At 41.2% G+C, this 72089-nt stretch overlaps 2 protein-coding genes across 3 annotated transcripts; both read left to right on the top strand.

Annotated features, from left to right (window-relative positions):
* The first annotated feature begins 26024 nt into the window (after positions 1-26024).
* Positions 26025-31899, top strand: cibar1 (CBY1 interacting BAR domain containing 1). The gene is made up of 9 exons (XM_029513350.1): positions 26025-26155; positions 26582-26816; positions 26932-27000; positions 27820-27921; positions 28259-28264; positions 28863-28967; positions 29125-29238; positions 30400-30519; positions 31479-31899. Exons 1-9 carry the CDS (start codon positions 26127-26129, stop codon positions 31593-31595), a joined length of 897 nt encoding a protein of 298 aa, XP_029369210.1. The 5' UTR covers positions 26025-26126; the 3' UTR covers positions 31596-31899.
* A 3050-nt stretch (positions 31900-34949) lies between these two features.
* trib1 (tribbles pseudokinase 1) lies at positions 34950-64918 on the top strand. 2 transcript variants are annotated; one of them, XM_029513349.1, is made up of 4 exons: positions 34950-34994; positions 57861-58422; positions 59136-59428; positions 62548-64918. In XM_029513349.1, the coding sequence occupies exons 2-4, from the start codon at positions 58102-58104 to the stop codon at positions 63020-63022; spliced, it is 1089 nt and encodes a 362-aa protein (XP_029369209.1). In that variant the 5' UTR covers positions 34950-34994; positions 57861-58101; the 3' UTR covers positions 63023-64918. The 2 variants fall into 2 exon arrangements, with proteins under 2 accessions (XP_029369209.1, XP_029369208.1); XM_029513348.1 differs by lacking the exon at positions 34950-34994 and having other exon boundaries at positions 57321-58422.
* The last annotated feature ends 7171 nt before the right edge of the window (positions 64919-72089 follow it).

Genomic DNA, 72089 nt, shown 5'->3' with positions numbered 1-72089 from the left:
CCTCCTTCGTGAATACATTTCTATGCCCGCCGCTGTCTATATTAAACACTTGAGAGTTAAGTTTGGTTTTCCTCCGACACCACACATCTTCATGCTAATTAAATGGAGGTTGTGGTGAATGAAGTTTCGACTTTTTGACTGACCATTTAAGGAAGTAAACAACCAAGATCCCAGCAGAGCGAGCTTTAACAAACTGTGCTTGGTGATTTTGTCATCGACAAAAATGGACCTGGATTTTAGTGCAAAGTGCAGAGCAGCAGCTAAACAGTTGGATGTCGATATGTGGTCACTATTTCATACTTGCACAATCGTCTGACATCAAAAACAGATGGAAATTGAGTTATAGGGTTCTCACATGCAAATGTACATTTATGTTTCCATTTAGATGTTCTTTTGTTGTTTTTGGTACATTAACCTAGATGTGTTTCTTGTGTAAATGTGTTTCTCCCCTCAAGTACTTCACACATTTTGAATGTTTTTGGATGTCAACTGCAACAGTTGTTGTTGGCATTTGTATTCATGCTGTTTTATGTACTGAAGGTTCGCAGTATGTCACAAAAGTATGACATATTTGACTATGTGACGTTTATTGTCATGTATGCAAGTGTGGCTGTTGTATTTTTTCTCCTCATAACTGGAAATATATTTGAATCTTTTGGAGCAGACGCTCATATTCTTGCGCAGTTATTTATCGGCGCTGCCAAGCCGATGCAGCCTTGCTAAGAATCCATTCTGTGTAGCAGGGAAAGAATGGAGGGAGAAGAGGTACTCATGAAGATTTCAGCAGACCTCACTACCTTTGAAATAGTTCTTTTCAAAAGCACCATGGCATGTATCCATACATATTTCATCTCTATTGCTCTGTGCATGCTCAGAGAGGCAATGGGAATTATTTATGTGGTCCAAGAAGAGAAGCAGATAAAGGAAAAGAGAGATAAAGACAGACAGAGGCAATAAGAGGAAGAGAGAGCAGTCTGACGCCATTCATGCCAAACTTCATCACAGATTACACGGGGCAGAAGCCAGAGAGATATGTGCTCAACTAATTAAACGTCTAAATTAAGTCATTAAGTCTGTGGCCTTTTTTATCCAACTGCCTCTGGTTAAAAATAATTAAATCTCCCCTAAGTTTCACTCGTACGCTCTCTCCCTCTCTTTTCATCTTTCCCTTCCACACCTCTTTGCAGCTTTGTTTCATAATACAACAAAAAGACGTCGGCAACAGGCCCAAAACCGCTGCTGAGGGCTGCCTGTATCACACTGAGGGCGATTTGCGTTTGACGCTGGCACTCGCACAAAAAAATTGTGTGGTTTTGATGCGTGGCATGGTCTTTGCTCATATGCTCAACATGTCATTAAAACAGTGGCTGCAGAGACGAGCTGTGACAAAAATGGATGTAGAAAAAAAAAATCGGTGTTTGCTGTGCGTGTGTTTGGATGTGGTTAATGAGTGTGTGTGTGTGTGTGTGTGTTTGTTTTGTGGCAAATATCTGAGTGCATGTATATGTGTGGGGGTGCAGTGAGTAAGAGCAAGAGGTTCAGCATCTGCTGATATCCAGACAACTTGTCAAAGCTGTGACTCTGCATGGGTGGGGGTTCTGTGTGTGTGTGTGTGTGGATGTACTGTATTGCATATCTCTGCGCATTCCTCCAACAGTGTGGGAACAATGTGTTGTCGACATCTGCTTGGGTTGCTTCAGTTCTGCCTGGTGTCAAGTCTCAGAGGTGGCTTGTTTTGCCAACTTGACACGCTCCCAGCATGCTCTTTACTTCCTTCTCTCAGCTCAGCACAAAAGAGTAGTGAAATACACTTTCTTCCTCTTCCTCTCTGTCTCAGATTCTCCGTTTGCATGTCTCCATCTCCCCTTTGCCTTTACTCACCTCCCATCAGGCCATACTAAGTACTTGGATGCTTACATAACTACTCTCCTCTTGTTTCAGAATCAGGTCCATCAAATCTCCCCCTCCCCGTGTGTCATATGTGTGCGTGTTTTGTTTGCATCACATACTTTAAGCAGGAATCAGGTCAACAAAACCAGCTTAAGGTCTGATGCTGTGACACAGAAGAACCACATCATTGTGCATCACATGGGCATGACGTTAATTTATTGAGTGTTAAGGAAGGAGACAAAAGGATAAGGGTGTGTGTCGGGAGGGGGGGGGGGGGGGGGGGCATATTTGTCAATTAGCATGCAAATTCATGCGGGTGCCTCCCTTCGATATCCAATCAGGCTGTCACCTCAGCAGGGGGTGTGATTATGAAGTCCCTATGAAGTGTGGCTCTTAGGCTGCTCCACTAAATAAAGGAGGGGGTGGCAGAGTCGGGACAGGGCGACACACTGTTTGGATGACCACTTATTGTTTGATGCTTATGATCAGAGATGGTCATGTGATGACTACCTCTGTATACAGGCTTTGAACTTAACCAGTTTAAAGATTTGTTAAGACTCTGAAAAGGCCAGCACAAATAAAAGGCATTCTTGGGTGTTAGCGGATACATGTTTCTCATTTCCTGCCTTAACCACTTGCTTAAGCCCCTCATATCACTGGGATGTGATATTTTCAGATGGATGGGAAATGGATAGGGACGTGTCTTCGGGAGCTGGGTCCTTTTAAAATGGATCTATTTTATGAAACCATAAAAAAGCAGCTACGGCTTCTGCAGTGCTACATCTACTTTTGCTGCCACCTTCTCTTTATCGTTTCTCCCTCCTCTCTATTTCTTTCTTTGTCACCATGTGTCACTTTGCCTTGAGTCAGTCATAGGCATACCTGCATCAGATGTACACACCTCCTGTGTGTGTGTGTGTGTGTGTGTGTGTGTGTTTGTGTCATGGCCGTCACAGCTCACTCTGCCTGTCACAAGGGGAAATGGCTCGTGAGAGATTAAAGCTTTGTCTTGTCATAATGAATGGTTAGAGCGATGGAGAGATCTGAGTTCAATGAAACCAGAGGGACGAGATAGACAGAGAGAAAGAGAGGGAGAAAGAGAGAGGTGGGGGGAGAGAAAGAAAAATAACAGGGGCGGTGGAGGAAAGTGAAGATCAGAGGCACTCAAGCATCGCTCTGGTGGAGTCTCAACGTTTTTCTCCATGAAGTCAATCAGGCGAACGCCAGACTGCCACTGACAAATGTTACCTCTGAGTTCCCTTTCTCTATCTTTTCCCTCTCCTATTGTTAAGCCCATGGATCAAGGGGCAAACACCGGTCTATCTCCACTGGATGGCTGTACAGAAATAGCAATTACAGAAAACAAAACAAAGCATTCTCACATGCATTTTTATCGTGCCCTTCAGAATGAAGACCTTGTTTTCAAATAATAAAATACAGACATTTTATCTTTATCATCTTTAAAAGAGAAGTTCTCATACTCACAGTGTGTAATTTGTTTTTGTTCATGTTTATGTTATGTTACGTTATTTAAGTTTCCTTGGCATTTTTCTTTATTATACTGTTCTTTAATGATAATGTGAAGCCTTTAGTGATATACCATAGCTCCCCCTAATGGCAAGAAGAAATCAAATCAACCGTGAGAACATTGGCTTTTGCCTGAACTGAGCCAAAATCTGCTATAATGTTGCTGACATTGTGTTATTGAGGTATTGACATGGATTTTTAACTAATGTGAGTCAGTGGTGTACTAACCTGTCAATAAGTTTTTCCTCTGAAATAAAGTGTCTGCAAAAGTTGTGGCAGTTATTGTTGATGCAACAGTAAAGCGCAATATGGATCATGACCGTCTATGGTTACAAAAACGATGCAGTGAGTATGAGAATGCAATGAGTGTCATTCATTTCGATCACAAATCAAATCATGATTCAGAATCATTTATGTAATCATATATCATATATGTAAGTAAGGTAAGTTAGTCTGATGTAGATAGTGTAGCTGTCGATGTATATGTACACACACACATACAGGCTAGCTTATTATCATATCCAATAAAGGCCTTGATTTATGCATATGTAAAACATTACTCAGATGATTCAGATTTATTTTCTGAGAAATTGTGAATATACGACAATACAAACTGCCACAAAGACTGCCAGCAACAACATTCACTCAAAGTCTCATACACAAGCCCTTCAAGAGGCAGGGAGGCAAATGGAAAGGGCTCTTCTTGTGTGCATCAGATTCAATTTTACCCCAGGGGTAAGACCAGAGTGGCACTTGAACTACACACAGGGACATTTGGGACGACCAGAAGGGCACTCCGGCTGATCAGAGGGACATTTGGACCATAAAGAGCGGCATTTGGACTAAGTGTCAGAGGGATACTAGTGCAGCTGCAGTGTCCCTCTAGTGTGACATTGTGGCTGAAATTAAGAACAAAGGAGTTTAAGCAGGCCACAGACAGATACCGGTTAAATAAAGGTTTCCGAAACAGGACTGTTGTAAAAACATTAGTATTCTAGTATGAACACGGGCTGGTCAAGGAAAAGAGGTGAGATACTGAGACATGTTAAAAGCCCTGAACGTTCTCACCTATAGATATCTGTGTCAGGGAATTTCAGGTTGGTATACTAAAGCCTTTGGTCTGACATTGCAAGTGTTATATAGCGTCACTGCATAAGTCTCCTTCAATCATAGGCTGATGGAGGGGTAATTTACTATTCAAGAACAGTTGAAGGGCAGAACATCATTCATCATCTTTCCTCAGCACCCCGAGGATGATATCCCCTACAGTGACTGAGAATAAAACAAACACATGCACAAACACACCTGCACACGCGCTTGTAAACTTACATATACACAAACTATCACGGCTCCTACGGAGATTAGGAAAGGAGGAGGAGGAGATGGCTGTGCAGCAGAAAAGCCCGAGAGATACCTCAGGCCCTGAAATGCCTCAGGCATTTAAACCAGGAAGCGAGCACTTAGAGACCTCCAGCTGAAGACAGAATCCTGCTGTGCTTCTGCGCACATATCAGCCAAAACAATGCTTCTAAAACGCAAAAACCACGCACAAATGAACTACGGTGACAGGATTATCCACTAATCTTTCATTTGTCTCCCTTTACCCAGCCCAACCTAATGGAATCAAAGAGCATCTTGCAGTTTAAAAATATTTAAGTACCAAATAAAGGGAGGCAACTACACCAGAATGAAAATATGTTTACTTTGGCTGCCCATGCAGCTATGCAGTTATGAGTCAGCTGAGAGGGGTATTTAAACCCCCCCACCCAGGTGAACTGTTTGTTTTGGGTGGAGGAAGATGTATTTGACATCTTCTGACGCTGCCATTACATCTCCCAGTGTTTTTGTTTTGCTTTTTTTTTTTTTTCCTCCACTCCTTTTTATAACTAGAGCAAATTGGCCTTCCCAGCATCAGCTTAGCAACACGAGAGCCAAAGCAAGCTTATATAATGCATTAGCCGCCGCTGCCAATGTGGCTAGCTTGAGTGGCTAAGAAGAGAAAAGGCTGCCTGTTGTCTCTTCAACTCTCCTCTGTACTGGTATCACTATTTTACAAGCAAGCAGGCTCATTACGGAACCATATGCTTGGTAATGATGAAAGCTGTGGGTGCATCCCTTGTATGAGCTGGGATGCTTAAATTATTAAATACGCCGCCGAGGCTTGATTCAGATGTGGCAAGCAGCCCAGTTCTCACACACACGCACGCACACACGCGCACACACGCGCACACACGCGCACACACACACACACACACACACACACACAGTAAAGACATGGGGAAAAACTTCAAACACCTTTCCTGTGCATTTAGTGTAATGAACAATGCCTTAATTGAGATTGGCTAATTACCCAATTTCAAGATAATTAATATGATCCTAATTAGCATATGTAAATGGGACGTTGCATAATTGAGAATCCCTGTTTTGAATTAGATGGCTCTAAAGTGAACCTGCACGTGAAAAGGTACAAAGCAGCTATTAAGAGTTTTGATGCCACATTAAAAACAGGCCATCACTCAACACGCACTGATGAAATGCTCAGCATTACGCAGATGTTCAGAAACATTATGGGATGTTGTTGATTATTGCTGATATGTTTTTGGGACATCGCTAATTGGAAGTCATTACCTACTTATCACTTTTGTGCCACTACTTAAGCAGAAATGAAAACAATCTTGATGCTGGATTTACTGTTGGTGCACAAAAGGCGAGCAGTGGTGATGTGCACATTCAGCATTCAGCTCATTTGTGTCCTTGGAGCTTTGTCAGCAGAAGTGTTTCTGCAGCCAAGACACTCTCTCGATAAGATGGTATAGTTATTATTATGGAAAATGCATATTTGGCTGCGGGTTGCTAGTCAATTAATGCAAATGCTGCAGTCCTTCCTTGGCAGTATCTGCACCTGTGTGATTCACCGACTAGTTGCCTCATTGTGTTAGCTAATAAAGGACACATAAAAGAGAAAGATTTTTAAACGTCTGTCTCTGGCAAATGTTGAAACTCAATAAAAAATATGCTCATTTCACATTTTTAGCATACACTCACATTAAACTCCAAAATGGAATTAATGTTTAAGCATTAGAAGTCTTTTTCTGCAGCATTTTGTATAAATAGCACCCATGTGCAGCAAAGAAATAGTACACATTCTGACACAATAATGTCTCCCAACCCAGTTTGTACCTGATGCTGCCTAACAATGGGTTGTCTGACCCCTCAGTGGTGGAATGACATGTCCTCAGTGTGAGCTAATATTGATCTGGTAGCAAGTGGCAGTTGACTGAGCCAGCCTGGAGGGCAGCAGTAATGGGAGGGCCAGGGGGCGTGAGGGGGCAACCAAGCACCTGGCTTACCCAGCTGGTAGAGAGGCTCCTCCAGCACACTGAGGACCCTGGCTGGCTGACACCCACGCTGGGCTACACATACACACATAAACGCACAAATAATACTCTTTTCTTCTATCCCTCTCTCCAGCTCTCAGTCACTCATACACTCCAGGCCCTGTTCAGACTTGTGGCATCAGTGCTGTCAGGACACAGGCCACCACGTTAGATCCAATCAGCAGTGTTGTCAGTCAAAGGCACACCCAATAACATACACACACAGGTCGCCACTGCTTTCCGCTTTGGCAGAAGGGGAGCATGTTGTCCTTCCAGTGTGATTTCCTCTTCCCTCTCGCCTGCCATCTCTGTTCCCTCGGCCCTGTCAGCTTTGCCCCCTCTCCTTGTCAGCAGCCATATGGCTACCCCACCCGCTCCACCCCTCTATGTCATCTCCTAGACTCCTTCCCCATGCCTCAGCCTCCTGCTGGAGCTTCACTGACAGCTCTAAATGCACCAGTCTCCCTCAGGATCACTGGACTTACAACCTAAGAACAAGACAGTTACTTTAAATGCATTCACATTTACAGACGATACACATATACGCATGGAGATAGTTTCTCTTTTCATTCTGCTGTGGCTATTGCCAAGTATCATCAATAAAGCATACGTGTTACAAGATGAACCAAACCTGCCAAGACTGCATTAAATGTCTGCAATAAATTATGTCTTTGACATTAAAAGGTCACTGCATCCAAAGCACATCTGAAAAAAGCCTCATTCTTAGTACCAGCAAATGTGGCAGTGATCTGATCGTTGGATGGATAATGTGAACAATGCATGTCATGCATACATAGAGTATGTATATCCTTTTGTTTCTTCTTTCCACTTTCCATTGTCCAATAAAAGCAAAAATGCCAAACAAGTAAATAAATTTGGGGGGGGGGGACTTTAGTCAAAAATTGTTTTGCAACTGACAAATACAGAGCCTTCTCGACTGATGCAGTGCGAACTTAGCAGCATGTCACCCTAAATTTTCCAAAGACTGCCTTCAATTTTATTTTTTGACTTTAATATCTCTTATGTGCTTTAAAAAAACGAGCATAAGAGCTCACAATTAACATATCCAGGGCCGTTTTTAACATTTTCCAAAAAATATTCTTTGCTATAACATAATCAGTATTCATATTAAAGGCTCACAAAACATTAGTGAAACGGATACAGCTACTTGTTCATTTCTTGGTCGTCAAAACTTTTTAAATGAATAAATTTAGGTTTTGTGGGATTCATCAGCAGCTAGTATTTTCAGATGGAGTTCGATCATGATGAATGAATTTGTCAATGATGGATGATCTGAAGAGAAGAATATATACAGAATATACGAGTTAGATGACAGTGTAAGTGTATTTTTATTGATCAGACATCCATTTCCTGTTTGTTCCCCTCTCTCTTTTCTTGCTGTCTCTCTCACTCACTCCACTCTACTGTACTCCGGAGCTGACATCAATCTGAGGCCCTGCAGGGACAAATGTGAATGTAGGTGGGGGTGTGTTCCCTCATGAGAGTGTGTGCATGGGCCTTTGTGTGATGGGAAGCAGAAAGTGACGGAACACCACAGCTCATACTGTAATAAAGAGTGTGTGATGGGGGCCCTGGACCTCTCCGGTCACAAAGACATTAAGAGAGAGCGAGAGAGAGAGAGAGAGAGAGAGAGAGAGAGAGAGAGACGGAGAGCAGATGAGGATGCCACTGCCACCGTTGCTGCTCGACAAATCTCCTGTCAAGACCAGGGGTTGTAAAAATGCGATGGCTAAAAGCTAATGTCAGAAGTGATGTGAAGCTGTCATCTGCTATTAGAGAGAATTATTGCCACCGTCTTGACTTGAAGATGGACGGGGACAAAGGGGAGCAGAGCAATGATGAAAGTGATGAAAGAGGGAGAGCAAAAGAGAACATATAATGGAAATAAAAAAATGTTGAGTACAGACTAGTCAAAACAGTCCGAGTGGAGAGCAAATGACATTTTCAATGTCTTAATGTCCTTTAGACATTCAAAATGTCTGGCACCATGAAGAAGTTTCATGCAGCATGAGTGGTGACAGGCTAAAGACTACAGCACATAAACTTTAAACTGCATGACTCAACGCTCATGGCTGAAGGCGTCGCGCTTTTAATAACTGTCATGGTACATCAGACCAAGACTGAGTGATCGCTGGTAACAGGATCCTTAAATCCTAAAGGGCTTAAAACTAGTCCCACATTCACTTTAATCCCATAAAGCACAGGGGTAATCAGGCTAGAAAAGATTTTATCTGAGCCAACAAAGCACATGAAAGATGATCATCAAAAAAACATTTCATGTTCCTGGAGTGAAAGTCCTACAGTATATCCTCTCCTGGATGTTTCTCAATGTGTATACATACATATTAGTCATTTTAACAGCTCACCTCGAATTTAAAAATCTACGTAAAAACCATCCCTAACAGCATAACGACCCCAACAACATGCGTTTCCATTCAGAGTTCATTTCTCTGCCTTATTTTGTTGTGTATGAAATTGTGATGTGCAGTGTGCCCTGAGTCATTTCGTGAAGCTTTGGCACTTTCCCACAATCTGGCCATTTTTACCTCATTAAATAATTTCCTGTATTTTCCAAAATGACTTTTGAAAACACTTAGAGAAGTGCCAAAGAATTTCTTTTTTAAATTACGACAACACAACAGAGTGAATACACAAATGCAAGTTACATTAGAAAAAGAAGTTATTTCAAATCCAAACATTAAGATTTACATTTTGATAAATGTGTTTGTTTGGTTGCTCCGTGAAATTAAGATTTAATTCCAATATTGTATCTGCAAGGTAGATACAATAGTGTGTAGTTAACCCTAAGCTTTACCATAAACACTGGAAGCTGCGAGTCAGACTGGAAGGTAACAAAATCCTCTGACAAACGACGCTGAAGTTCAATCAGCTCATTAGCTCAGTGCATCATTTTAACTCTTTGGTTTTTGTATAGATCAAACAGAGATATGTCACCTGTTTACAGAGCGGTTTACCACTGCAGGCAAAGGAATACAACTTGCCTCTCTTTCCAGTTTTTATCCAAAGCTCAGCTGCTGATTCTGGGCAACTCTTGATAAGTAAGCAACAAAATGTCTGACCATTATTTTAAGCATGACTTGTAGTAGAGCTGTTGTAAAATGTCCACACTATTGCAATGAAAACAACAGTTGCCCCAAAATGTTTTGGACAGTGGTTTGTGAAATGGCATTCAAAACATTCGCCCAATATTTAAATTTACTGTAAAAATAGTAGATTGGGGGCTTTAAATAATTCACTCAATGTCATGCAATAAATAAGTGGATACAGAATAAATATTTGATCGTATCAGACAATGTGGAATAAGATCATTTTAAAACTTCAGGCTGCTGAAAGAGAAATTATAAGAGTGCAATGTGTGTTAAGGGGATTGTTAACTGATTTACATATATCATATAGGTTCTGTGAATCTTTCCTCCAGCTTCATCAAGGATGCAAAATTGCACAAGTGAAGCCAATTACACTCTTTAATTTAAAGAATTCATCATCCTTGAAACTGTCTTTAATGTAGCAATAAAGCTTCATCCATTGTGGTGAAAACCCTACAAAGAGCAAGTTTTAATTGAATGCAGTTCAGTGTTCTGTTGACTCTGTTAAAGATGCCAACGAAGCACTTTCCTCCCTCCATGACCAGCTGGCTGTCCGTCATTATCACCCACCACATTCCAGTACCAGCTAATACATAAAAATGAACATAAATCTACCAAAGGAACACAAGAGTCATAAAGTGAATGTGACTTCTTTATGTTTACTGTGCTTAAGGGGGCCGGGGCCAAAAGGTAGTTTGGGGGCACTAAATCTGAGAGGGGGCTGAAGGGATGTGAAGGAAGGGGCATCAATCACATCAGTGTACACAAATGTATACACACAACGCACACCCACATAGGAGGGAAATGGAAATCTTATCCATGAGTTGCGAGATTAATGGTTTTTAAAAATGGCAGCTTGCCAGTCAACCAAAGAGTGTACATACATAACACACACACACACACACACACACACACACCAGGACATGCATGTACATGTAGCAAACTGGCATCTGTCAAATCACATTTGATTCTTGTTCCACAATCTTTCAGACAAACAAACACAACCATGATGTTGACAACAGCACTATTGTATCATAACAAATATTTCTAATCTCAACATATAAATGTATATATTTATATGTATATCTTCCCTTTTTCATTTTTTACTTCTTTTTGTTTTTCCCTTGTCCAAGATTGATAACCAAGGCTCAAATTCCTCCTATGTTTACACATACCTGGCAATAAAAATATTTCTGATCCTGACACGTGTGGCCTAGTTTGTATGGACAGAGAGGGCCACAGAGAAATCAGTAAGAGTGCGGTGAAGTCGCTCACCATGAGTGCTTCTGTTAGTTATGTTAATGGCTCCCATATGGGCGTGGCAAATGCACTTTGCAGTGACAAAAACAACAGATAAGTTATTCACAGATGATAACGTGGGTACAGGGTGTGATCATGTGTGATTTTATGTCTGTAACTGTTAGAATTCCAGTTTTGTTTTGTTTTTTTTATTTAATCATCATACCAAGCAGATGTTAAATAGTTTGTATAGTAGAAACTTCATTTGAAAATTAGAAAAACCATAGCTGTAAGAAAAAAAAAACATAGAAGAACTTAATTGTTTTTGTTTGTTTTTTTGCATTGAGGCTGCTGATATCAATCACATTAATTAATAAAGGCAGAGCAGGAAATATCTAGTATACATGTTATTCCCATTTCCTGCACGAGCCCATAAATGTCAGTGTAAAATTATGCAGTAGATTCGGTTAAAAACACAGTAAATGGAATGTCCAGTCTGAGAGGTTTCAACATTTTATACTACACCAATGTGAACGCAAACAGAGAAGAGATGGAAAAGTAATCCTTCAACTTGCTGCAGGAGCTGCATCTGAATAATGTCCCCCCATATAGTGGGCCATAAAAATCAGTGGCTATATTCTAACTGTGCATTTACATGATTTATGCATTATTACTTTTTTAATGCATCCTGCTGGCCACTGCTCCATAGCTGGCCACACATTGTGGATCACTGTATCATCCTGTCTGTTTATTAGGGAGAAAATGCATGCTATGCATTGCAATACTGTGTGTTGTTGGGTTTTTGTTTTGTTTTTTAAACAACAATTCAACTCCCACACAATATGTTTCATTCTCATGTATGACCTAACAAAGCAATGTGGCCCAATCCCTAATGTGCCTTTAGTGCTGTTTTTGTACACTAAACATAGCACAAACATTAATTACTAATACATTTTACGGGACTTTACTAAGTCTTGCTTCAAAACATTTGCATACAGCAAGTTTGCATCGCAGCATATTTTCAAAGTCCTGTTTTCTTTAGCGTAGCTGTGGGTTTCTTCAAGCTCATTAAGTGGAACAATAGCCAAGCTGGCAAATACAACAAATGACTATAGGGTTTGTTGTGGAACAATTACATATTTTAAAGCAACATGCCCTTGTAAAGCAAAACAAAGACCCTCTCCTGTATTTCATTTTCATATTAAAGGGAACGCACTATCAAAGCCTTCAATAGGATCCGTTGATGCACACACAGAGAAATTGACAAAGGCTGAATTGGGTAAGCAATGATCTTTGAAGTGAACTTAAGTTGAAGAAACCTGTCTGAAATGGTTTGGTTTTCTTATAAGGCGCTTAAGGTAGCCATATGCCTCCACTGCTTGGGGGAGGAAATTGCTTTTTTGTTTTTTTTTTTCCTACACAGTCATCAGAAAAAAAAATCCCTCCTATTCAAGAGAACCTGAATCTACAGAGCTCCATCAAAGGCTTTACTTGAAGCAAGGCCTTAGGCTTTTGGGTTTCGCAATGCCTAGCACTTTTTCCACCTCAAATATAAGTCCGTTAAAGACTGTTTTGTACCACATCTCACTGGGCCTGAATTATACATCACTGTCCTGGTGGCCAAAGGGTTCCATTCCATCTCTGAGACTTATATCATTAAACAATAGCTCAGAGATAAAATAAAAAGGGTTGAATGAGAAACACAGAGGCAGACTGCAAAGAGAAGGTCTCCCCCGCCTTTTGTCCTTAGTGTGACTGCATTTGTCCTTTTATCCTGCTCTGGCTATGAGGGAGTGATGTTCCCTGTAGAAAACTGATACTGACCTTGTACATGGAAATCAGACCTGGAGAGAGAGTACAGAGTGTGCAGGTGAAAGCAACAGAGACAATGACGGAGGGAGGGAGTAAGTGTATGTGTGTGTGTGTGTGTGTGTGTGTGTGCGTGTGTGTGTGTGTGTGTGTGTGTCTGGGTGTGTGCCTCGGCGGCGTGCATGTGTGTGTCTGCAGATGTGTACAGTACATGTCTCCGCCTGTTTGCCTGTCCTGTCAGTGACAAGTGTCTGGTGTGACTGCACCTCTGTGTATATATGTGCATGTGTGGATGAGTGTGACGGGTGCCCGCCACGTTTGTGTGCACGCTCCTCTGTACGTGCATGTATTTATGTGTGCGAGCAAGGCAGAAATGAAAGGCAGGAGTCCCATCTGTTGTGGTGTAATGACTGTGCTATTTGGAGGCAGGAAAGGTTTGGTGTGGGAGCAGCTGGTACCGCGCCCAGTGACCTTTTAGCATTCCTCCTCTCACCATCTGACAGATGTGTCAACTCGATTATTTCAAAAGGCCCTGAATAAATAAGCGATTGTGAGAGAGCACCGCCCGCTACCCTAAAGAGTGGATGAAGCAGAGGCTCCGCACACACACACACACACAAACAGGTGAAAGTGGATGCAACAAGAAACATGCCTGCAAGCACGCAAACACCTTCTTAATACTTGCAAAGACGAAGACCAACGCTAGCACATGCACAGTGAACGGCACAATCAAATTCGTCTCTCCTGAACAAACTAAATGATCACAGAGGTGAGCAGACGCATCACCCCTTGTTGTCGCATCGCTCATTTCCCACTTTCTCTCGCTCTCCAGCACACACTCTTTCGTTTCCTATCATCTGCTAAATAGCTGTTGAGTTGCTGGTATGAGGCTTAGTAAAAGGGGTACAATGGGGTTGAATTGAATGCCATTGTGGTTCGGGTGCCCTTGGAGCACCGCTATTAGCTGACTGGGTGGAGGGAGGGGAGGGCGTGTGGTGGGGGGGCCTCAGGTGTTGTTGGGAGGCCGCCGATGGACTCTCATTCCCCGACGGAATCCACAGCGGACGGAGGGGAATGGGAGTCTGTTGTGCATACTGTATGTGTGTGTGTGTGTCTGTGTGAGTGTGAGTGGAGGGGTGGGGGGCTAATTGACTCACTGAGTGATTGGAGGACTGTGAAGAGGCGACCGCAATCAGACCTGCACTGATAGAGTTTGATGCCTCCCTAAATAGTTTTCAAATGGAGGAGCAGGTGCTGTTTTTCCGAAGCAATCCCCACTGCCCAAGTGTATAAGAGACAAAAGTGTGTGTGCTCCTGTGTGTGTGTGTGTGTGTGTGTGTGAACATGTCAATACATGTGAACTAGTATCCAGGTGATTGTGTGGGTTTTGTGCCATTGTATGACTCTATTTTATTAGAGTTATTGAAGGTAGAGTAAAGGAAAGTGGTATATTTTTGTACTTTTATTTTATCCCATTAATACATTCAACTAGCCCTTAAATGTAACACCTTATCAAAACAAAGAATTGTACCTTCAATTACAGTAAATGTAAAAAGATGAAAAAATTGAAATTCATATGTGGGCATGGTTTGGCAAACACCTTAATCTCTCAGGGGAGCCTCTGTTACCCAAAAATTCAATTTTGGTAAAAAATAAATAAAAAATATTGGAGAAAAGCCACTCATTTTATCTACCCCACTGTGTTAACAATGGCTTCTGTTGAAAATCCTTAGATGCTCTTGTCCAAAACCCCAGGGATTTTAACAGGGACTGTCCATCTCTCTAGCAAGTGTGAAATGGGCTTCATCAAATCTTGTCCAGTCCTTCTGATTTCACCCAGTGGATCCAAACTGGTTTGTGCAGGTTATTGGGATGTCATGCTTCAAGATGTGTACAAGCATATGTGGCACTGTCCATTCTCTGCCTGTTTTATTGCCTTGTTTTACATCAACTCCATATGACATGCTTTGAATAACACACCAAGTGCTTAGGAAAATGGATTATTCGCAGGGAATTCATAACACTTCTGGCACAGGAGTAAAGACATGTGGGCGAGTGCTCCAAAACATAAGTAACACTCGCACAGAATTTTCAAAAGGCAGCTTTCTTGACAGTCCAAACTCATATCAGCCCAACCTCAGCATGGATACAAAATTAACATCAGGGCTTTTGCCTGCTGGGTCAGGACCACGCACCATAACCGTGGTCGTTCCTGGACTCCTGTCTCAGTGCTTCTGTCAGCACAGCGAGCCCTCCCCATCTATCATCTCCATTGATCTGCACTAATGACAGATGGTCGTTATGGGTGGGGGAGACAGATTGCCTTCAGCACAGCATGGCTTCACAGGCATGTTCAAGCAGCGCAGACTGTGTGTGTGTGTGTGTGTGTGTGTGTGTGTGTGTGTGTGTGTGTGTGTGTGTGTGTGTGTGCGCGCTCTGGGCATACTGAAATATCAGAAATCTTATTTCTTCTGGTAAACAAAGGCCAAAATTTGTTTTCATCCTAATTAACATAGAAACACGGCAAGAGTGAGCAGCGCTACTTTTAAGCTTTAGGGAATTTACGTGCTCAGGCAGGAGTTATGAGCACAGAATAAATGTTTCATTACAATGTCATGCAAATTGAAAACCATATCATCAAACCTTAACACCATCCCAAAGAATACACATTAATCCATCTGCACAGCTATTTTTTGTGTCTCTAATATCAATGTCTTACTGGGTGATTCTTTATAAAATTATCGAAGAGGAACATCTGTCAGTTGAAAAAAAAAAAAAAAAACAAGTCTATTTTTTTTAGACACCTAAAATCCCATTAGAGAATCTGGGTCACGAACCCATTCACTCATGTAATGTGCCCAGACACTTTCCAGATGCGTAGCATGCGGAACGAAGCAAGGATGCTCACTCTCCACTGTAACATTTTGCTGAATTGTTACATGTTATGCATTTTGTATGGTGGTGCTTCACAGGCTGAAAGTGTATTCAGGCCACGTGTGCATCGCAACTGTTGGTTCATGGGCAATGAGTATTATGTGGGAATTGGTCGCAATTGTTACTCCAAAGAATTGGCATCAGTGAAATTTTCTTGAATTCTGATCCTCACCCATGATTCAGGTTAGGGTTAGAGTAAATCTGACACCAGACCAGCATCAACAAAATTACAGATGCTACAGTATATGCTTTTTTGTATAAATATTTCTGGCAATTTATGGCTTTGTAAACGGGTTATTGTCAGTTTCAGTCATCAATCGTCTAAATGCCTTCAGTTTCATACCGTATTAAGATGTATTAAAAATGATTTATGTGCTCATTCTCATATTTGAGAGAATTGGTTTATTTGCAACATGCGTTCATTTGAATCATCAGCCAATTTTTCTCAATTAACCATCTTGTTAATTGTTGATCCTATAGTCCAAAACTACACCCTGACATATTGAGTTCACTATCACAGAAGACCACACAAACCAGAAAAACACCATACACGCATGGATGTATCATACCATAAAAAAATTCTGATGTGAGATCATGAGATAATGAAGCCAGAAGTGTTAATTGTTCAGAGGAGTTTTTATCCACATGCTGTCACTGCCAAAGACAGCTCTGTGCTGAAGGTCACATGACAACGCTGATCTTATTCTTATATTTATTAACTTTGAACCTTGAAGGACTAACTCCAGCTAGCTCAGTATGATTTATTCACAAGACTATGGATCTGTATGAAACCATGTCAATATAACAGTCCAGTTTGAGGTCAATATGTGGTCAATACCCTTTGTGCTTACATGAGAATTAGTCATCAGCCTTTTGACTGTTCTTCCACCATCAAGTCAGTGGACATCGATTTTAAAGCTCGGTTCCCACACTTGAGTTGTCATTTAGGTTGGGTCTTTGATACATTAGTAGGTTTACCCAGTCATAAGGCTGGCTTAATCAATAATTCCATCCTATCGGACCATAGAGAGTTTATTCACTGAGGAGAGACATGCATATATGAATGAAACAGACAGTAATCTAAGCTCAAAGAAACCTTTGGGAGAACAAAGGTTACAGATCATTATTTTTAAAAATCTGCTACACACATCAAGTATACAATAAAATAACCTCAATAGAAAAACCTAAGTTGTTTTCCATGAAATTCATTTTGTATCAAAATCCATATGTTTAATGCTAAAATAATTCTTGTTAATAAGTAATGATTTGAATTGACAACGGATGAATGGCTTTCTTAAAGGTCCGTATGTTCATAGAGTGACCAAGGGGAGATAGCAGTGACACAGCTTTCACAGATGAGAATGTTATCTTGCTCTTTTCAGCGCACAATGGTGAAACCAAAGATGTGCTTACCACAACCGCAGGGGGAGAAAGCTGCCTCTCACAGCTGCATTTAGGCAGCATAAAATCTTCAAACATTGTTCTTGTGTGCAGCAGGAGGAATAACATCTATAATTCAGCGTAGTTATTGGGGGCAAGGTGGGGCGACTATTACAGAGCTGTCCCAATCCAAACTTACCAACGTCGTCAACTTAGATCTTAAAAGCTTGTGCCTGCTGAGTCCCAAAGGTCTTCAGCAGCAGTGAGGCCCCTTGGACCCGGCACCAGCTCTATGATTTAGATGAGGCCATAAAACTCTAAATGGAGATGGGAGGCTAGTTGCTTAATTGACCTTTATTGGACTTTCTGCTTCGTTTGAAGACTGGATATTAAATTAACATGATAATTCAGACCCAGTATGTTAATGCTGCCTTTGCCCCCCCCACACCCTCCCCTTACCGCCTCTTGCCCCCCACATTTTAATATTGCCCTGTAACTTTTATGGGCCTCATTGATTTAGCACTCCTTTTTATTAACTGGCTTTAATTTTCCATATTGGAGCACACTTACACAAAGAAGGTTTTATTCCAATTGAGCAGCACTCTGTTACAGAATTGAGGGTTTATGAGGCCATTTCTATTAAAAACCTCCCCTGTTCTCACTGTGACAAATATAGGCTGTAACATGGAGATGAGATCTAATATGTATAGGGGGCTGTGGGGTGAGTTATTGGACCAGTGGTTTTAGTATTTGTGTTATGGGTGTTAGTGAAATGGATTAATTGAGGATCATGACAAAATGCTCCATTTTGCATAGCAATATAATTAGGATGATGAATATAAAAATATATACATATATATTCATACTTCAGAAAAACTCTAACAAACAACTAGCATCCATTATGCAGCATTACATATGTAAATCATCAAAATTAATATTATCTATATTCCCAAAGATCTGAATTATGCTGTGACATTACCAGTTTAGCACATTGGCCTGGCAACACGTTTTCAAAGGGGTTCAGTTATGTTCAGTTACAACTTGCTTTTTACTGAGGACACTTTATGTTAACCATGATGGAAACTAAAGTGATGGCTAATTGAGATTTCATGTAGCAGCTCTAGACACAACAGCAGCATACAGCAGTTTAATGTGCTTTTCACTATTACAGTGATACAGTGATACTTTTCCTTCTGACTGTCCCCTTAAATCTCTCATGACGCTCAACAGAATCTGGTCACATACACTTACAGACATGACGCAAGAATCTACCAAAAATGCGATGCACTTGATATATTTACATTTATTAACAAGTTGGGTCCGAATATAGATATGTATATATAGCTGCCTTTGTATATCCCTGGTACATAACTCCAATGTTTAAGTTATGCGGCCACCCCAGGCAAGATGGATGAGTTTTGTGCTGTGGCCTTGAAGGGGGAAGCTTAGAGAGCGCTACTGTCCTCTGGTGGAAGTGATGCAAACTTTAAGAAGGTAATAAAGACGGGGTCAAGACTCAAAAAACGTGGCAAGCAGAGAAATTTGATGTTGGTTTGTGTCAAAAAAAAGTTGTAATCTTCCTTGCCTCATGATTTTATTAATGTACACACCACTGCCACTTTGTCGTGTCCAGTCTAATCCAGCAGTCTTGCGATCACCTACATCTTCATGGAGGTTATAAAGTTCAGTATTAATGATTAAATGAATAAATACATTTTTTTAATTTAATGGTCATTTTTGCAGTGGCAGTCCATTATTTTGCCAGCCAATATATCTCAAATAATTCAGAATCTGCTAAATAACAGAAACATGTCTGTATTATACAACACTGTAATAACAACATACAGGTACATACTGAGAACTCTTTGTGTATGTGTAGTGTGTGTGCATGCGCGTGTTGTGTAATGCAGGGAGTGCGACAGAGTCGGACAGAAGCAGACAGACACTTTCTTAAAATTTAGATGGGACAACTCCACACAAATAAACACTAAACAAATCGACACTGACACACACTGCCATTCTGACAAAAAGCCAATAACCCACTAGCACATTAGAGGTGAATTGCTTCCCGGACTGAGCCCCTTTTCCCCTCTCCTAAGTGGATACATTATCATTTTGTCTGTCACAGAAAAAAAAAAAAAAGGAGCCAAAGAATATGAATATGCGTTTACATCTGTCTTCCATTAATATGCATGCCTGAATCCACATCTCAACACAAAGCCAATTTTCTGGCCATCTGGGGGATAGCTGGTAGAGGTAATGAATATTCTTTATGAATATGTTTTATTTTGCAAGGTGGCAATACATCACCAACATGCAGCTATTTTTCTCCCCTCAATCTCTCCACTCTCTGTCCCTCTCGCTCACTATCTGCTTCTGTAAGCTGCTGGGAACCTTCATTGCACAACTTGATGAGTTTAATTAGACTGTAAAGAGGAGGGGTGGATGGATGGACAGATGGAGGGAAGGTTGGATGGGATGTATGAAAAAAATATCTTTTACTACACAGACTCTCTCAGTCTCATTCTCCATAATAGGGGCCTTAATAAGCCACACACCTGCTCTGAATGGTGATGATGGAGAAAGAAATACGGCTTAAGCTAATGGCCATCATGACTTCTACAGTAACTGGCCCACAGTCCTGATGTTCATTTAATTACCAAAGTAACTTATTACTAGAGGTATGTTGCACAGAGAGACCGCATTGGTTTTTCAGTACTTTCTATTTTGCAGACTGATACAGTCTTCTGGTGTTGGTGGTTGTTTAAAAAAAGCGGTCAGTTTTCTGAAATATACTGCCTAACAATAACACAACTTATGCAGTCACAAGCTGTTACTTTAATAGATAATTCACAAGATTTTATAAAATCACAAAATGTTATGCAATTACCTAAATAATTTCTGGCATGAATTCAAAGAGTCCACCCGTGACATATGCTTCACTTAGGTACATCAGCCTAATTAAAGAGAACATACACTTTTATGACACCAAGCTAAGCAATGAGGATAAAGAGGTGGAGCGTCAGATATGTCAGCCTGTAGCCACCTTTATATGTCACATCGATGATTTAGACATCAGTGACAGTATTACTGTTGCTTGCTCGTCTCTGGGGCCTTGGCACAGTCCATTGGCTAGTGGTGTCCTTTAATGATTTATGATTGAAGTTAGCCCACCAAGTCCCCAGAGGAACCCCCAGAGCGAGAGGCACAGGCAGTGACCAGTTTTATGGTAGGACTGGGAATCAATTATGCTAACGGTGGCTAATGAATGCACTTGAGGGAACTGCTCCACGCACTCGAGGGCCATTTTCTCCATTTGCATACTGATGGTGGTAGGACAGTGGCCACTTTCATGTGGCTGTGATAAGCACCATGGAAATTGACTTTTGTGTGTTCCTGTCATTCTTGCCCATGATCTTTGATTTTTGTTTGCTCTCTTTCACTTAAATGGTTAAGTGAGAGACTAAATTTTGCTTACGTTATGTTTGTTCAGTTAACATGCAGCAGGATAAATGGACCACACAAACAGTTTTTTCCCTGCCTCTTCACACTATTAAACACACCCAGTATTGTGCCCTCAACCAAACCTATTTCCCTTTTTCAATAGTCTGAAGTCATTTTCAATTAAGGCTTTTTTGTGGTCGGTAGGTGAAGAGTCCTGGAAGTGCTCCAGTTTCGACCCCAATGGACTCTGATAGACACTGTATGGTTTAGGAGGAATAATGGTGAGGGCTTTTAGTGCAACCAAGGTTAACATGCATTAAAGTCATCTGTTTGCAAAGATGGACATATGGCAACACTCTCTCTCACTCCACTAAAATGCATTAAGGTAAATAACGCCAGACTGAGGAGGAAATCACTATGTCTGATGCGTTTCAGTGAAGTAAAGAAGGCTATGAATATGAAATGTGCTATGAATAAGTTATATAGCAGCGGTGACACTGCAAAAAGGTATGCACGAAAGATCAAGGCTTCCTCAGAATGTAAAGGTCCTGCCTTCCTCTATTAACAAGATAATGAGAGTCATATTATATATACTTAAAATAGGATGAATTATTGTGCAGGTCAAATAGTGCATCTGATACTATATAAACATTGCTTATTATAGGTATATTAGGTAGGGCATATGGTATTAATATCAGTTAGTAGAAGTATAAATATTTTAGTAGTTGTAATAGTAGTAATATTTTAGTATTTTAGTGATGGGATTTAATACTTTTTCTAACTCCTTTTCGAATATTTTCACTTTTGTCAATCTCTGTTTCTATGATTATGTATTTTGTTTTTCTTTTTTTCCTGCTCCACAACTTTTGTTATGTTTGCTTTTGTCTTGTTACTTTGTGCACATGTTCAAAATAAATTTTGCAGTCAATCTATCAATACGCAATATGGCGTGTATAAAATACAAATATTTTTTGAAAATGTATTTTCCTGCTGAATTTAAGATAAGCTCAATTAATATATTAGAGAAACACTTATAGCCAGACGTAGGATAGGTTAGCTTTCCATGGAGGTTTGCTCATAAAAAACCTGATATAATGTGTTGATTTGTGTTCATTTATCCCAACCTAAGATAATCATGTTCTTGCTATCTTATTAGCAAACAGGGTTGTTTTGCTATGCCTTTAAATGGTTGCACAGAGAGAACCGGAATTGTGATTATGGCAAGACGAAGATAAAAAAAAAAAAAAAAGATAAAATGTTAAAAAAACATGAGAAAATTTACTTCACGGAAAATCACTTCACCACTAGACTCACAGAGCATCATACCTAGGGAAGATAAAGTTCGGACACAAATAAACTTCTCGAAAGTTCCATGAGTGAAGTTATCACTCGGTGGAATAGACTGACAGAGGCAGACAGGCAGTGTTGGAGGCTCCCACTAATTTGATCTGTTGACATTTTCCTCACCAGCTCCTCAGGGAAAAGAGCAGCAGACAGGGAGAGGACTTCGAAAAAGAAGTGTCAGAGAGAGACTAAGAGAGATAGAGAGGGAGAAAGAGAGAGAGATGGTGAAGGAGACACTAATGAACGCAGACAACAAAGACCCTAACCTGAGCTCCGGGTCCCTGGAGACACAGAGAGGTTTTTCATTGGGTCAATAAAAGCACTGGACCATGTCTGCGTTGTGTTCCCTTCAAGCGCCCACTTAACTGCAGAGAAAGGACTTTTGTTCAAGGTTGCTGGAGTTAAAAGAGAATACTACTGAATTTCAGCACTGAAATATGTGATCCTGCCTGTGAATAAAAGAGCTGGGACATCTAATTTATGAGTGATGGCAAAATAATGTACATCCACATAAAGAATTCATCAGGACAGACAGAAAATTATGCTGCGGCTGTGAAAAAGATTGCTACATCAGTAAATTTCATCTAAAGCGCTTCTGCTATTATAAAATTTGTGTATTTGTAAACACTAAACTCAACATGACTGTCATCTTCAGTGACTATGATAGATTTGGGAATTTTGCTACATTCTCCAGAGGAGCATTTGATTACAACTCAGAAAAAAATTCACTTTTAATCTAAGGTCTATTTAAGGTCATAACAGTGAAAAGTGACTTTGAACGACAGAGACAGGACTGACGTATTTCCCACTGGATATTTCAGGGTTAATGTCGTTATGCGAGCTGTGCTGTGTCCCTCTGCCAAGTCATAGGCAGTGGATGTGGCTGTTAAAGGAGAGTGAGGTTAGCCAAAATCAGCATGATGAGATATTGACTCTTGGCTTGTAATTTCATTTTACGCACCAAGTGGCAAACAAGATATCATACTGTTCATAATCCTCACGCGCACACGCGTGCAAATGCGTGAGCAAACACACACACACACACACCTCCCACAGAGTCCTCCGTGTTATTAACATGGAATCTAAATCCTTGTGTGTGCCTGCATGTGGGAAGATGGCCACCAGTCTGGGGTTCTCACACCAGGACTTACACCTGAAGGGGTGGAGTCAGTACACACACACATGCATACACATATACGCTGCAGGACACATATTTGGTTGCCCCACAAAGTCCCCCCACGTCTGACATATGTCACTCCCAATCTGTTCAGCAGGCCACACATCTCTCCAGAGTCACACTGCCACTGTGGCTTAGAGAGCAGCAGAAGGGGGGGGGGGATCAGGCAGAAAGAGAGAAACAGAGAAAGCTGAGGACTGAGCAAGAGGGCACAGAGGGATAAAGATGGCAAGAGTGAGACAAGAGAGCATGAAAGAGGCAGAGAGTGCTGCTGCTGCTAGTGCTTGCTGCCCTCTCCCTACTAATTGGTAGTTTGAAAACAACACCATCTGTTCTTTAAGAAAGTCAGATGCACAGTCTAAAAAGATGCCACCACTCATGAATACATTTACTCGCAGCCAAGTCAAACAACTCAACATCCCCAGGCACTGTTACGCACAAAGATCCTGCAGGATGTCGGCTAGACTGGCATCTGTTATATGTTTAGGTATTATAAATCTAGTCCTGGGTTGCTGCCAATGCATCTCAAGTAATGTAAACATATGATGATGAAGATAGTAAGAGGAAATATAAGCCAGGTGAATATATTTGTGCATGATGGAATACCTCACAAGAAAGTCTGAGCCCACCTGTAACCAGGCAAATCCCTGCCTGAATCTGAGGGAAATTCACATATGGAAATAGATTGCCATCATGTGGTGAAGCAATGCGCTCACACTCATGTGACATCATAAAGACTGTGATATGGTCACATTGGAAAAATCCTGAGATTAAAATTTGTGAGACAAGATGTTTAGGAAGTGCAGGAAACAGTAGGGAAGAGGAACAGTATCCTCCCCAAATCATCCATATAAAACTACCACTCACACTACGTGATCAGACTGTTAATCATATGCTGGTTTATAGATGTAAAGAAAGAAATTGCTCCTTTGTTGTTGTTGTGTTTTTGTTTTTTTTTGAGCAGGATAAAACATTAATGCTTAATTGTTTTATTCATTAATTTTGTTGACATGGCCTTTAATGCTAACTAGGTTTACCCTCCACTATGTAAATGTTGTTTGATGACATTTAATCTGAATCATAAGAATTATCTCCACCTTGTATTTAGCTGCATAAAGTCCCTTATCTGATGATATTATATAATAAGCACATAACACAGCCTGTGGTGAGCTATTGCTTAACTTGAACAGGTTTAAGTACTTTGCCATACAAATCCCTATACAACTCTTGAGAGTGGTTACATGAAGCGGTATACCATCATGCAATCAGACTTCAGATCAGATTTTGATTTAAAATTAGTGGATGCGATCATTAAATCACAAAAAATAAAAAAGCATGGTGTAATCACCCATTAGCCACAGCAGAGCAAAGTTATATCAGGTGCATTTAACAAAATATGAATAATTACCAGCATCAGCTGTATCAGAAAGTAAAAAACCAGGCCCTCTCGGGATTCTATGCACACAGCTCAATGCAATGACCATGTTTTACATCGCCAATCTGTTACAGTGGGATCTCCCTTGCTTCAATCCCATGGATGATTAAGCGTGATAATTAAGGTTTTTGGACATTTCCCACAGAGGAGCAGACGTGGCAGCTGGTGACATTCATGCATTCCCAAACACAGAGGAGGGAATTACAATGAGGCCTCCATTCATTTCAGTGATCACAAAGTCTGTTTTTGGCACCAATTCAAAAACAGTCAAGCTGTTGTTGAAAGGGACTATTTGTGGCCCTCTTTGTTGCAATGTAGGCAATGTACCTTGATCTATTTTGGGAATTATAGGAACCATAGCCAAATGTTCAAATTCATCCAGCAGGGTCATTTACCTCTTATTGCCGGGGAAAGAAGCCATGGGGATGATCAAATTGCTTGTTTGATGTTGTGGTTCCTATGACATAATATTAAAGCGTGCGTAAGTGATTTAATAGCTTGTCTTTTGTTAGCTTGATAATCAGAGCCTAATCAGAACCGTGGGATCAAAGAGTCAAAATCAGAGTTGGTCCAGGCGAAGCCAGCACTCCTAATGTTCATTCGATATGCTCTAGATGATTTCCCGGAGATGGCCAAGGAATAATGTTTATGAGGTCACAAAAGCCCTTCAGAAGCATGTGTGCATGAATGAAGCATTCATAACAATAAAAACAGTACTGATTTAATAAGTGGCCACTGTCTCAACTCTAGATTAAAGCATGTCTGCATTCAGTTTTACTTACAGAAATATGCAGTGCTCCGCCTGAAGCTCAGCAGCTGGCGCAGGTTCTCCAGTTATCACAGGTCGACAGTTCAAGCCCCAGCCTGTGCAGGACACTGAACCCCAGTGACCCCTTTTGATCTGGCCACAATCTCTCCTCAGTGGCTCCGCTGCCATCTGTGTGAACGGATAAACAGCAGGCACAATTTTCTTCAGTGACTCACTAACGGGCAAATTTGTATGTTGTTGTTTGCTCACAAAGTGAATGTTGGACTGTTTTTGAAATGCACTGAATCGTGCATTCTGCATTTCGATTTCATTTTAATCTGATAACATCTATCGCTTAAAAAGGAAAACTATTTATCTTTTAATCTCTCGAAGAGGGCTACTAGTTTAAAAAAAAACATTGGAAAACAACAGACGATTGGAGTAAATGTACTCGGGTGTACAGTGTAAAAGACGAAGCGAATAGAGAAAAAAACACAAGGCAAACATCAGCAAACGACTCAATTTCCCAGAATGCAACTCTCAAGCGGAAACGCCGAAGGAATCCATGGAAACGAAAGACTGGCGTGCTAGCCAGGAACCGAGCCTGCGTTAGCTAGCGTTGACAGCAGATATCGATAAACTTCGCTGTACAGCCACATCGACTACAATTAGTTCACTGCTTTTTTTGTGAAAAATGAGCCGGACTCCTGATGCCAGAGCGAGGTAAGACCTCCAGCACATCAAACTGAATCCCACGTCAACGTTTCTGGGTTCGGAGTTAACGTTTAGCTAAGAAATGAGCAGGTTGGGTGTTTTAGCTATTAGAGACGTAGCCGTAAATCATGGTGGGCCTGTTCCCACAGAGAAAGGAGCTAAACCGGGCTGTGCACAAAAGGTTTCAAATTGGAGAATGTCCTGCTATCATAAGGTAGCAAAAAATAGCTGTTCTCTACAGTTGGCTGGCTATCTGCCCGTATCAATAGCAGTGATAAAATAACAAACCATCTATTAATGCCATCATGAATACTCACATGGTTTACTGTTCAAGGCAGAATTTTGCCATTTGCCCCGTGCGAATGTGTGAATACAAATATCTGAGTGTCATACACATTTTGTCTGAATGATGCTGTTCACGTTCACTCGTACCAGAGACAACCAGACAAGAAAGATCCAGGAGAACATCACCAATGTGGAGAAACATTTTGGGGAGATGTGCCAAATGTTTGCTGCCTATGTCCGGAAAACAGCCAGGCTGAGAGACAAGGCAGACGTCCTTGTCCGTGAAATCGGCTTGTATGCAGACACAGAAACACCAAATCTGAAGAGAGGTATGAAGCAGTATGCTGACCACCTGGCTAAGATTCAAGACTACCGCCAAGCCGAGGTACAGCTACAGTCATTTATTTGATGCTGACTTCACCTCATTAATCATTAGATTTTTTATAGCCACAATATAAAGTTGCTCCATAGAACATAACCTGAGCTTTTCTGCCGTGTAGGTGGAAAGACTTGAAGCCAAAGTCATAGAGCCATTGAAAAGCTATGGAGCTGTAGTGAAACGTAAAAGGGTAAGCATTACCTTGAGTCGTGGCCATGTTGACATATATATTAGTATGATTATTCCTCAGAAAGAAACATGTTGCAGAATTGGTCAGTCAGCGTAGCAGTGATTATATCACTCAACATTTACTATCAAACTGAGGATGTAAATTGGAGTTCGGGTTATAGATGAAGTTACTATTGTTGTCAACAACATGCATGGCCACATGAGGGCAGTATTGTTAAAGATTAAAAGAAATTTGCTGGGGTCAAGAAAATCTTGTACTGTACACAACCATGATAAGTGTCTGAAACAGATCTATGCCAACAGCAGTATATTCAGTTCTGACTTTACAGTTGTCGTATATGAATTAATGATGTTGCTGTAAATCATCATAATAGTGATTATGCCTTTGTTTTGTCCAATGGTGCAAAATGGCAGTTTTTTCCTCTCTCGTATTTTGTTGGAAATAATATTATTTCAAAATTAGCATTTTAATGTTGCAAAAATAAAAATTGTGATTATTAGGTTTTTGTTTTTTTCATTAAGTACTGGAAAGTAGAGTCTTCCCTTGAAATGGTTGTGCTCATTTGTTTTGCAGGCAGTAATTGTGTGCCTTAGAGCTAGTTCTGTATTTTGGCTTGGTTATTTTTAGTTTTCCATCAAAGCTGAAACAATACCAACTTCCTGGGATGAATATTACCAGAACGGTACAAAAACATGTGTAACACAGTATATTTGAGAACTTGATTGGGAAACACTGAGGTTCCCAAATTTCTTGTTATATTATGTTCTTAGTATCCAGGTAACTGACTGTTGATTACGTTGTCCTTTTGCACTAATGCAGGAGGACCTGAAGACAACTCAAAGTGCCAGAGACAGAGAAGCCAAACAGATGGCTCAGCTTGAGAAGACCAGACAAAGAAACCCTTCAGACAGGCAGATCATTGTATCCTTCTCTCGTTTTCTTCTATTCTCCAGTTCTCTAATTATGAATAAACAAAAAGATGACAATGTCAGGAAGTGACAGATGACAATGATTAACTCTTCAGTTACTTCGTGAATAATTAATTTTTCAGCATGAAAATAAACTTTATTTCATCAAGTTTGAAAATGTTTACTTTGCTTGACTTTGCATTAACTTTCATTGCACATCAGGCAACAGCTTGTACCCCCATGTAACGTGTAGGTCAGAGTCCACTAGAAAAAGAAAAAGGAAAAAAAAAAAAAAGAATTTACACAAACAGGGAAGTATTTTCATGTTTTTTCCTTGACCAAGCCTTCAGTCGCAGGTGTGTCACATATAATTCTTACTACAATCTGTGTGTCTCATCATTGGCAATGAGTCAAATAAGTCTAACAAGTCCAACTGTTTCAATTAACAAATGCAGGAACAGCCGCAGACTATTTTTAATATCCTTAATTGTTACTCAAGTAAATAAGGTGAGTGACTTGTCACTCAGTCAGATCTCCCACAAAGGATAGTTCTTTAATCTCTGTCAGACCAGTTCTACATATGTCAGTCTACTTTGTCTACTTATTCTCTGTTCTCTTCTTGTTGTGGCATTGTTAAATTGGGTGTTTTTCAACTCTGGCAATTTTGCGCAGGTGTCAATATTCACAGCTATTACTTTCACTTTTTGTTGAAAAAAGGCATTATCATTATATATTGAGAGTATTTTTGGTGTTTTCTGAACTGTAATATACAAATTGGCTCACACATAATAACAACATATATATAATATATAAAATAACAAGCACAAAGATGCTAATTTAATATACACAATACACATTTTAAAAATATTGATGCTTTTCCCAAAATGTTTTGCCATAACCTACTGTATCAGTTTGATTTGCTTTGTGGTATGTTCTACTTTGCTTTGCCATCAGGCAGAAAGTGAGCTCCAGAGAGCCACCATGGATGCCACACGGACCACCAGGCAACTGGAGGAGACTATAGATGAGTTTGAGAAACAGAAAATCCGCGACATCAAGGTCTGCTGCAACTAGCTTTCTCTCCACCTCAAATGAAGAATTAAATCTTTTTCTGTGTAAAACAGGGAAGGGAAACCAGACAGTGGCTCTTTGAAGATTCACTGTCTGGCAAAGGGTGGTCAATACTGAAATACTTAATTTTCTTTCAACTCTGCAGAAAATATTTGGTGAGTTTGTGACAGTAGAGATGTCGTTTCATGCCAAGGCCTTGGAAGTATACACCTTGGCCTACCAGAGCATTCATAGTGTGGATGAGGAAGAGGACCTGGAGGTAGGTTAACCATGTCCCAGCTGCTGTCAGTAATACTGTTTGTTAGGGGTGTAACGGTACGTGTGTTCGCACCGTAGTTGTGGGGCATTTTTCTGTACTGAAAATTGACCAAATCTTGATTGCAAAACCGAAGTACATACTGTTACACCCCTACTGTTTGTGTATGGCAGATTCTGAGGAATTAATTATTGCCCCAACATAATCATTGACACTGACAAACACTTGAGAAAACGAATATGTAGTTAAATGTGGCAGGGTCAAAACTGAAATATCTTTAAGTGCACATTCTTTTATGTCCTTAACCTGATATCTACAAAGTTTTAGCTACCATGATCTCAGCCATCTATTACTCATCCTCTGATTGTTCAGAAAAAGTTCACACCTTTGAATTGATGTGGTAACATGAATGCAACTTGCTGTATTAGTTTGATGTGACTACTGCCCAATTCAGTCATTGTTCCTTGTATTTACACGTTTGAACAAGTTTGCCAAACTTTTTTAAGAGATAAAGGTCGTAAGGATCAAAAGGATCAATAATATTCAGTCAGAAAGGTTTCTCCTGGAGATGCCCCTTGCGTTTTTTTCTCCACCCTTTGCCACCTCATTTGTGTGTTTTTGCACTGAATCATCTCTCTTCCATTCATATTGAAGCGAAACTCCTCAACCAGACAAGGCTGTTTTTCAGTGACTCATAGTACAAAGCACGGGAGATTGAATCATCCGTAAAAAGCACAATTACAGGCATGAAGACAATCCTGGTCAGAAGCCTTTGTACAATCCTTATAGTGGTTTAAATGGCACTTTGCAGTGTTATCAAAGGAATACTTTATTAAATGGTTTGCATATGAGACAAACTTGAATGCCAGCCTAGTTGGTGATTTGCTTGAAAATTCCAGATGGTAGATAATTTCTTTTCTTTGTGTGTAATATTCTACTTAAACTTCAATATTTATTAAATACATATTACTTAGTATGTGTTAACTATATGTATGTGAACTGTATGTGTATTCTGTTCACACTGTGCCATTTTATGGTCATTCCTTAAATTCTTAAATTATATCTCAGGATATAATCAGAGCACACAAAGGTGTGTGCGTAAGCATTGCTCAACTCTCCTATGTCTCTGTGAAGAAATCTAGCACCTCCTAATGTCTTTGGCAGGTGTTCAGGAGTTCTCTGCACCCCCCTGATTACCAGTCACGATTAGACATAGTACGAGCAAATTCCAAAACGTCGCTCGATCGGACCGGGTCTTTCCTGAGTACCTCAGGGACCTTGCAGGTAAGACGGCGAGAGTGCAAAGATTTTTATTGCCTGAAACAAAAACTAGCATTTCTCCATAAGATTTCTCTTGAACTTTGCATTTGGCAGTTGCAAGTTTCATGATGATGATGATGACATTTTTAAAAATCCTCTCTTCCTTTTGTGAACCCTTTTGTCTGTGGAAGTTTGAACTTCCACAGGTCATAGCATGCCAGTATTATCTTGCATTTTTCATCCATCAGTGTTTAAACAGCATCTTAGCCGTGGTACTGCACTAACTTGCAGACTTAGTAACTTAGTAACAAAATGTTGGGACATCCTCCTGAATGAGGAGTATCATCTGATATCTTTGAAGAAACTGTCTTCTGCTGGTCTCTGGGTGTATTCAGAGGTATTATCTTAAATTTAAAGATGTCCTGATTGTAGCAAAAAGAAGCAAATAGCAACTTACACCTGCCATCAGAATGTGTCTCAGAAGCATCCTGCGTCACATCATGAGATCATGTTTTGTTTCCATGATTACATTCCATTTTATCTCAGAAAAACTGTAATCACTGCCTAACAAAAACACTTTGAGTCATGTACACAGCTAGAAAGGTGGATTGCAGAACCTGTTTATGCACTGGGTGAGAAGACAGAGGAGGAAAATACTCATTGAAGTTGCTACATAATTTTACATAAGTAAACATAATAGTGCATAGAGAGGTTGGTTCTTAGTTTATATACTTTATGGATTTGGCAGTCCTACAACATCAGACACATTTACAATTTTACACCACAAGTAATCGTGAACCTGAGGAATCTGGTGTCAGTGTGTCTAATGTGTTCACACCTAGGCCTGTATTATCCTCGCTCTTATCCACAAACATTGAGAAAAATGTTCAGGGGAAAATGAATCGTGCGGAAGCAGCAAAAATGCGTAATGACTACCTGCTGAGTATTTTAGTGAAACAGTGACTGTTTATTTGTTGTCACAGCAACAAAGAGCTAGTAGTCGGCAGACAAGAGGAGAGGAGGAGGATGATGAAGATGAATCTGAGGAGGAGGATGAGGAGGATGAGGACGAAGAGGAGGAAACCGATGATGAAAGTTAAATTCTCTCAAATGTTCTAATTTTGTCTTGTCTGACGGGAACAAAATGATAATGTAATGGATGTCGTAAAGGAAAAGCTGTCATTAACAAAATCACCTCACTCACAGGTGGTCTGAGCACTCTCGTAGTGGTAATGTACTGTAGTCAAAAGATACTTTGTAGGAGAGCATCTTTGCTACACTTTGTTTATGAAATCCCAACCAGTGTTTGTCTTTTCTACATTTTTATACTGCGCACAATGCCAAAATGTGCATTTCATGTTAATTTGTCTTTATGAATCAAAACAATAAATACATTTTAATGTTCATTGTTCAAGTGAATCTCTGTTCTATATTAAGTACAGTTAGTCACTTTGTAAGAGATGCCAGCACGGAGGTTGATTGCTATTTTAGAAATGGTTGCCGCGTGTGAATCAGTCTAAGTGACAGTAGTTACATGACGGCAGCAGCTGAAAGTGACTCATCTCTTCCACAGACATGCAAAAGTGGCACTAATGAAGTCGGGGACATCTTGCACTATGCTGTCCATGTTTATCAGGATAGGCCGATAAACGGATGCAACTGGAGAGACGGTTTTGTCTGCGTGTGTTGCACCATATAAAACCGCTTATGTGCATGTGTTACAGAGTGTGTTGTCTGCTACAGTGGAGGCTGCTGCCACTGTCTCATCTGATGCCTCCTCTGAGTGTCTCGCATGAGTCACCCAACGCATTTATCATTCCTCAGCTGTCTGTGTCATGAGGACTTCTCTGCCTCTGGACTTGTAGATACGGACGCAAGAATCGAACAGGTTGATATCATGTATATTTGTTTGACAAGCAATACGTGCACATTTGCACATACATATCGTCGTGCAGTTGTGCAAGGACCAACAAGAGGTACTTCTTCTGATGAAACAGAGGCTACAACAACCTCCCCTGCAGCAGCACTGGTTATCTCATTGATTCTGTGAGATAAAAGCTGTGTAGGTGGTGTGTCATCAGCCTTCTGCACAACAGCACCTTAATGCATATAAAGGTTAATGTGTATGCAAACAGTCGCACTAACACACGCTGACCAGTTTGACTTTTTGTGTACTGTGGATCTGAATGGCCTCTGTTGCAATGAGTCATCACGTATAAAGTGTGTGTTTGTGTGAGCGGATGAGTCAGAGAGCTTTTCCAATTGCAGAAAAACCTCAGGGCTCCACTCCCTGATCACAGGGTGAAAGAATGGAAGTGACCACAGAGACAAAAAGGTCTGAAAGAATCAAATGAAAACAAGATTGAAAGACAAGTGATTTCAAAAAATAAAAAACAGCTTTCATGTGCGCAACGAGTTAAAGGTACAAAGAAAGACGAGTTGGTTATGACTCATTGCATGTTAAAAGCAAACATTGATGCCCATGCAAGGAACCAGATGTGAAGAGGAGGGAGGAAGAAAGAGGGACAGATGAGAGGTCACTCCTAACCCCGAGTTCTTATCACTGAGTCTGACTCACTGCCCCTCAGCGTCACATCACTCCTATCAAACGCTGCACCCGCGGCACACGTCAGACTAATGCAGCTGCTTTCATATGCAGCACCTCTCCCCTGAGCCCTGTGTCACTGATCTTACTTTGCCAGAGGCACGCTGCTGCGATCTGAACTGCGAGTATCTTCCACACTCTACAGTAAATAGAGCCGTACAGTCCCCACAGTAAAATAAAATACCTATTAAATAAAGAATGCTTTGCCAAGGTTAGAGGTTCACTTCCTCTCTCCCCCACCAGAGGGGGACATTTAAGAGTGTTCTTACCTGAGCTGCTTCATTTGGGAGACCTGCATATGGAGACATTGTGTTCTTTCTCAAGCTGCAGTGTGCAGCTTATCAGTTACCTCTACAGAGAAGTAGACAAAACTGAGCTTTGAACTGTGACACAGAAGCATCCAGATCTGATTTGTATTCTTTAGGATTTCAAACTTAACGAGTGAATCATTTGGCCACCATTTCCACCAGAGAGCCAGTTTTGCAGGCAATAGTAAAAGCAGAGAATTTTTTTTTAAAAATACATACTTAATATTCATCATATTTGTGCCAGGGAGAGCCTGCGGTCTGTACCAGTTTTGCCAGTATAGCATTGTGAAACAGGTGAAAATTTCACCTTCCACCTCAGAAACTGACGCAGATTTAAGGCCGTCTTGGAATAACATTTTAAGTGCACACCAGCCCACATTCTGCTCCTCCAACAACACAAACATTCTCCTGGGAGAAGGTAAAGGGGGGAGATTTATGGGTCAAGTGTAACCTAGTCAGTATCTCTGCTGCAGGACCATGATTGGCTCTCCCATAGAAGTTAGGATTCCCTCTTCTCACCTTCTGACTCCTTTGCAGTTATCCCCGATGACGAGTGTGCCTCCTTGTTTGAATAGCGTCTTATTTGGAAATATGCCAGTTTAATTCTTCCATCTTATTCGTATAGGCACATTTGGCCAGAGGAGACGTTGTGTTGGGTCATGTGTGTGTACAAATGTCTCTGGAAGAACAGTATATGTGGACATATGTGCATGTCTGCCACAGAGACCTACAGTACAGTTGTTTGGATTATTAAATACAGTGCCGTGCCGGCAGCTGTTATAAAATCAAGAGGCAGCATAGCCGGAGTGTGACTCACGCACTGACTCACTGACAGCATTGCCATTGCATGTGTACGTTTCTATGAGTGTGTATGTGTGTCTGTTTCACACTCCGGTTCCTCTGGTAGGCCTGCAGTGTGTTGCTTGTGCTCTAAAAAGTGAACCCTGCCACATTCCCTGGATTTCACACCAGCAAACAAGGTTACATGTGTGTGCGTGTGTGTCTCTTTTTTCCTACAACAGCATGTGTGTTAGCATGAGTGTTGCAAAAGACCTCATACTCTTCTGATTGCTCCCAGCAAATATAATTTAGCAGAGGAAGGTTTTGATCACCGCACGAATTATCCAAAGAGAAAACAATGGTCATAAAACCTAATCCAGACGAGGACTAAGAAGTTAAAGGAGTTAAATGGGTGAATTATACTAAGAAAAATTGAGTGGTTCAACAATAAACCTTTACAAAAAAGAAAAGAGAACTTGCAAACCCTTGGGTAATGGGGCATAGATATGGAACTTCTGCCCTCTCCTCCTTCTGTTAGCTTTTTACATGTGCAACGTCCATATGTGTGTTGAATCAAGATTACTTGTTATCATGTGAAACTGCCAGTCACGTGTTTGCCATTACCAAGAGAGGAGCCCTAGAGCTGGTGTTTTACCCACATGTGTACAACAGCCACCGATACTCCCATCTCTCTGATTTATGCACCAGCATAAAGAGCAGTGTATCTGCTGTCAAGGGCACTAAAGTCATAACACTCACTGTCCAGTAGCTGGATAACAGGTAACAGGATAACTGCTGCTTTTCCTGTAAGTAAAGATACAGTATTTTAAATAGCTAATGGTGTGTGTCAGTGCTTTGCTGTCGTGCTCCGGCGCAGTATATCATCTGATGGTGATAAAGCAGAAAGTGTTTTCTTATTTATTTTCTGTCTCATGCCTGACAGTGGTGTCATTTGGATATCTCCGGTTCAGCATAAATCACTGTTTGCAAAGAATAAGAGGGAAGTGAGAAGCTTAGTGTGCATGTGAGTGTGCATTTTATTCTCATGAAGATAAAAGACCTGGTGAAGATCAAAGATGCGTGCAAAATGTTTTAAAAGTGTTATTCATCTGGTTAGAGTTTGTCTTTCAGTGGGATTGGAAGGTTTAAGGTCAAAATCAAAGTGAATATGAGAGATTGATTTATTAGCCCAATACTAACTGGTCTTTCATAAGACTTAAGCTGAGGGATCCAGTTTAAAGCATGTGTGTCCAATAAATAATAGTACACTGAGTCATGTTAAGTCATATTTACTGTTTGCACTTAAACTTTTGTGTGTGTGTGGCGGGGGGGGGGGCTGTTGGACCTGATATCCATGTTTGTTGATAATGATGTTGAAATATTCCACTTTCAAACAACAATTGGGAAACAGAGAGCATGTGCCATACGTGTTTCTACGTGCATCTATGTATTCTGCAAGACACTTTATCAGACAGAGCTATGTTTTCGATCAGCGCGTGAGGCCTTGGCTTGTGCCCGTGCAGGAGCTCAGTCACTTTAGCCTTGGTGTGCGGCTCCGTGCACACTTGTGCGTCTGTCAGCCCACCGGCATCTGTGTCTGGTCTTGTCTCTCTGCCCCGTGCATCTCAGCAGACAGCTGCCTGATATTAGCTAGGATTATGATTAGTCTGTGCCAACTTCAGGCTTCTGCTGGGTGAGCGGCGAGCATGTTTACAGTTGGCCACCCTCTTCCTGCTATAACACCACACTGCTATCAGCCCTAACCTGCAGCCCACTAACACTCTTCTCTACCTCAGTGCATCACAATGTCTGACCATTTTAATGAACTTTAACACCAGAAACTATATCTGAACTTTGGCCAAAGATTAATTTTACCAAAAAACTAAATATAAGTTACTGATGTTCAGTATCCCTGAAGAAAGTAATTTACCACTTGTGAATTGTGCATTCATTTAAAGTAGATATTTTGGCCACCATCTGGTGCTTGATGTCCACTTAGGACCAGATACTCATCTGAGTCAGCGGCAGAGCATATGGTCACTCTCCTGTTACATTGTGCACCCAACATTCATGCTTTGAGTCAAGACTTAGGCAATAAGTACAATACACTGAATGCAGTCTTCTAGAGGTGAAATAGTATTCAAACCCAGAGCATATCTGCTGTGGTAGCACATATTACAGTATAAGTGATACTTTATCTCCCTCTCTCTCTCTCTCTCTATACAAAGAGAAGCAGAGGCTGGTATTCATCATGTCCCAGGTAAGGTACACGTCACAAGAATGTGCTGCGGTAAAATGTGCAATCCGAGTGGAGAAGGAAAAATAGCTGTCGTCTGCCATTGCACAACAAAGGCTGCATTCTCCTTCCACATTTTGAAAAATCTGAAGAGAGTGTTTCCCCACTGAACCCCGCCACCACCCCACCCCAACTCGTCTCACTCTCCTCCAGCGGAAAAATAAAGTGAAACCAAAGACAGAATGCGACATAAGAAGCTGTCAGGCCCAGCCCGGGTCAACAGCGGAGGTCAAAGCTATGTCTGGAACACAGAGTCACTGAGTGATGAGTTAAGTGTCTCTCAGGGACACTTTAGTACACGACAGCATGGTGAAAAGAGTGCCTGTGCATGTGTGCGTGTATGTGCAACTTCTCCAAGGCTGAGAAGAATCGGTCAGGAAAACTCATCCCCCCCCCCCCCCCCCCCCCCCCCCCCGTCAGCATGTAAAAAGGCAAGCAGGAAGCTGGCTGACCTGTCTGTTGAAAATACTCACAAACAGCACATCAAAAGAGCATCACAAAATGACATGTACAGAAGAGGGCACACAGAGACCCCACAGACACCAAAAGAGAGTGGAGAAATACTAAATACTACACACACACACAGTGTGACAGTGACTAAGAGACAGCCTGGGAACAGCTAGTCCACTAATGAGGTCTATCCCATGAGGATTTAGTACTACGCAGAGGAATGCAGGCACTCCGCTCTCATGACTGACCTGCCTTGACACACACACACACACACACACACACACACACACACACACACACACACACACACACACACACACACACACACAGAGCTACTTTGCTGTCCGAGGGCTGCCCTCTTACACATGAATGAGAACTGATATAAGGCATCCAAGAATAGGACACTTGTAATTTGGTAGGTACTGAATTAGGAACAAACATAAGAACCACACTGGGGAATTTGACACTAATTTGAGGTCAGAGCAAGCAGAGGCAAGAGGAAAAGGGAGAACAGGGCTGAGAAAACAGAATGAGAAGACGAAATAAATAAACAAGGGTACAGTGGGGTCAGAGAGAGAAGCCATGCAAGCACGGAGAGATGGAATCGTGAGGGTACAAATCACAGAGTTTTATTTGCACTTAGCATTTACTCTCGAGATTGGCTCATGTTCTGGATGTGAGAGCCAACTTTAGTAAGTTTACTAGAACAGATCTGGTGCCTGAAGCAGACAGGCCTCATCGCTGGAGGTCTGTTGCCTGCTGCTAGCTGACAGACGGACAGCACGAGTGTCCGTCTCTGTCACGACTCCCTCCGAGAACACACAAAGGCGTTCTCTACTTCTGGGAGAAAGTAGAAAGTTTGAGATTAATAACTTTATAAGTGTGTTTCGGAACATTTTGAGAAGCCAGTGCAGCAGTAGTTGTGTAGCCAACCCAAACAATTTAGAGCGTGAACACATCACTCAAAAGAACACAAACTGGGCTCAGCTATGAATATAAACAGCACTAGGTTAGATAAAGCGGCTGGAACAAATGATTTATTTGAAAAGTCAAAACAGTATTGTTTGCTGTGGTCACTAACTTAATTTTGCATGCTAATTGCTAATTAGCTCTTAAGACATTTAAGGCTGACATATTGTAGGTGTTTTTTTGTTTTAATGTATTATGTATTTTAACCTGATGATGGTATCATTATCAGTATCACATGACATGAAAAGTACAAGTTATAACCCATGGCAATGGTTTACTTGGTAAGTGGAAAACTTTGATCTGCTGGTGGCACTAAATGAAAATTCTGGGTATTTCCAAAGTCATACAGATTCACCGTCTGAGAGCAATGAAGAGCTGGAGCTAATGTTTCCACAATTAGCCCGATAATTGTTGTGATATAACATTAACGTCAGCCTAATGGTTAGGCTTGAGGAAACGTGGAGGAGACAGTCAGCACAGCGATAAGCTCCACTCCACGTTGTACATGTAACAACACTCAAGCTGTTGTGAACTCCCTGTAAACCAAAGCCCCATGTGCCTTATTGCTATTTTAAGCCAGTCACAAGGGCAGCACAGCGGTATGGTGGTTAGCGCTGTTACCCAACAGCAAGAAGGTTGTGGGTTTGATTCCCAGGCCTGGGGCCTTTCTGTGTGGAATTTGCATGCTCTCCTTGTGCCTGGTTGGGTTTTCTCACAAAGTTCAACAACTGAGTTAACTCATCACTCTAAATTACCTGTAGACGCCAGTGTGAATAGTTGTTTGCCTTTGTATGTCCCTATACGTCAGCCCTGGGACAGACTGGCGTCCTGTCCATATTTCTCGCCTGAGATACCAGCTGGGATTGACTCCAGCATCCCTCATGATCTGGATGAGGAAGCAATATGAAATTGGTCACAACAAATATAGAAATTCTTTGCTGATACAGGTGTGTCCAGCTCTGGACAGGTGTGTTTTAATTGAACGATGCCAGCAAGCGAGGATATGACTTTAGCATCTTCTCTTGTAATGTGGAAACTGGTAAAATTGTGTTAATTCACACCTAGGCCCCAAAACTAACTTGATAAAAATCTGATTTGTTGAATTTATTTCTTTTGGGTCAGTAATAGCTCGCTGTTGTAATCTATGACCAGAAACATACATTTCATGGATGGATGGAATTTTATTTTATGAGTTCACATTTTATTTTTCAGGGACACTCTGTATATTAAACATTAGCTTCCCCACCCCACCCTATCCCCGGATCTGAAATGTGGTCTGGTTATTGTGAATTATGACAGGTTTCATTGGTATATAGTGGGGTCTGTGTGCTGCCCTAACGATGACAGTATGCAACCACTGTGCACCTATCTCTAGAAATAAACACTGGGCCACTGCTAATCGTCCTTGTGTCAGCCATGCGTAACACCATGTCACAGCCACCGTGCAGGCTGAATGCCTCGCAGGCCTTTGTTTTGGAAAATGTGGTAGGGTTGCCATGGCGCTTGTGTTTGATCTATTGTAATTAACCGAGCCCATTGATTGCACAACGCTTCCCCCTGGCTCGTCTCCGTCAGTGGGTAGCTCTGGACGTCTCATCAAACACCACGTTAACCAGCATTTATGCAGTCGCCTCCCCACAATGAATTGTCCTTACATGGCCTAACAGGAATGAAAAGAGTACAGGAAGCTGAGGGGAGACAGAACAATAAGGATCATTTGAAGATTAAACAAAGCTGAGGTTTACTGTTTCAAATGGGTTTTGGATTGTGAGCTCAAAAGAACACCGATAAGTGTTAACTGATTACTGATGATAACTCTGTGTGTGCGTTTCCACTTATGTGATGATCAAACACAGCATTTGTCTACAACAACGATAGTATGCTTTACGGGCAAACTTTTAGATCGTTCCGTCGACTCGCTCTCTATTGACCCAAAATCGAACTAAACTGTCTTTGTGGGAATAAAGACCTCAGTAACTTTAATATCTGCACTATAAATTTCAGCCAGGAGCTTATTAGCTCAGCTAAGCTTTAACACTTGAAGCAGGACAAAACAGCTAGTCTGGTTCTATTTAACAGTGAGAAAAATCTGCCTATAAGCACTTTTAAAGCTAATAGCCTGGCACATCACCCCCTGTAAAACGCAAACTTGTTCTTGCACTTCTTATTTGTGTCCAGATTACATGAGTAAAACATACAATGTTAATTAGTGATATGCAGCCAAATAGGCAGATATTCTTCTCTTTTGGACAGAGCCAGGCTAGCCGTTGCCCTTGCTGCAGTCTTTATGCTGAGTTAGCTGTCTCAAATTAATTTGATACAGAATTAGTCACAGTGAGGATGATGTACGAGGTAACCACATCCTTGTCCTTTGTCTGTTGGTGGTGGCTGTCCTGATCTGTGTCATGCAACGTGGTTTAAAGTCAATTAGCCCTGCTTCACCACCCCAGGGGTGACAATCTGGGGCTCATATGTCCCGTCAGGCCTGACCTTCACATGACGGACTGAGGCAACACTCACATATGGCTGGGCCCTGAGGTGGGAAACTGCCTACTATCAAGGACAGGATTGTGCATGAAATGTTGATGGACGGTTAGATTTGTCATCTCAATCTCAAATATGACCTTTTCACTGAAAAGATTCTGTTTTCTAAGGATTCCTATTTTTTTTAATTTTTTTTTTGGGGGGGGGGTGCGAAAATTATTAAGAATATGAGAGAAAGAATACCAGAATTATTGTACTTTGTCGTTCTGATATAAGTGAAAGTGTGAGAGCCCTTTCTGTGGGGAGATACTATGAAATTAATGAGAACGATCTGTAGGGGATTTCCAGGGAAATTAAGTTCTGCTATTTCTGGCCTTGCTCTTTGAATCTGATCTTAGGACAGAGCAATACCACTGCATCTAAATTCATATCATAATTTCAGCTATTATAAGGAATCCAATCTACGCGCACGTAGTACGTCTTGTGACTTGAATCTGGACTTTCCCAGAGCTGCTGTCAAAACTCAAGTTCACTATTTTTTATTTCCTGCTCCGCAATGCAGTCGGGGATCAGAAATCTCTTCACTGACGCAGCAACAAAAATCACCTCCATGTTTCCGAAGACTTTGTGTGAAATAAAGACCAGAAGACCACCCACTGTTAAGCTCCTGGATATAAGGAAGTCCACCCAATTAAGTTAATTCAAATGTGCATGCATGAACATATTTTCACACATTATATATCAGGGTAAATAACAAGCAGCTTCTCTGTCAGAGGCAATTCCTGTGATGTAAGATGTAAGAGAAACAAAGTTAAGATACAGAGCAAGTCTGAGGTCAATCATTTCTCAAGTTTTAGTGGTCAGTAAGCAGGCATTTGTGATGAAACTGAGGATTTCCTCATGTTACAGTTCACACAAGGCCTGGGTGAAGGTGTGTGAGAGGGCTCACTGCAGTAAGAAAGGTGTTTCTAATTGAAGTATGTGTTAAATTGAATTTAAAAACAATTGTGAAATCCTAACCCTAACCCAGCCTTTGCTGGCTTTTCCAAACAGCGTTTTTTAGTTTCAGTGTGTGTCCCAAAGCTCGTGTGTGAGTGTGTGAAGTTTTGATGTGCTGGATGCTACACGGTTGTGCAACTGCAGCCCATTTGCCCAAAGCAAATAACAACATTCTAAGAAAGAAGAAAGGGGGTTGTGTTTTGAGAAACAGTATCCCCCCCCCACCCCCTTTCTATTTTCCACCAATGTCATTCGCATTTAATCTGCAGGGGCTTGCACAATTTTCTATTTCATTTGATGCTGAGCAACACGCTGATAAAGGTCACGGACGGGCAGGACTCTGAAAAAACACCTCACCATACACTGGGGCATGGATATGAATCACTTGCACAATGCTTTTTAGTAGTGTTTTAATCATAGTCCACAATAACAGGTTACCGGTAGTTCTTGGGATTTTTTGAAAAGGTCATCTGCTTTGTACAAATGCCTTGTTAAATAGGTGTTAGCGCTACTTGTAAGAGCCTGTATGTGTGTATCTTGCATTCCTTCATAACCATAACCTGTGTAAGGCACACACTGCCAGGTGTGTAAAACTTTACTCTGCTCATTGAAAAGTAAAAATGTAAATTTGAGAATTTTGAAAAAAAAAAAAAAAGTGTTCAGTCTGCGTGATATGTGTCAGATTTAGATTCACTTTAACCTGCAAAGAGACCTGACTCAACCACAGCAAACAGGAAAGCCGAACACCTGTGTCGAAAAACAAATATAGAGTATGATCAAACAGATGTTTCGATAACAGTGAACCTTGTGAGCAAAGAAGCCAACGATGAACTATGCACAAGCTCCAGTGTGACTTTATGTCTGTGTGGACTCATGAAGGGGTAATATCCTCTCATTCTTCCTGGCAAACCGCTGTTTACTGACAGGGCCACAAAAGGAGCGATTTTACCAGAAGACTGATGAGAGGCAGTGCATGTGTGTGTGCGTGTGCGTGTGCGTGTGCGTGTGCGTGTGCGTGTGTGTGTGTGTGCGTGTCGGGGAGCACCCACCAGATTGTGATTTCAGATCACTTTTTCAGTTTTCACAGGTCTGTGTCAGGCATCAGAACACTGTAACGGTTCCTACCTATGCCAATGGGAAGCCTGTGTTTACTAATTGCACAAACAGCAGCCAGTGCCCGGTACTAAGATTGCTTACAGTCACTAAGTATACATATGTCAGCCTGTTAGTCAGCACACTTCCCCATGTGGTGACATACGGATGTCCGCTCCTCCTATAATCAGGATGTAAGTCGGTCATCTGTTCAGTGGTTTTCCTCTGCCCAGTCAAATGCTGTCGGACAGTCGTCTTGTTTCATGTCATATGTCTGTAATTACTGTCCTGTGGTGACGAATGCGGGTGGCTTTAAAGGAGAATAACTACAGAAATGAACAATGGTGGTATTGCAGTACAATTATAGAAGCTGACTCTGAAACCAAAACTAAACTTCCACTGATGTTTGTTCTGCCTGTTTTGCACAACATAAAACTTAATGTTTGTCAGTGTTATTTTCTGCTTTTATGTTCATAGTAACTTGAGGAATATATTTCTACTCATTTGTACACATTACTGGGCCTCCAGTGCTGTATAAGATACGACACTCACTCAACAGCGTCTACATATTGTGATTCAATCATGTGTTTTGTAACTTTGCAGTGAGGAGGTGGGTTATTTTGGATATGTACATGGATGTGTGTCTTGTTTTTCTTTTTTCTTTTTGCAGATAGCCTGCCTCAACTCATGGTCACCTGGCCCATTTTCCATTTTCAATTATTCAGCATATGATGCAAAATATGTCTCATATGTAATTCTTTCCAACACTGAAACCCAAGGTCATATTTTAATTGGGTGCAACGTAGCTCTGATACTCTCATATTCCGAGTAATGATGGGTTTCTGAGCTGAGCGAATTCCTAACCACCCGTTTGTCACTTGAGTCATCTCACCCTGTGCAATCCTTTGTCTGCCAGCGCTATACAAGGCATAACCCACAAACAGTGGAGCTTTTCAAATGTAGCAAATTTGAAATGTAAAAATGTTCCCTTTTTTTGGTTTGATTAATGCCCCAGACCACACACTGTGTGGGGGAGTGGTGGAATTTTTCTCCTTAATAAGCATGTCTCAGGTCGAAACAGGCTGTTTTCCTTTCATTCATATTCATATTTCAGTGTCTGAGAACAGACATGTCTGAATCATCATAGCACATCACAAGCCAACTGTGTATGGATGGTAACTTCAAAGTGAATGTATTTTACTTCCCGACAGAAAAATCTCAGAAAATTCAATTTATTATCTGACTATAAGGGGCGTTTGGTTTTCAGCGGCTTCATTACTCTGCCAAGTGAAATGATTCCTTTGCCTTTTAGTTGCAGTTCAAACAAATTTTTTGCTCAAAACTCTTCAAGATAACACTAAAACCAAAGACACACAACACATACTTTTCTGGAAAACTAAATGAGCACTGTCTCGTAAATACTGAGTTTAGTCATAAATAAATCCCTTTCAACAATAAAAGCAATAAAAGCATCTGCTATGTGCCACACAGGACTTCTCCCCTTTATTTTCAACCTCCTGCTCAGACAAAAACTCTTGGACAAAAAAAAAAAAAAAAAGACGGTCTGGAAAGAAATATTAACAACGGAAAGTATGCTCATGCTTTGTATTACACATTCCACCTTCCCTCTCAGATATCTGATATCTGATAAATGTGTCACCTCAAACATTTTTCTCACAACTTCATACTATATTAGGCGTTGGAATGTTGTCCTGTATACAACAGGAGAGATGGACAGAGACGCTGATTTCGCCACATTATACAATGGGTTGTTTCAGCTCAAGTGGCATCCAAGAGATTTCCTTTACAGTAATATCTGTCTGCCTCCTCCTTACCGTAACGCCTGCCGTATTAGTATAAACTAGATTTGTCACTTTATTAATAACAGCCTCGGTCCTCAAAGAGAAAGTAATGCTGTAGTAAATATAGAGTCTATTTAGTTTATCCTTACACTTTTGTTTATACTCTGTCACTGCGCTTTTGTTGTAACTCCATTTACCATTTACAACCATTTACATTGTTTTCATTGAAGAAGTGGAAGAACACACTTCAGGTCACCTGGAAACATGGATAGTAGCAGCCCAGTAAATGATGTGGAGCTTTTAATTTTTTTTTATCCAAGTAATATTTACTTGGGGGTACATTACTTTTACAGTGAAGGTACTAATTAGTATTTTACTTACTTGCAAATGAAGCACCATTGTTGTCACCAGTAGGCTTTAGTTTAATGGTGCACACTTTGCCCATTATCTCATTATCTCATTATCTCCACATTAAACCATTTTTTTTTTTCTAATGAGTTTCTCACAGTGATAAGCTATGTGAAGGATAAGGAGACTGAAACACCAAGAAAAAAAAAAAAAAAAAGGTAAACTTGACTGTCCAGTTGAGAAGAACACTGCAATTTAACTCCAGTTCAGAAAACAAGTTCCCAGCTCTGCATGACTGCATGATAATCATGTTTACAATTAGTTAACATGAGGTTAAACTTATGGAACATCGCTGCTTGGTTAAGTTTGGTAAGGTTTGGCTTGATTTCCACCCAAAAATGACCCTTGACATTAAGTATATTTAGTGTGACGTATTCATTAAAATATAGTTAATTATAATCAAATTATTGTACGGTTTTGAGGTTTTGTCACCAGATATTATTCTTTGAAAGGATAAGACAACACAAATAAAGTGTCATCTGTATTTTTCAGATTGTTTATGATAAAAAAAAAATAATAATAATATATTTATTTATTTTTTTTCCTGTTTTTTCGAGGAGCTTTGACTCTCGTATCAGTGTCAGACCTACAGTATAGACTCAGCTCACTTCAACAAGTCAGGTTAAACATATCTGGATATTTTGGTGACATCATCAGATGTTTTTCACTGTGTTTTATCCCGGGTGAGCTCCTCCACTGCCTAACCCTAACCCTTGTCTGTAACAGTAACACTATACCCCTGACTACGAGGAAGTTTGATCCATAGCTGCTTGGAACATGTTCTGCCGACTCAAGGTTAGATTGTTTTATTATATCCCATCAATCATTCAGCGATGTAAACATCCCCTGAGCATAATGTTTTGCCAAATGCCCTTCACTGAGCTCAAGGAAGGAAGAGAGACAAGAGGAGAGAGAGAATAAATGCATGAGGAAGAGAGAGGACAGACGATAACCAGAGAGAGAAAGAGACAGATGGAGTGAGGAAGATAAAGACGCTGAGTCTGAAAGAAATATCCTGACTGAGACGCGCACAGCTATTTACGGAGTATCCTGCTCTCCCTGAGAGAAGATTTGTTTGGGCTGGACAGGATACCCGGGGTACATCTGGACAGATTAGTCCCAAATACAATATACAATATTCCTCATCCTGCGCTGTGTGGGATGAGAGTCTTTTTCCTCAGGGAGTGTCAGTTTCAACATCTAGTACTTTTAAACAACACCATAGAATTAATTGCTGAAATCAAGGAATGTAGTAACTTCCCAAAAAATAAGTCTGACTAGACAACAAAGAAGTAAAAGTGATCTCATGGCAAATTATTTTGTTAGCATTCATTCCAGTATACATCAATTTCTCTGCTTTGAGCTTGTTTTCTCCTCGGAAAACTAGTTCTTAGCCTTAGAGCTGTGCGTTACTTGTAATTAAAGATAAAAAGGCAGGGGGGAAAAAACATCCTTTCTAGAGTTTACACAAAAATCTATGTAAGAAGTCAGTGTGTCTCATTTTACACTGTTCCACAGCAAGCAAGCTAGCTCACATTTTCAGCCTAGCCTGTTAGCTTAGTTTGATCTCCGTCTGCGCTTTAAATGTTCCTTTCAGTGACATTTTCACTGGTGAACAAAATCATTCAAAACAAAAACCTCTTGAGTTAATTCCCCTTCTGCTCATTTTAGCCAGTCTAATGTTACAGAACTGGATGTTTGTCTGATAAAAATATAAATCCACCTCCGCTACCGCTGAAATCACTACTGACTTTCACTTCCCACTTCAACACTGTTCTCAGCCACATTCGGCAGCTGTTTTCAGTGAAAAGCCTCTTCAGACACCACCAGAGGACAGACTAGTGAAGAGACACAGAGCCGCTGAATGTCACTGTAGTCCACATGTTTTTCAATTTGCATACGACAGTCTGGTAATCACGTCACTCTTTTCGTATCTCAACTTGAGTACCTCTGCCTCCCAGTTTCATTGGCCAGTTAGTGGAAAGGGAGCACAAAGATAAACTTCTCTTACACGCAGGGTGATTCATTCTCTCCTCTGTGCTGCCTGTTGATATTGCGTTATTGTTAAAAAAAAAAAAAAAAACCGCAACACCCACAGGCCCATGGGCAACAGACCATGCTGGTTAAAGATCTAAGTTGGCAAGACTCGGGATCTGCCACCGAGGAAACGAGCTACAGAGATCCATGAAATGTGTGTGTCTGACCTTTCTAGAAAGTGGCTTAGGCAATCTGGCTAAACCGTTGGCTTGTGAATGACCTTTCTGACCTGTCCCTTTTGTCTTGTATGTCACTGTGTGTGTTGTCATCAGATTTCACCAGTGGCTTTGTGTTAAATCTGTCTGCCATTATGTCACTGGGAGTTTATGGTTCAGTTCACTCACACAGGACGGGACACGTCAAAATGCTTGTAAAGTCTGAATATAATGTGAGCAAAGCGTTTGGAGGTAAGGTGCGCGATCATGGAGGTCTTGTTTTACTATCGTGCCCATGAGTGTTTTGGTGAAGGGAAAGTGTGCGATTAATTTTTTTTTATATCCTTATGTACAAAGCACATGAGGACGTTATCATTTCTCCCTGCGTTTCTTCCCCTCTTCTCAATCCGGCTGTTTCCAGTTACCTTTCAACCGGTGAAAAATATTTACTCCTGAATATTAAGAGGATAACTTTCCATCTTCGACACTGTTCCAGGGGACATCTGGCTTATGTTAGAAGAGCTTCACAGTGTGTGTGTGTGTGTGTGTGTGTGTGTGTTGGAGAATGATAATTATAAGAGAAGTGTATTGTTTTACTGTCTGTGTTATCCCATAGGGGAAGTCAGCTGCAGTGGATCACACACACGCACGCAAATCACCAACTGTGTGTGCATGTGTGTGTAGAGATTCTTGTTTTACTTCCTCCTATGTTATGAATGTACACACAAACCCAGATGCAGGTAGGAGCCGCAGGTAGAAAGCTTCAAACTCGTACACATATCACTAACCTCAAAGGTCAAAGTCATGCATGTACAGTCTTGCTCGTACTTACACTGGGGAATCTTCTCTGATCCTTTCCTGTCTCCTCAGACAGCTTCTTGCACTCTCAACCAAACTTTAATCAGTTCAAACCACATGGTGGAATAAGTCATAGTGTTGACAGGTTTAAAGTAAACAGTCCAGTCAATCTTCTCCAATGTCACAATTTGCTTCCTTTAGTCATGCGCTTATTGGTTTCTAATTTAATTAATGATTCCCATTGCAGTGAGTGTGAACAGTATATTGATCGGTCAAAATTCGAAATAAAATGGGATTCACTATGCCAGCGTTCCATGGATGACAAATATCCAGAGTAGATCAGGGTTATATATATATATAAGGTTATAAATGTTTTACGTGGATCATCAGGTCTCTCTGCTGCCTGCCAGCAGTCATGTCCTTAGCAGGTTCTTGGTTGTCAGAGTTGTCAGTCCTTTAGTGCCGTGAGGAGTCCCTCAGTTCCTTCACAGTTTGAAGAAACACTCATTTCCTTTGTTGTCCACCCAGACTGAAACCTGCCTCAGACACTGCTGTTGGTAGGTGACCTCTTGGCAAATAGGCTGGATCCAGAGCAATAATGCTTATTTAATGAAAACACTCTGCCCTAAGGATTTCTGCTTCCTCTTTCACATGTTGAAGACATTACTGCAAAAACAAACATTTATTGGAATTTCCTGACTTATACAAATTGTTCGAGATTGAGTCATAGTCCTCAGAACCACAGCAGCTACTAGCGAGGTGAAAAAAAAAAAAAAACGTGCCCAGCGAGAATGGCCTCCTGCACCCCCTCCTCCTCCTTCTCACCGGGTGAATACTTCACCCATCTTTTCCAGGCAAGCCTCCATGCAGGTTTTAGAGGTTCTTTCAGATGCACAGCCAGACGCGGTAAAGAATAATAACATGTCAAAGAAGCTCACAATAGCACAGGCCACAGAAAATGGAACATGCCTCAGGGTGGAAAAACACTTCAGCATTTCTTGCAGTGCTCTGGACTGTGTTGAGTGCCATGACCCCTGCCTACACCTCAGGAGCAGGGGACAACAAGTGAACCGAGGCATTACTTTCAGGATTTATCCTGCTGAAGTTTAATAGCGCCAGACAGAGTTCAATAACCCCAGCATCACCGCATTGCTATTTATAGGATTTTTGTATATCATGTTTTATTTTTGTCAGGTGGCTTTGCTGTTGTTCTATGTAAAATAACAACTGATAATGTGTTACGCATACACTACTGTATTTGTACTGTATGATGAAACCACACCCAGATTTTAATATGACATATACATATCAGAAGGTACACATCCCTCATTTTCTGCTGACTATTTTCTCTATTTACTAATTTGATGTACAGTGAGGGCACAGTGTTTCATTTAGAGATGGATTCATGCCTTTTTCTTTGCTGCTTTTTTCTGTAGATGCTGGCTCGCTTTGTGATTTGTGCAAACAACTTTCCCTAAGTCTTCACAAGTCCTTTGTTCCATCAGTTATACCACTGCTCAATCTGGATTTATAAGAACTGGATCAACCTAACCCCTTTCAGTATTTAACCTGAGGGAGAATAGCACAACACTAAAAACACCACAGGAAAATCAACACCAAACATTGAGTCACAGCCTGGTAACTTGCCTAACACCTAAGTCTTGTCTCAACACTGTAGCACAAACAAGCCTGGCTCCTCTTCAGGTCCAATGAGCGACAAACAAGTATTTCTGTCCTCATCTGTGAGACGGCCATGTCACGACTGCATTCATTACCTGTTCCCTCACACTGTGCTTTTGTTGTGACTTCAATGTCAAAAATTACTCCATGAAACAAAAGCAAAATAGTGTCAGAAACACGAGACAGTCCTAGACCTTGTGTTCAAAACAAAATTCGCTGTATATGGTATATTTATGTGAAACAGATTGATGCGCCACAACACACACAGTGTTGCTGAAGTGAGTTTTTCATACAGCAAAACATCTCACAAAAATCAAACACACACACACACACACACACGCCCCACAGCTGTTAAAGGGGTCGGGCATGACAGATCACGCTGCCTCTCCATTATTATGTCATGTTGCGATTAATAATGCATGTCTCCTGACACCTTAATTACAGTACATGCACCCACACCCTATACACAGAAAAAATACACACATTTTAGACACATACAGTCAGGAACAGCTCCATCACACACACACACACCTATTCACCCCCCATGGATGGAATACATCTGCAGCCCCCTTAACACCCACTGCAAGACATGCTGTTCACTCAGCTGTCACGCACTCAGAGTGGTCATGTCACACTGACTTTCATGCAAAGCACTGAAGACAAAACCTGTTTCCTGCAGGTCTGACTAACTGGGTTAAAATTGTGCAGTGATTCCCCATTCAAAAAGTATGACTGTGATCCTGACTGGGGCTTCTGAGCTGGAGGGTGAGAGCAGCACAGCAGGTCTATGTTTTGACGAGGTGTGTAATGGTGCTTCACCGCTGACATCTTGCACTTAATATCTACAAGTCCAAAAGACACCAGGGAGCCCTTAGTTGGATTATTAAAGATCCAAGACTGACTGGCTTTATTCTGATGCGATTATGTTTTCATGCATCTTATCCACCTTATCTGATGTTGAACTAATAGCGTCACAAAGAAAGGAAAAACACATTGTTGGGAAATGCTGACAGCTGCTTTAGAGGTACAGTTAACACTGTCACACTGAAACAGTATACAGACTGGCAACCTTTGCATAATATGTAATTCCTCATCATTTCCTGTCTTTCCATCCGGGCCCGCTTTTCTGTTTGGCCTGCTTGCATCATACAAGCTGCAATTTGCAACATGAGATCATTCTATCTGATTCACTCAAAAAAAAAAAAAAAACAAAACCCAACCCTCACACTTCCAACCCATGGATGAGCACAAGAGAGTTCCCTTAGGCCTGCCAATTCCTGCTATTTATGAGGAAAATTCTGAAGTGAAAAGTCATATGCCACCACTTGCAAACTGCTTGTAGGATAAAGCAAACGCTGAGCTCTTAATTTTTTTGCAGAAATGCTCTTTTGAAAATCAGGGGCTTTTTTCTAATGTTCCTTTTTACTGCTTTGAGCATCACAAACATTTTACTCTGCAAATAAAAACAACAACAAAGCTGAATACCACCAGGAGTAAGAAAGGGAATGTGTGTTTTTTGTTTGTTTGTTTATTTTTTTTCTCGAGTCTCGATTCTTCATGCCTCGATGATCAGTGCGAGTTCCCCAAGTGAAGGACAGATGTCTTGTGAAACATTCTCCAACAAAGTTTTGGATCAACAATTTCAAGCTTTTCAACTGTTCAGGATGTTTTTAAAAAAAAAGTATTTCCCACTTTCTGGGTAACTATCACCGTTTAATTAGGAGGTTGTACCATCACAAACAAACAAATGAATTCCTTTGAAAGACTTCGCTGCCTGTTTCAATAACATCATGTGTGCTCCTTTATGATGACATTCTGCTGCTGAAACTCAAACACAAACTTCATGAATGTTAACCCACATTTTCAACATCCTTCAAAACTGATGAAACGCCAAGAAACGCAGAGCCTAATTTTCAGAAGCCAGTTAATGGAGCAACGCGTGGCTTTCATCTTTCTCCTGTGAGTTGTAGTGCAATCATATCATTAAAAGCTCCGCGTTAGGTAATTTGTGAAGAGTGACAGCTTGTTGTTCCTGGCTAAATAGTAATTGTGTGTGTGTACACATAAACACTTTCTTGTCTTTTTAGTCCTGCTCCCCACTTCCTCTTTCTCCCGCTGGCCTAGCCCTGGTTTAGGCAGTGTGTTCTGATGCATTGGAAATAATTGGCCATCCCTTTCATCACGGGATTATGAGGATAAATCTCCTTTTGGAGCGGAGCGGCGCTAACAGTCATTGAAATCCTGTTACATGGGGTATTATCCTGCAATTAATTGCTTTTTCCAAACACTAAGCTCTTCTCTCCCTCTCGTGTTCACACACTTTGATAAATTCAGTGCTGGGTGATTCACTCTGGAAAGAGGTTGGGGGTTATGGGACTTGTAGAAGGGATTGGAAACAAATAACAGTTTTTATTCTGCATATTCATCTCACACTTATCAGAAGGGCCATTAGTGATGATCCAACCTCTTCTGTTCGGCTGGAGGGTGTATTTTGTGAAGAGGGACAGAGGATCAGCTAACATCAGAACATAATTTAGTGCAGGTATGTTAAAAGCAGACGCCCCCTTAGGGTTAGGGTTGAACAGCAGCTGTAGCTTATCTTTCATACAGATAAATGTTGAATGACAGTTTCATGTGCCACACTCACAGGCACCATTTGTAAAGGAATATTTTTCACTGCACAGACTAAAAGATATCAAAGCAAATTACACCTGGAAGAGATTGTGTGGGAGAGAATATTAAGAGGAAAACAGCCAAATTACTAAAAACCCGCAAACTGAATGACATAACTGGATGACTTCAGCTGTACTTTGTGCTAATTAGGAAATATTAGCATGTTTAAACTGCGACCGTGAGCACCTCTCCTGCTACATATCAGCTATCGGAACCACAATTCACTCTTTGATCTAAAATCCATCTCCATCTTTACGGCAGCCTAACAATAGTGAACCTTCAGTTCTCGTTTCCTTTTCTCAAACTGTTTTCTCATTCCACTGAAGGTGACATCATGGACTCAGCTCGGGCCGAGTGGAGACAGCTTGTGTAACCTCAATGATAGGCTGGTGACAATATCGTGATGATGCGTGCTGTGTGTGTGTGTGTGTGTGCGCGCGCTGTGGTCACAGCACGTGCGCGTGCACACACGTATCCACAACTGCTATTTACTTCCTGTTGGCAACAGGAAACCCCTTGAGTCATGCTGGAGCAGAGCAGTGAATTTAAGCTTGACTATTTCAGTGAAATCATGTGTTGGAAAATGAAGATGGAGTTGTGAAATTGTGTTCTCAGGAAGAGAAGGGAAGTGAACTGAATTTTTCAAGTGAAATTCTGCTGACAAATGCTGATGAAGGGGGATACCTGGTATACGCATGACCTTTACATTGAAATGGCATTATTGCACAAAGGGAGGCTTCAGGCATTTGCAAAGGCATTTCCTTTTGTCTTTAAATTGTAATAATGCATTTCTTTATTCCACTGCAGTCAACAGGGTTCCTCAAGTCGTCTAAACTTGAGGAACATGTAAGCTTCAACGCCTCACTAGCTGAAAACACACTCTTGTTATTTGTGCTCTCTTTATGTGGGAGGCTGGCCATGTCAGCATAATGAACTTGGTACGACTCTGCTATCAGACTATCCATATAAAGAATGTATAAATGGTTTATAATAGTTTCATTAAATGCCATTAATAATTGTTGCCATCAACACAACCCTTTCCAAGTTATCATATCTCAATCTAGTTACAGATTTCATTTTCTCCATTATCCAGCATTTCTGCATGTCTACTTCATCAATTATTTCTTCAGTTAGTAGCAACTATCCATGTTTTAAGGGTCAAAAAGTTTCATTTCGCATCAAAGTACCTTCATCATTATAAGCGCAGTCATTGCTCTGACACGTTGTCAGGCAAAATTAAGCTTTAATGAAACAACAGCATTTATTAATGAGTTGCTATAATTCATTTCTTCTGTTGGGGAATCCTATGGTACAACAAAGCTTAATTTTTCCATTTAAAATGATAGAAGCTCATCTGAAAGATTAATCAGTGAAAAGCACTAACATGATCTTGTAATATAATAAGCCTGAATCTTACTTTAGTTCCTTAAAAATTGTTTGTTTATGATTTCTGCATTGTCACCAGCTGAATTAATGATCTAATTTAACTATTCATAAATACTGTTTAAGGGTAGTTTCATCGTAAAGTGATCCAATTTACGTTCAACCATGTCAATGTCAGTGTGTCAGATTAATAGGACGACTGCTTTCACAGACGTCACTGGATATTCTCATGCATATTAAAGTAGCATAACTGAGATACTTCACAGTCACTAAATGTCAATTAAACTAAATGCCAAAGGGGAATAATGTTGTTGATCAATCTTCCAAAATGTTACAAAAACAGGAAGTCTGGGAATACCTGAGATGACCTTTTAAGAGCATGAGCTGTTCTGAAACTTTGTGGAGGAAGCTCTAGAAGAAACTTCTAGTTTGGAATGGGAAATGCCAAATAAGACCAGAGCCATAATCACCATTATTGATCCGTATACTGCACTTAGAGTGTGGCCTAAGGCAAGATGTAATGACCTATTTTGTTTTGTTGGTAATGTATAAATCTGATTGACACAGTCTGTACAGTCAAACTAATAAGACCAGTGGGTGAGTATGAAGCAAAATCATTACTATGAATTGTTATCAGGATCAGATTCAATGTTTCTTCTCCTTTTTGAATAAGAATGAAAATTACTGCCATTTTAATGGAAACCTACCATTTCGTGTCAACACACAGACTACACCAGAATTTCATATTCAGCTCAAGCTTTACAACTTCTCAGAAGACCTTTGGGGAAGTTTTTATGCTGAGTATGTGTAAACTCCCTGTGTCAGTACAAATATTTTCAATCAATGGGGAACAATGTCTAGGTGTGTAGGAACAATTAGCTGCAAATTTGAAAGAACATTTTTGAACTAAGCTGGGTTTTGAAAAGTGCAAATATTTACGTTGCCATGAACCCAGTCTCTCCAGTCTAACCAAGGTTTACTGAAGCAAGCAGATCAAAGGAATAGTGATGGACATATTGGGATAACTAGCAAAAGAAGGCAGAATGTTTTGGCCAGACTACAGACTGGAATCCATCCACATGAAACAATCCCCATCTCGGCTCCTGGTTTGATTGATTGTCCTTGAAGTCTGCCGAGGTTGTGAAAATATAGAGCATATTCAGTAGAGATGGTTATAGCTGGCTGATGACTAATTTTGGATGAGAACTCAACACTTGAGTTCATACAGTTCACAGAGTCTAGGAGATTATGTCAAGAGATGCAATAGGCCAGAGGCGTACTGCAGTCTGACCATGCTTTCTTTATTTTCAAGTCCAGTCATTTTTATTGCAATCATATAGTTGATTATCCACTATCCCACTTCTATCTCGAAATTATCAGCTCTCCACAGATACAATGATAACATTAGACAACCACACATTTGCAGGAAGGGTTAGGGTTAGGAGGGTTAGGGCAGCAGTCAGTGTAAAACCAATAGGGGAAGATACTGCCCTCGTCAAAAGCCTGCTATTGCATACAGTATCCTTCCTTCTATCCTCATGTGACTTTTTCAGATGCTCAACAACGCTGTCAAAGTTCAGTTCAAAGTTATTACAACATTTAGCATATTTTGTGTACCGTTGCATGTAGTCATCTTGTCACACAAAATTTTGTTGTTACACAGATTAGAGAATTTGAGATACAATTTGTCAAGATTTCGGGGATGCGATACAGTTAATCTTCCAGTGTACATATCCAGGACAATTATCAGCCAGTACAGTTTAAAAACATGGCATAGCTAAAATGTGTGTGAATTAGCATATGGATAATTTAAACGTATCCAGCTGTGGTTGTATATGTGGAGGTGTCGTGAGTATATTTGAAGTGTTTCCATTTCTGTTTTAGTTCAGAGTCACGACTGGCACAGCAGTTGCAGATTTTTTTTTTTTTTTTTTTTTTGTCTAGCACCAAATTATGAACAGCCGAGTTGGAAAAATCTGTCATCAACCTCACAGTTGTAATACAGTGTTGGGAGACATCAGGGATATCTGACAATTACAATGTCTCCCATTTGGTCTCAATAAAGCAAAATATCTATATCTAAATAAAACCAGTTACAGGGTGATTTGAACTCATGAAAAATAAGATATAGAATATTTGCTTGTACTTCGTAAATGTTAACAGACTCCTACAGACACAACCTATCCTGCCATCCAGGCTGGTAATGGAGCAAAACAATCCTGGGAAAAAGTCTCTTTCTTGATCAAAAATCATCGTACGATCAGAGTACTTATTTTCATAACTAACTATATATCTCAAGCTCTGGTCTGAAGTCTACATTTCTGTTCATTTTTCATCTACGTGTGCACATGTGGAATGTGACAGAGCAGCTCAGATAGAGAATAATTCACAGCGATGGCTGGCTGTCAGCCAGAGGAGATTTAACTATTCTCAGAGCAGATCAATTCCCAGCCTCCCTTTACCGCTGCTGGTGGTGAGTGACTCAGCTAATTATTACAAGGGAGAGCATGCCCTGAATATTGTTTTGTCCTCCAGCTCACTGCTAGGGGATGCAGTCACACTCCTGACACTGACTGACACACACACACACAGACACCTGCATTGTGAGGTACACACTGGAGTTCAGCAACATAAACTCCCACATGTCATCTCCCATGTGAGTAATGTACAGCCTAAACATGCAGTATGGTGCGACCCTTTGTAATGATTCCAGCATGAAGTCTCAGTTACATTGAGATAAATTGCTCTATCATACAGACATATGCAATCACTTAGTTTAGTCACAGCAAAGACAAATAAGTCAGTTTTTCCATTGTACACCAAAAAACTGTACACTGTGACTTTGATCTGCTGGTACACAAGGTCCGGACTATTGTCAGGTAACAATAAATACGGTGGCCTCCTGCACCTCTGCCATCCTTTCCCACGGTGACTGTTCATCCTGCTTTGTGAACTTCTTGAAAAAGAGACCAGTAAGAGAGGAAACCTGTTCCTGTGCCTGCTTGACAGCATGACAAACACACTTGCTCACACAGACGCGCACACATCAATCAGCTGGTGAGTCACCTTATTCGTAGGAAGACCACTGTAACAAAGAAAGAATGCGAGGCCAAAAAAAAGCAGCCATCATTTCTATGCCCTCTGCAGCTCACCCATGTTTGGACAGCTCCTCATCGACAGGTTCACATGACCTTTCTGAGTCAAACTGAGCCGAGCTGCGGTGACCTGATTTAAGTGTGTAACCTCTCATGTAAGGAACTGTGTTGGAAATGTGAAAAGGAACGGTTCGGAGCGGCATGCTTCTGCTTGGCAGGACAGGGGCTGTGCAGACACACACACACACACACCAGCTGGTGCTCTGCGCTCTGCTCTGCTCTGCTCTGCGAAGGCTCAGTGTGCCTTCACTGTTGCCACTCTGCTTGTTCAACATAAAGCAGTGGAAAGATGAAAAAAGAGAACTCTTGTGCAACTAGCACATGGTCACGGGTATGTACACACCCAGACAAACACACAAACACACAAACACACGCACGTGCACGTGCACACACACACACACACACACATCTAATTACCTCATACCTTCAATTCACTTCAACAATCATCACAGGTTGTCTGAAGTGACTGTATACCGTACTTCACCCTTCAATTTCTGATACATCCTTAAGTAATAGTCCATAGTTCACCAACTATACTTTTTCAGAAATATTGCATCATTTTCACACAGACCATTGCCTGGTTAATTTATGGTCACTGGGTAGATGTGTCATTTTAACTTCAGAGCTGTCTCTGGGAACCTGGCGTGTTGTTTACAGAGCTGTGCTGGCACAGGTCATTTTATATGATTGCTTATAGCCCAGCACCAATAAAGCATTATTGGGGTGAGTCAAATCCACAAAAAAAAAAAAAAAAAAAAAAAAAAGCCTTTCCAGGGCTGGGAAAATATCATGGTCAAGTGTATACACTGGACAAGTTGTGTTCACTCATGTGGCTTGACATTTGGAGAGCAAACAGTTCAGGAGAGACTGTTGCAATGTGCAATAAATGGCAATAAGAGGTGAGCACTAAGGAACAACTGAGTCAGACCATGAGTTTTAAAGATTGTTAATAATTGTCTAAAACATGTGCATGCTTGATGAGACATGCGGACACGTGGGCTTCTTCATATAAAATGTTGGACTTTATTAAAGATTAAAAAAACGCATATAATGGTGTTTGAACCGTGTGTGGATGTGGAAGGTAATGGAGCAGGCGGTTTCATCGGAGCCGGGCTGGAGCCGGTGCCGTTACAGGATTGCTCAATGGCTGTGTCACAGGAGGCTGGACTGGTCGGGCGGAGTGTTTGAGCTCAGAGCTCTACATCACCGGAGCTCAGTCAGTGTCTGCCTCTCTGAGTGTGAGGCGGGCCCCCCCCCTCTCTCTCCCTCTCTCTCTCTCTCTCCCTCTCAGTCTGGGTGCTGGGGGATCGGGATTTTCTCACCATAAGTACACAGACCCGGAGCCGCGGGCGCTCACTACAGGAAGGACGTGGCTTGGATTATTCCCAGAGACGCACGCCGTCAGCGAATCTGAAGTTTGATTTGCCTCTCAGCGATAATGAGTCTCAGGCGGAGGAATGGAGCCTGCTGTGTGTAGTTCATTGTGACAATCGAGGGGCACACATCCGAAACAGCTGTCGTCTGTCGCTCTCATGGTCAATCGGTCCATCAGGATGAACTTACAGTGGGGCAGCCCGGCTCCCTGCATCCGCGCCGCCAGAGTCGCGCACAAGCGGCTGGACTCGGACGACCAGCCGCCGGCCAAATGCGCCCGGCAGAGTTCCGAGGCGGGGGACACCCAGGGGCTCCTCGGCACCTCTCCCGGCTCCCCGGCCGGCCCGGTCTCAAACCCGCTCCCGGCGACCCACCAAGGGCCGTCTCGGATAGGATCGTTCCTGCTGCTTCCTCTGGCGGACCGGGAGAGCATGCACAGTGCGATGAACACCGACACCGGCGATGAGCTGCTGTGCAAGGTATGCGCAATCCGGCCGTTGTGCAATTTCTCTGAATGAATTGTGTTTCAAGGCATGGCGTTGCTCAATAGGCTGCCTGACATGTCATGAGTATTTAGCCGACTTTTTCACCAAAATGTCATCCTCACGCGAAATGTGTCACACTTTGCGTAACAGCGGAGTGTTGCTTCACGATCTGAGGTCTTGAGCCATATATGGCTCCGGGATTATTATAGAGTCTGTTTACAAATACAACTCCGAGCTGGGCTGTGGACACACAGTCCACCTATGGCCTCACACACTGAGCCTGTCAACTCGGCTCATTTGCATACACGTCACAGCAACACGCCAAACCTGACACAAATAAATGGAAACATGGGAGGCAAATAGAAGCGGCGGCGATATGGATCTGATCTGATAACGATAAAGCCCTCCACTGTGCCAGATCCATGTGTTTATTCTGCATGTGAGACCTGCAGGCGTTGAGCTTCGTTGATTCATAAAGCTAAAGGTTTTGGTGATTCATTTGACATTCTGGTGACAAAAGCAGGTGTAATCCAAGGCCTGTTTTTACATTTGCATGGTTTTACCTTCAGATTATAATTAAGAAGAAACTGACCCATTGCTTCCCCCCCTTCCCTGTCACACTCTATCTCCCCCTCCCACCATATCGTCCTGATTACCAACCTGCAATATCTCCCTTCCCCTCCTTGTACTCCCAATCTCTCTCCCAGGTCTTTGATATGGGGGTATACCAGGAGAAGATCAGAGCCTACGGGATCCTGCCTGCCCACAGGAACGTGGCCAGCATCAGGGATATCATCCTTGGCGAATGCAAGGCCTACGTGTTCCTGGACAAAGACTTTGGGGACATGCACACCTTGGTGAAGAGCTGTCGTAGGCTGGACGAGGAGCACGCCTGCAAGCTCTTCCGTCAGGCGGTTCTGGCCGTGGCGCACTGTCACCAGGCTGGGATTGTGTTGGGTGACCTCAAACTACGCAAGTTTGTCTTCACCGATGAGAAAAGGTGAGATAACAGGAGCCGGCCCTCGCTGTATTCGGTTTCAGTCACCCAGGACAGTTTCTCACCGTGTGAACCATCCGCTTGTTCAGCATCACAGTCCTTTAAAAAGCAGTTACTGCGTAGCGACAGGAAACTTAATTCATATGCCCTCAGGCTTAAATGCATAGAGCCTGGAGGGGGAATGCCAGCAAAGGCATGGAGCAAACATGGCAGCAGCTGATACACACAGGCCATGTGTGCAGATATCAATGTGGGTACAGATAGAGTAGGAGGTTCTGTACTTGTGGAGGCAGACTGCATAGCTTCCCAGATTTTCGCCCTCTGTCTGTCTTCCTTTCTCACTCTTGATGTGTCTCTTTGTATCTGAGTTGTTGTGTGTTTGTTTTGCATGCCTGCGTGTGTGCGTGTGTGTGTGAATGTGTGAATGTAGTGGGTGGCTGTTTGGCAGAGTTGCTAGACGAGGCTGGTGAATGAGACAATCATCTCCTTCTGTGGTCTGCATCTTAGAATATATTTATTACTTCTATTACTCATTATTTATAAATAAATAACATCATAAATGCGCTGACGAAATGACGGATGCTCCAAACAAGGATTCATTCACATTCACTTTCATCCATGAGGGAGTAGTTGAAAGCACTATCCTTTAAACTCGCTCCCACACACATGGGCCTTAATGCTCGTCTCTCTGTTCAGGAAGATACAAAATCCCTGCTTACAAAACTATTTGTCGCCTCTTTGCCCTTGCGTCACTCTCTTTCCTGTAAGCGCTGGCTGATCCCACACAACCCCTCCGCCCCCCCCTCCGGCTTTCCAAAGGCCCTTTTTCATGGAGACTTTTCAACAGTAACATTCTCCAGCCATGACCTCTGGGCTTTCAGGGTCACAGTGAATGAATGAGTGCAGACAGCCAGTGAGAGAAGTTGAAGTTGGTTGTGCCCGTCTGATAGCTATACGGCTGCAGAGCCATGAGTCACAGTGTATACGAGCAGAGAGAAAGAGGAGGGGCGGGGGGCTGCATAGCTCATTTTCTCTCCTTGTGTGTGTTCATACATGCATGTCTGTATGTGTGCTGATTGCACATTCAGAGCTGTAAAGCTGTGGTCCACTGCAATCTCAAATGCCTGTAATTCAGCATTTTGTTATCTCGGTGACGGCATGGCAACTTTAATGCTGGTAGCCTGACCCACAAGATCCACCTGACCCTGGTGTTGTGCGATGAGATCTTTTTTTTTTTTTTTTGACTTATCCTTACTGTGCAGCCGTAGCACCATGAAAAGAGATCCTACTCTAGTACAGCTGCAGACTCTGATGACACCATTAAATGGCTGTGTGACATCATGGAATGTGGTTTTACTCCTTCCAGAAAATCTGTTTAGTCCACCCTGAGATTGCTGCATCCGACCAATCACAGACTGACTTTTTGACTCACATCAATATAATAACACGAGTCTCTTTGAAATGCTGCAATTCTGGATTACCTCATTTATTCCATCACATATTCTCCTAAATTCACAATCAGGCATCTTTTAACCCCTGACAATCACACCGTGATGCAAAGTCCTGACTAACAATGCAGCACTCAAGCCAGAAACGGAGAAAGTCACAACAATTTGATGAATGCTGTTTCAATTCACACAAACACGCGCACACACAGTGCAGTCGCAAAAGCCAGTTTAGGGAAGGTGACTAGCACTGTGAAGCATGCAGAGCTTCAGTGCCGGGCCAGCCTTCCCGTGCGTCACTGATGTGGCAACAGCCATTTGAGGGTAATTATGGGATGGCTGGCGCCGCGAGTGTGGGACCCAGGTGCAGATAGCCTCGGCTCAAAAAAAAAAAAAAAAAGAAAGAGCAAGCGAGAGAGAGAGGAGAGAAGATATGTTCTCTCAACAGAGGGATGAGTCATTCTCTCCACCCCTCTAACTCTCTCTGTTCTGTTTCCTTTTCTGTCTCCATCTCCCTTTCTCCTCTGCTGACTTATCTTCTCCACTATCATGCAGTTTAAATATCAGCTGCCTTCTATCTTGGTCCTTTTGGCTGTCTATCTTTTCATCCGCTCTCTGGCCACTCTGTCTTGATGGCTGAAGTGTCTCACAGAGTCGACCTTCTGAATGTGAGATCAAGCAGCACACTTCTTGTGTGTGTTTGACTTGATAAAAACCTAAATCCATGTGGCAGCCTCCCGACACTCACATACAGTTTTAATTAAACATATTTCACATCTGTTGCTGTAGAAAATTAATCACTCTTGAAATTATTTAGGGATATTTTTCTTTGTCTCAATCATTTTGCAAGTGTTTTTCAGTGGTAAATGTCTAATTTTCAGATTTACTCTCACAATCGAATTGCGCCGGTACTCCACTAAATGCACATCCTGTTAACATGGTTAAATATAGTATTGTGTGTCGGGGGGCTGCTCTAGTTGTATATTTATGTGTGTTTATCTGAGCATGTGCGCACCAGGAAGTCATTGGACATTTGCTTAGGCAGCTCTGCTTCTCAAACAGGACTCACTGTTGTGCACTTAAGTCATGTTAAGTTCACTGGTGTAAATGTGTGTGTGTGTGTGCGTGTGAGTGTGTAAGTGTGTCCATCTGTCTGTTTTCTATGCAGCTCAAGGATAAAGGATGGATGATTGTTTTTCCATGATGCAATTAGTGACTTACATTTAACAGATCTCTGAAATGTTTGACAGTGCTAACAAAGTCACTCACACACACAGACAGTAGTGTACAAGATCAAAATATGACTTTAAAAGTTTTTTGTAGTGGGGAAAAAAAAAATATCAAAAAAGCAGAAATGTTCTCTCTCCAGATGAATGATGTTGCTCGTAGCATTTATCCTAATGCAGGAAGTTACTTGCCATAGATAACAGATGATGTCATAGCCATGGCATCGCTCTCAGCACACGTCCTAATTTACAGCCTGAAACTAAAGTACTGACTTGAAGCTGTGGTTGTGTCAGATCTGGTCTGAGGTTTAGGGATAGTTGTTATAAGATGACATAAAGCTATCAAAGGAAGGAAGAAGGCAATCCCCTACGTACCAAATAAAACATGTTTAACACTTTCTGTAAAGGTCAAACCAAATGTTCTGACCTTATTCTGACTTTTTCTTCACAGGACTCAGGTGAGACTAGAAAGCCTTGAGGACTGTCGCATCCTTGAAGACCCAAACAATGACTCCATGTCAGACACCCACGGCTGCCCTGCTTATGTCAGCCCAGAGATCCTCAGCGGCTCCGCACCTTATTCCGGCAAGATGGCCGACATGTGGAGCCTGGGGGTCATGCTGTACACCATGCTAGTTGGCCGTTACCCATTCCATGACCCAGACCCAGCCACACTGTTTTCCAAAATCCGCAGAGGACAGTGCTGTTTGCCAGAGGGCTTGTCGCCCAAGGCCAAGTGTCTGCTCCAGAGCCTGCTGAGGAAAGAACCCTGGGAGAGACTCACGGCGGCTGAGCTGCTCGCTCACCCGTGGTTCCACCAGCCGTCATTGTTGCAGGAAGCGGCAATGGGAGAACAGGAAGTGAACTCGGCAGAACAGATGGTGCCATCCTTTGACATGAGAGAGGATGATAATCTGTTTTGTTGACGGACTTGATTCAGCTAAGACTGACTGAGGGACCAAAACAAAAATTGCCATGTGGGATTGTTAGTTTTTTTTTTTTTTCTTTACATTGGCACTTTTTAGAAACACATTTGTCTACTGTTGTGTGTACATACACCCCCAAGCTTTCTACAAAAGTTACTGTACTGTATTTTGTCGTCGTATATATGTGTTACTTGCTAAGGGCATTGCTCACAATGACCATTCATTGTGTTGCTGTATGTGTGTTTTTGAAACTATTTGGTGCTAAAAGAAACAACAAGGACTCAAAAATTGCCAGATTATCTTCAAGAAATAATCTCTACAGGCTACTACAAGTGAATCAGAAATTTAACCCATGGCAAAGAGCAGTCACCAATTCTTGCTTTTAGCCTGGACTCAAAAGGCTTCAGAGAGCATTAGCTTAATCCTGAACAGGAGGCAAGGAGTCCAGGATGTTGTCCTCTCACTCTCCAACCAGGCTGGAAGCTTCACCAGGTGACTCACTGGCTCAAAGAGGACCAAGCGCAAGCTCAACGTCTCACAGCAGACAGTGACATCGAGTGAGAAAGATGTGTGACACTTAGCGGGACAATCAGAAGGTGTCACACTGCCAATCTGGCAGAGTATCAGCTATTGGAGAGCATTTACAAATTTCACACCAACGTAGAAGGTTGAGAAAGGCAGTGTTTTGCTGGTGGAAGACTCACAGGAAAGCAGGACGAGTCTGTCACACACACTCAAAAATCAGCAGTGACACTAGGCCAGCAGTAAAAATAAAAAAAATATGCACAAAGCTAAATATTTGAAAGTTGCTTCCAAACAGGAAGTGGCTCAAATAATTTGACTCATCTGAAACACTGTGTGCACCATTAGCCACACCGAAACATAATGCTTCTGGTTTAAATATCAGTCGCCTGCCTAATGAGATGCAAAGGCAGGACTCAGCTCTTTGTTTGGCCTGAAGGCACACTACTGTGGATAAAATATAGAGAAACCAAATGGTACTTCCCACCGATGCAATGTGCATTTTCTTACTGTCCAACAATGCTTGTACTTTTCAAGAAATGTCAAATATCCAGTCAAGAAGAAAAAACCCATGACAGGAAAAATGAAGATTTTTTTTTCTCCAGCTGAGCAGTTGAACCTGTTCTGTTCACTTCTGATGGAACATTATGTCAAACTGTGTTGCTTTAACAAAAGATGAGCTGTGCCGGGTGTTGTGCCCTCATCACGGTGTTTCATAAACTGAATCTGCTCTGAATCAGTTGCAGTCAGGTGATGTTTGATGTTGGTTGTCTGATGATGACTCAACCCTGAGCGGGTCAGTAGAGAACGGTCCTGACCTTGGCTGGAAGAATCCGTTCTTAGTTCGCCTCTTTAATGGTATTTTCCCCCCGTTTCCTTGCCATTTAAAGCTGTGGATCCACAAAGACTTCATCGTAATCCTGACCCTGTGGCAGGTGGACATTTAGCCTAACAGGCTACTGTAGGTCTGCAGACAGCTATTTTCCTCTGCAACAATCATTTTGACAATGGTACTAAATCTGGCATATTTGAGAAGCACTGTGGATTTGATGTTTGGTTCAACTTGGCTATGATGTCGCAGTCGTCTCGTTATTTTCTCTCTGCAAAAAAGTAACTTAATAAATTTATGATTTTGCTCAGTTCGTACATGTAGAGTGAGTCACACGTTCATGTGACACGTAAACTGACACGGGTGCACAAACTTATTATTGCACTGTGAATTATGTATTTGTGACACAACCTTGAGGCATTTATTGCTCCAGACAGGTTACACACAAGAGTTATATTCGTTGTACAAAAAATATGTAAATATGTATATTTGAAATATGTGTGGAGATGTTGAATAAAGATCACATTTTTTCATATTCAGACAGATTTTTCTCTCATTACTGCTTTTTTTGTCACATACACACACACCATTGCAAACACCTCCACATTACATTACACAGCTCCAACACATGCCACAAATGCTTCCCTGCGCAGAGTCACTCCACACAGCCATTGTGAACCGAAAACATTTTATCATTTTCTTTCTATTTCATCCTGGAAAGGCAGAAAAACTCTCCATCTCTACTTATAACCACTTACTCTTCTGTGACCTTTGTGTAATGTAACATTTAACTCGTCAGATGCACAAATGTCAATAATGGCTCAATGTCTTTTCCTAGAATACACAAGAAAGAGTGTACTCTCCTTTTTTCTTGAGGTCAGCTCATCAAACACAGAGTACCAACGTGACTTCTTGTTCTTTTATATCTGATCCACTATTCCTTGTGGATCACTGTTTGACCTATAAGAGCCTGGCATGTCTCCACCCTGTGTATTATGACTACCCAAGGCATGGCTGGCTAGGGCTTGCGTAAGCATTGTGTGTGCATGTACATGCGCATACCTGCCTGCATGTCTACATTTGTGTGTGTGTGTGTGTGTGTGTGTGTGTGTGTGAGAGAGCGTGAGAGAGAGAGAGTGAGAGTGAGAGAGAGAGAGAGAGAGAGAGTCAGATTAGGTATCAACAGGGTAGCTGGAGAGCCTCAGCTGCTGGGACACTGCCAAACTGATGATTGCCTAACACGTCAGAGTTGTGTTCCTCCTGGGACAACAACAGGGCCCCTAAAAAGTAGGATAATAATGGGTCAAGTAATAAATTTCTGGATAAAAGTGTGTGTGGGAAAGGTTTTGTCTGGGAAGGGAGTTTGGTTGAGGGAATTTGTGTGAGGAAGTCTGTCATTCAGAAATTTAAGTCCTTAATGTCAAAGAAGTATTTTGCCAGCAGTCATGTCTGCTCGCCCCATATGAAGCAGCAGACAGCAAAGAACTTAGTTTAGTTTGACTACCTTTGAAAAGTGGTAATGAGGAAACAGCCCAAAGGTAACAAAATGTGTAAGTGTCTGAGTCATAACTCTCAGAAAACCACAATGCCTTGCATTTACACATATAATTATTTTACTTTTTTTTTCTTACAAAGGTTCAAAACACAGATACATCATCTAATTAGTGAGTATTTTTTTTTTTTTTGATAGAGCTGCACTTTCTATCTCTCCATTTTCCGCTTGTGCTAACATAACTGACTCCTGCTTATAATTTCATATTAGTGACAACGGTGTCAATCTTCACATCAAACCAAACAAGACAATCACAAAATGCCTCCAAAAATGTCAAAAACGTGTTGCGCTTAAGGTAAAAGTTAGGATCCAAACATAAGTGTTTAGTGAAGGAAATAAGCGCAGGTATTAAAAAAGGGACTCTGGCATTTTTGCGGTTGTGTGAACTCATCTTGGCCACAAGTGTAAACTTCCTTGTGATCCAGGATCATTAAAGTTTCCCAGCTATGTAAATCTTTAAATAACAGACTGCACATACTTCCTTATTACAAGGTATATTCCACACAAACAGGTGTGTCATCAGATATTTCCCTTATCGTCTCTGACTTCATTTGATAAAACTGAAATAACACGGCAGGTACTTTTGAAACACTCATTGGTCATTTCTGATTTCCAATGTAGACCATACAGGATTAAACGTAACCTCAGGTTTCATACACAAACTGCACAAGGAAGTGAAGAAGCAGATCTGAGATTTGACAGTGAAGCACCTCCACTAATCTCCACCCTGAGATGATGTTAGGTATTGTGCTTCTTCCTGGAATTCACTGGCACAGCCAAGCGCTTAATTGATGCAATGGAAACTGCCTCCCCTGTTTAAATCACTGTGGCCTGATGTATTTCATAATGATAATATTCCCTGAAGGAATCAGACGCAGATTGAGCTGATTGAGCTATTTTAGCTAGACTGAACGCTTGTAATGATGTTGGTATTCGCCATCTGTCATCTTAAATCACAAAGACATACTTGGAATTTATCAAAATGAAGTCATGTGGTGATCTCTGCTGCCATCCCATGGACAAAGAGCAAACTGCACCTTTGCATTGTACTGGAACACTGTGTGCTTCTTGTGCCTTACATTACAGAACTCATTTAGATTTTATAAAATGTATTATATTATTAAAGGCAAGAACCATTTAATGATGAATTACTAACAGCTCTAACTATAGACGTGATGGTGGAAACTCTGCAGTTAAGGAAAGTTAAATAAAAAGGCAAAGGCACTCTTTACATTTTGTTTCCTGGTCTTTGCCCATTTCTATTATCATCAGTTAATGATTTTGAATAATAAAAAAAAAAAAAAACAATGATACTTGCTAAGAGTACTTGCAGCCCCATAAAAAATGGGTATTGCAAGAAAACATGGCAGACCATTATGTTTTGTGTTCCTGACAGCATAAGCCTGTGGGTGATAAATGGAAGTCTTTAGTCTTGTCTGGGTCAACAGCCTCTTAAAAACCAACAGGAGGGGAATAAAGAGTATTTCTCTGATGAGGCTATTTCAGACAATGTGGCCCCTGTGGGTTTTGTATAACCACCATGATTGTCTTCTAGTCACACAAGGTGAAACAGAAAACCATTATTCACATTAAAATTGCTGATGGAATGGCCGGATATACAGGGTTCACCGAGAATTTAATAATTTGGGAACTAATAATGTAATTTATGAATATGTTTTTCCATCAAATGTTATCTGCTCCCTTACTGAGATTTGAGTAGAATCATTTAAGCCAAGAAAATTCTCTTACAGGGACTGCTCAGACTGGAAACAGCCTAATGTCGATCAGCTTGGGGATTATTGCTACATACATAATGTTAGCGCTGACATTTTTTACTTAACTTACTTAGTCTCAAATTTACTTTGTGATTTCTGCATCAAATGTCTGGCACAATGGCTGGTTCTCTTGTCACAATTGATAACTTAACAGCTTTTAATCCTAGTGCTGAACATATAGGACACCTTACAAATACCTCCTTTAAAATAGCAGGTTAGACAAAAACACACAGATGATTCAGAGCTTGGTTAGCTCAGCTGTATTTGGACCCTACACTTTATCACAGAGACATAATGATAAATATAAGTGCAGGTTTGTGTTCTCTTGACTTCAAGAAATACTGAAAGAAAAAGACATACCAATTGACGATTCAACATGTGAAGAGGTGTTTAAATGCATCATAATAAAAAAAAAGGCCCAGGAGAGGGCAGTGTTTTCATGCTTTAAAGCAGGTTATTCAGTTTATTTACAAAGAGCAGATGGATCTGACAAAAGCTGTATTGTATTTGACAGTATGAGACTTTTTTTGCATTCATGCACATTTTTAAGCATCCAGTGAGTATAATTAAAGCACAAGGCATCATCACACCACTCGCTCTTTGGTTGTTATTGGCTTTCCCATGGTCATGCACGCCCATATATTTGAACAAAAACATGAATCAATCCCACCTTTGGATTTTATGGGGTATTTAAAGGCTGCAGACCGATATTGTTTGGTTGTAAAACCGTTCATTTGTCTGAGGAAATTAGTTTTTCCTGGCCTCAGATCAGACTACCAAAGACATCGCTGAATTAGGCAAATAGGCACGTACGCCTTCTCAAAGCTCATTTAACATAGCCAACGTGTAGTATTTCAATTTTTCTTTCTGACACAGGAGTCTGCCGCAACACTAAACATTGTGGCCATTAAATACTTTGAGAAAGTGTCCATATTTTATCTTACACCTTTAGTCGAGAGGATTTAAATGTCACATCAGATGAAATCAGTTTTGGTTTACTAGAATATTTTGCATATGCTTTGTTGTGAATGATCTCTACTTAATTAATTTTCTATTGAGGTGCCACTTTGACTGGAGTGCTTCCTTCTTTATTATGTTAAAGGTTAAGGACAAAAGAGGACCGAATTTGCAAATCAGACTTCTTCTGCTCTGTATGAACAATCACCAAGAAAAGTGATCAGTTCTAAGCAGCTCTGAACACCTGATCATTACATCCATTCATCACCAATAGCTAGAGTAGAACCAAAAATGGGCTGTATGATGTTTCATAAGAACCACTGTACGTTTTGCTGCAGTTTCCTAGAAATGTGTTATTCCACCAGCGCCTCTGCACTCAGGCTGCAGTATTAACGCTGACATCAATGACTCACGGCTGCCACAATTGGAGACAATGGGGTGTAGCAGAGCATTCCCTCAGAGCTTTGTGTCATTCATAAAACCACACTGGCAGACATTTCTGAATAATCTGGATTTTAAATGCTGCTATGCTCTACTTCTTGTGCCAATTCTTATTATTTGTGGTCAGAGGCATGAGGTGCTCAAGCCCATCCCAGCATGCAATGGACAGCGAACGATGAAACGTTGCACAAATAGACCAACTCACTTACTCACTCTGACTTTGATCTGACAGATTGAGTGAGCAGCAGGAAAAAATTTCCAAATAGCACACAGCAAAAACCAAGGTCAGACTTTAATGGGACTTAAGTCCCATTTTAAATGAGTTGGAAAATATACTATATATTTATTTGGGTTGAATAGGGAGAAATTGAGACATAAAATACAAAAATATGCAAAAAAAATAATTACTGTAGTCCTTTACTCTCCTTGAGGACAGTGTATATTGAAATTAAAGCATTCTTTCTGTTCTTGTAATATGAAGTCCCTTCCATATCACTCATGTTTGAAAGGGCACAAAGTATCTTGTGCTTTCAGGACTGCTTTGTTCAAAAAAGGTATAATGTCAACTTGACTAATACCAAATGTTTAGTTTCCCTCCACAGCACCCTGGTGCTTGAAAACAATCACTGAGACCTGACATCTGTAGTGCTACATGAGGGTGTGCTGTGTGTATATAAGCAGCTTAATTCCTAACCCTCCAGCTCCAACAAAAAATGATAGATCAGCAGTTTCCCTAACTGATGGGGGGGGGTTGCATTGGCCAAACAGATAAGCTGAAAATTAAACAAAGAGCACAGTGTAAGGGGATTTGCTCACACAGGCCAGTGTGGACTAAATGAGTAAAAATACAGTGGCTTTGGCTTTGTGGTCTTCATGCCACTGAGCATTACCACGATTCTTGTGCTCTAAAAATGCCCATTAGCCAACTTACCGCTCCCTTCAAGATGGCGGATTAGGTGATGAATATACAGGTACCATTGTGTGTTAGCCACCAGCAGCAGCAGCAGCAGCATTAACCATTGTCCTGGCTTGAGCAGCCACGTCCACAACAGAGCAAAATAGCCACGACTGCTGTAAAGGTATTTAATCAAGGAGTGAAGAGTCCATTTACTTCAGAGGAAACCTTCACTTTGAAGTGGTTAAATTATCTCCCTATCATAATCTGGTAATATAAGTACTAACAGTAATTGTAGTTGGGATTCTTCAAACCTAAAGTGACTTATTTTTGGTGTGTTTTTGGCACCAGCAGAACAGTGTATACAACTTAAAACTGAAGCAAGATAAGCAGATGTGAAACATTAACTTCTTTCTGGTTTCTACCTGCTCCGGACAGAAAAGTCTGTCCTTGTTGCTGACTGTGTTAACTGTTGGCTTCTTACATACTCAGCAACAGTTCTCTGGATGTGTATCTTGATGGACGAAAGTCAAATATTAAGTCTCCTTTTAGGTCTGTTTTGCTTTGGAACAAGTCACAAGCTTTTAAAAAGTCATTCACTAACAATGGCCTTCTTGCTTTACACTGTGCTTCGTATTGTGGCTGAAAACAAACTAATGAAACAACAAGAGTGAGCCAACAGAGTTGAGCTACGGGCCGGAGAACAAACACGCCTATGCAGCAGGGAGAAGGGTGACCCCATTTATATTATCACACTGTTTTCATGTTGCCATTTAATAAACCCTTAGTATAGAGATATTAATCATAGCCACTTAAACGTCAAATTTAATGTGGACGACTTTTCTTTACAAAGCACTCCTACATTATAGAATCTGAGTACATTGAGCAAGTCATAGCAAAACTCATTTCCATGTAGTCTTAAAAAAAATTAAAAGCATGTTATGTATAATTGAACAGAGGTTCATTGATCCTCAAGGGAGGGATTAAACACGCACGTTCCCCAGACGTGCTGTCTACAATCTTTTTTTAATTCACTGCTGATGCCCTCTCTATTAGTTCATCACAGTTTTGTGTGTATGCGCTTTGGCTGCCACTGAGTGGCACAAATTGTGCACATTTAATAGAATGAGTATTTACTTCCTGAACTTCTTGTCATTAGTTATAGTGTCAAGATACACGCAGCGCTTGAACTGTGCCAAACATGAAAAGTCAACGAGGGGATTAAGTCGCCAATCCACATACTTGCACAATGGCCTCACCCATTTTTCTCCATTTAATCTGAGCTCCCAATGGATGAGCCGAGGGGTTATGACCAGTGAAGTAGTCAAAGGGGGTAATCTCTTGCGCCTTTGCATAGCATAAAGGCTTAACTGCAGATAAGCTCAGACTGTGCCGCAAGTCATATTAGATAGACACCCCCCACTTTTAAAGGAACCTTGGTGATCCTTTGCTCCCAACAGCTCTTAAAATACTTTGAGTAATTATATTTGCTCTCTAAATTCATTCGGTTTGGCAAAGGACGTGACCTGCTGTGTACACTTTATTGTTCAAGGAACCCTGGAGGTCTGGCAGGACCTGATTTTAAACTTTGCTGTGCTACTGACAAGTTGGTGCAGCAAAGAAACAAACACGTTTCCAGAACCTAAACCACACAATAGCACATGTGCTAACGCAACTATCCTGTGGAGGTAGGTCAGCTTGTAATGTCTGGACAATTGGGAATTTTGAAAATTTAGTCAGAACTTCAGCAGAGGCTTATAATGACAAGCTCTGTAATCTTCCTTATGATTATAATTCACTACAGAATTTCGGTCTATACTGTATTTTAACCATAGTTACACCTCTATGGTATCAATAACATTGAAGATAGAAATGGATTCCTTTCTGGCCAAAAGCTCAAAGACTTTGTTGGTTCCTGTGCTTGCAATTGGAATTAGCAATGTCTATAGAAGTTCTTTTAGTATCTGTGTACTTCACATTTTTGCATTGATTTGAATGGGAAAGTGTGTCCAAACTTCTGACTGGTACTGTATCTGTTAGGTTAAAAGCCTCTTTTTGCCTTTTTTTTTTAAGTAGAGAATGTCACTGTCACTGTG

This window comes from Echeneis naucrates, chromosome 11 (assembly GCF_900963305.1).
Source record: "Echeneis naucrates chromosome 11, fEcheNa1.1, whole genome shotgun sequence".
Classification (NCBI taxonomy): Eukaryota; Metazoa; Chordata; class Actinopteri; order Carangiformes; family Echeneidae; genus Echeneis; species Echeneis naucrates.
Note: the sequence above shows the minus strand (reverse complement) of the source record. Positions and strands in the feature narration are given on the sequence as shown.

Excerpts from the sequence above, each read along its gene's own strand:
- trib1 (XM_029513349.1), top strand. The coding sequence starts at position 58,102 with ATGGTCAATCGGTCCATCAGGATGAACTTACAGTGGGGCAGCCCGGCT. Across the intron at positions 58,423-59,135 it reads GCGATGAGCTGCTGTGCAAG|GTCTTTGATATGGGGGTATA; the intron begins GTATGCGCAATC and ends TCTCTCTCCCAG. Across the intron at positions 59,429-62,547 it reads GTCTTCACCGATGAGAAAAG|GACTCAGGTGAGACTAGAAA; the intron begins GTGAGATAACAG and ends TTTTCTTCACAG.
- cibar1 (XM_029513350.1), top strand. The coding sequence starts at position 26,127 with ATGAGCCGGACTCCTGATGCCAGAGCGAG. Across the intron at positions 28,968-29,124 it reads AGAAAATCCGCGACATCAAG|AAAATATTTGGTGAGTTTGT; the intron begins GTCTGCTGCAAC and ends TCAACTCTGCAG. Across the intron at positions 30,520-31,478 it reads GTACCTCAGGGACCTTGCAG|CAACAAAGAGCTAGTAGTCG; the intron begins GTAAGACGGCGA and ends TTGTTGTCACAG.